The 60,948-nt window shown below is 41.3% G+C and overlaps 1 protein-coding gene across 2 annotated transcripts; it reads right to left on the bottom strand.

The window, feature by feature from the left end:
* Positions 1-249: 249 nt before the first annotated feature.
* RHEB (Ras homolog, mTORC1 binding) lies at positions 250-48,847 on the bottom strand. 2 transcript variants are annotated; one of them, XM_079152396.1, is made up of 8 exons: positions 48,398-48,847; positions 25,459-25,530; positions 19,027-19,094; positions 11,419-11,501; positions 4,767-4,823; positions 4,599-4,646; positions 3,833-3,914; positions 250-765 (listed from the first exon to the last, which is right to left on the bottom strand). In XM_079152396.1, the coding sequence occupies exons 1-8, from the start codon at positions 48,447-48,449 to the stop codon at positions 673-675; spliced, it is 555 nt and encodes a 184-aa protein (XP_079008522.1). In that variant the 5' UTR covers positions 48,450-48,847; the 3' UTR covers positions 250-672. The 2 variants fall into 2 exon arrangements, with proteins under 2 accessions (XP_079008522.1, XP_079008523.1); XM_079152397.1 differs by lacking the exon at positions 4,599-4,646 and having other exon boundaries at positions 48,398-48,846.
* Positions 48,848-60,948: the final 12,101 nt, after the last annotated feature.

The raw sequence follows: 60,948 nt of genomic DNA, 5'->3' as shown, positions 1-60,948 counted from the left end.
GGGGAGCTGCCTCTGCTCACAGACCTCCAAGGCCTGTCAGCTCTGGTCAGCAATCCATCCCATCACCGCCTGGGCAATGAACATGCAGCCCCTGGCCCACAGCTTGCCCTGTGCATAGCAGGCACCTGAGAAGGTTCTGGGTCATGTCTTCCACTTATTCCTGGGATCCCCGAGTCCTCCTGAACACCAGGAAAGAAACTCAGGAAGACAAGGTTTTCCTTCAAAAGTCGCATCAAGTAGCACAAAAGATTAAGGTTTGCAGCTATTTATTTACAAGTATACATTTAACACAATGAAATAAACACTGATATATTGAAGCCTCCTAGTTAATAGTAGTGTAACAATATGTATCATTTGGATGATTACATTATTTTAAACAACAAACTACACTGAAAAATTAATGCCGATAAAATTCTTGGTCATAATATTATTAAGAAATACAATATATAAATTGAAAATATGATTGCTTAAAATTTGAACATGGAAGTGAACTCATTTGGACAGAGTCAGAGTTTAACATAATCTGAGGGTGGGGGAGGGCTCTGACCCAAATGATATCTTTCAGGTTAACAGAAGAAAAAAGAAGCATAGTTTATCTTAAAGGATAACGGGGCAGTCTGCGTCCTCAGGTAGAATGCATTCCCAGTGTCCTCAGGTTCTGCAGTAGAGTTATCACATCACCGAGCACGAAGACTTTCCTTGTGAAGCTGCCCCATCAATTTTTTCTGCCTCCAAAATTATCCTTCTAAATACATCAACAGCAGTCTGAAAAGAAAGAGACCAGTTACAGAGCTAGTTTCAAGCAGACAGTCCTTTCACTGTGGATAGGATGAGGAAGTAGCTACCTACTGCCACGGCTGCAGGTGGGGCAGGAGGGTGCAAAGACACCCCAGGACTTCAGGGCCTCCTCATTTGGACTCCCATCCTGTATGGCCGCCCCGCACCTTCCTCGGGGGCCTCTGGACCCTCAGGGCCCCTCTTCACTGCTGGCTCTAATTCCCCTCATAGACCTTGCTTTCCCTGCAGCTTTTCCTTCCTGCCCGAGCACCCAGGACTCCAGGAAGGGAGGCACTCTTCCTGTCCTCCCTGCCCCCTCAGACCCTCTCTCCTGCACCGTCCAGAACTCCCAGCATGGACCCCCCCCTCTCACCTTCCGGCTGGCTTCTACAGCCCTGCACCCCAACCTGCCTCCCTGCAGTCCTGCTGGCAGCACCAGCACGTCACCCTCCTGACTCCTTTCAGTCCTGCGTCTCCTCTTTAATGACCGCCATCTCTATCCCAGCCTTGTGAACCCCACTGGTCCTATGAGAAGGCAGTCCCAGCTTGGATGGGCTAGGTAAGCTGCCAGTCCCTTCCTTCAAATGCACCGTGACGAAGAAAATGCTGCTGCTGCAAAGGCCACAGGAGGGCCCAGCCCAGCAGCCATCATTAGCACACCACCCTCCCGTCACCCTATTTCAGGCACCTCGCCACACCATTTCCTGGTCCCTTTTCTCCTGAACTCCCAGATTCTCACCCCACAGGCCCCTGATGTCCTGATCCTACAGCCATCTCCTTTTCCTGCAGCTGCTGCCTATTCTCACTTTCCCCTGGGGCCAGCTTAGATTCCACAGTTCACCCTCGTGGTCCCTGTACTCATCTTCCTTCTTTCCAAGTGTCCACCTGAAGAGTGCGCAGACACAGCCCAGGGGAGCGCACAAAAGGGCTGCTCACTCCACATCTGTGAGCAGGAACCTGGGGCACCCTGGGCGCTGCCCAGCAACCCAACCATAGCCCCACACTCATCAGTCTCCCAGAGGCAGGTTCTGGGTCTGGTCTTCTCCAGACTCCCCCGCTCTCAGCTTTGGCTGATGACCTGCTTAACATTTCACTGGCAACAGAAGCTCCATTCATGAGAGGACTCTGCATCCTCTGGGCACCAAATGGATCCACCCACACACTCTGCCTTCCAGCCTGTTGGCATGAATGAGATATTTGTGCTCCTGACGGATCTCAAGCAGGAGCTGGACCCATCCCTCTCATCTAATCAAGGTCACTGGCTTTAAGATCACCTCAGTATCAGAAAGCATTGTGTGAGGACAAAGATGAGATCTGGGTCAGATTTAAATTTAGTCCTAGTTCTCTCATCATACAGAGAGATCTTGAGAAGTTATTTAACGTCTCTGGATCTTAATTTTCTCATTTCTAAAATGAGATAATCCAAGTACATAATCTTAAAGACAGAGCAGGCACCCAATGTTTAATTCTATTTAAAAAATGTAACCATCTCTCATTTACTAATCTCAATATTTGTTATAAAAATTTTTTACTATCTATACTCCAGAACAGAACTGATTCAGATAAATCGCCTGCTACTGAACTTGGAAACTAATTATACAAATTTAATATCCTCTAGGAATATAGGAATGAAAGATATAGTGATCACAGGATACCTGGGTTGATGAAAAACCTACCAGACATGAAAACATTGTACTTCACAGTACAGAGAATGTAAAGGTGAGTAAGACCCTCTTGATCTCAGAGTGAATTAAGGGGTTAAGAGAGAAGAAATGACAATGTATTTCAGGTGGATGAATCAGGAAGGCCCCTTAATAAGAAGATGAGATCTACACAGAGCCTTGAGGGCTAGAAATTTCATCATGGGGAACAGAGGAACGGGACCCAAGGTCGTCAGCCAACTGTCACTCTGCTGGCCTTGCTGAGCAGCAGCAGCCAGCCACTCTTGCTGGATTGGAGTTTCCTCAGAAAACGAAAACCTATTTATCTTACTGGAAGATAAAACAAGATGATATGTAGAAAGCACTTTATAAACTAGTCAACACCTCAAATGTAGGAAGATAGGAAACAAGGGCATTTGATGCCATAGACAAGTATCTGCTGGGTTTAAGGGCACAAGAGAAGTAGGGAGTAACTAAGAAGCATAGGGACATGTGAGAGACCCTAGAGAGAAGTACAGAACTGGGTGCTAGGGGCCCGAGGGCCGCTCCACACACAATGGCAGGAGCTGGCAGCTTGCCAGCAGGGGTGGCATCACTGGTTTTCAGGTTTAACAAGTTCAGGGAGCAGAGAAGTGGTGAGAAAATGGAGGGCAGGAGATAAGCTCGGCCACCACCATACGTATGCACTGAAGACCACGAGTCTACATAGAGCCATGGGGAAGAGGCGAAGGCAAGTATGTGGAGCCCAGAGAATAGAACCAGCGTCCTCCCGAGGACACGCTGCAGCCTAAACTGGTAACAGGGCTTCTAGTCATTTTTGTGTTAAAAATAACAAATATATGACTTACTTTCATTCTACAGAAAAAGGGGGGAGGGAAGAATTACAAAATTAGTGCCAAAGTGATTTAGTACTCACTGCATTTGTCTTATTTCTGTACTAGCTCATGATAAGGAACAAAATTAATATGTTCACAAAAGGTAGTATTTCCTCTACTATTCTGTTGACCCTATAAATATTCTAGGTCCTATCCGAAGTAGACTACCCACTGAACTTATAAAATCATTAGTATCTTTCTAAAGCGAATCAAAGAAAGCTTGGTTATTAGAAATGATGTAAAGTGCTAATTGTGTGCCTATGATCCTAGCTATTCAGGAGGCTAAGGCAGGAGAACTGTAAGTTCAAGGCCAGCCTGGGCGACTTTGAGAGACCCTGTCTCAAAAAAGACAAAGAGGTGGGGATATAGCTCAGTAGAGAACTCCCCTGGATTCAATCCCCAGTACCACACACACACAAAATCAAAGAAAAATAAATGGCAGAAGGCTAAAGTTTAAAAGGGTTCAACCAAGACAGAGACTGAGAAGGTAGCACAAAATGAGTTTTGGAAACTACCTACCTGATTTTCCTTAGCAGAAGATTCCAAAAAAGCTGCATTCCAAGATTCTGCCAAAGCTTTCCCTTCTTCGTAACTGATCACCCTACAGGAAAAAGAACATTACAATTCTTTATTGGATAAAACATAAATCATTAATTTATGAAACAGGCTCCACTTTGATCAATTTTCTTGTGAGGCAGAACCATATTCTGCTAGATACTGCCAAGAAGAAACAGAGGGCATTGATTATGCCTGGGTTGGGGAACAGAAAAGACCTTGCCTTATAGGGGTTACCCACTCTCCAACAAGCTCTGGGTTCGGAGAACACAATGACATTTCCCAATACTCCAGTATCTCCTACAACTGCCTACTTCACAGCGGAGACCTGAGGGCTTGCAGTTCACTTGCGCTGAGCATAGGCTGCACATAGGGCCTCCTCCCTGCCACTGAGCTCCCTGGGCATGTGGACCCTGTTCCCCTGTCATCACTGCAATCCCAGCCTCAGTACTTAAAGTATTTGGTGGAAACAATGAATGCTACCTTTGTCACAACAGATAATCTACACAGAGTGTTCTACACAGTCTGCTCTCTACTTCTCTCTACTCTTAGAGAAATATGGTATTTACATTGTAGTTTTGCTTCTGCTGTGCATGACTGCAACACTTCTGAACAAAGAGAAACACTACAGCTAAAAATATTCTCATCCTAACAATAAAAATGGCACCTCAAAGACTCAATCGCCTTGGACTTGATCTTATAAATCAATGATGATTTAAAAGCAACATACCTTTCCATATGCAGGTCTTTCTTATTTCCAACCAACATAATAGGTATTCTATTTATAACAAAAAAATTAAAACAACAAAAAACAAACTAATTAGTGACAGATTTCATTGCTCAGAAGATGCTACAGTGAAGAGTATATAAACAAAAAGATAAAAACAGTGCTACTTACTGTACTTTCCCCACCATATCCAATAATTTGCCATGGATAACTTTAATCACTTCAAAACTATAAGACAAAAAGTATGAAATCAGACATCTATAATGTTTTCAAATGTATAATGTTTATAGTGGGAAAAAAAAAAATCAACTCACTATTTTAACATAAGCTGAACATAGAACTATTTGCCCTACCAATCCTTTCCACATGTATTTAATGCTCGTTTCTTTGTAGTCATGGGGATGGAACCCAGGGCCCTGTGCATGCTAGGCAAGTGCTCTCTCTCTTGCCCAGTCAGTAATCCTTACTGAGAATATTCAAAGGGAAACAGGTGAGACATTAAATGGGCAAGTTTAACAACATGCCAGGATACCAAACTTTAACCTCAACTCATCTAGTAAAGAACCAAGTATTTAAATAAAAACTGCAAGCGCTTTCTGGGCTGCTGTATCTTGGCACTCAGTCCTGATACCTCCTTTCGTTTACTAAGCACAGTCATTCTCCTGGTGATACTAATCCTTGATTTTTGAATATAATCAATGTGCTGATGGTTCTAGGCTGGAGTTGGCTCTCACACATCTCTCAGACCCAACTATGCATTCTACAATGAAACAAAGAAAACTTAAAATCTGTCTGTGGGATTATTTGTACCACTAACTGCTGGCAATCGGCCACAAACCAATCTTACCCTCACCCAGAAAGATGGTCATCAGCATTAGCCAGCATACCACAATCTCCCTTCACAGCTGTCCAGAGTCAGACAACGCCGAGTAAGGCCCAGAGTCTTACCCCTTTCCTCGCCTGGCCCAGCTCTGAGCCTCCCCTACGGCAGCCGGCATTACTCGAGAGCCGCCCCTCCCCTCCAGGCCATGCTCAGCACAGCAGCCAAGGGGATCTGCAGCAGCCGCCTCCAATGGGCTCGGAACCTCAGCCCACTGACCTCTGACTCTACTTCCTTCTACCTCTTCCCCTCCTGCCATTCCTCTAGCACTGCCAAAACCTCCAGGCACCTTCCCAATACTTGGAATGCTCTTTCCCTTGAGATGTCCTCATTTCTTTCCAACTCTCCACTCCAGGGTCACTTAGAACTCTTCTGCTCGCCCTACATGAATTCACAAATTTCCCCATACTTCTCATGCCCTTCTGCTTTCTGTATCTTGCTAGCGATGTCACAAATAGAAATAATAAGCTCCACGAAGGAAGGGATTTTGCTGGCTTTGTTCACTGTTGTCTTGAGCTTTGGAACAGGGACGCCTGATGAATGCATTCGACAGTGCTATTTTAACCTATGCACATTGTTATTTAGGTAAAAACTAAACTTAATCGCCCTTCCCTCACCACAGGTCAACAACGACAGGGTGTCCCAAGCACCCTGCACTACAGAACCCTGGTTCCCTTAGAATGTGCTCCATTTGCCTGCATCTAAAATAGTGTGAGTTCTTGGAAGATGGTGGTCAGTCACGCGAGAGGCAGGTGAAAGGATGGATGGTAGGCAGTGGTAGTGTGGGGCTGCCCTGCTCCGGCAGCTACACTCTGTGCACTGTCCTAGAGTAAGGGCAGGGCCGAGCCCCTTGATTCTAATACAAAGAATATGGTAAAAGTAGCAGGAAGCCACTTCTAAGTTTAGGTTATTGGAGACTGTGGTTTTTATCTTGTTAGATATTCTCTGTCACTTCTTGTGTCCTGATACAAAGTACCACCTGGCAAAATACTGAGGGTGGCCTCTGACCAGCAAAGAGCTGAGAACTCAATCCAACAACTCTCAAGGAACTGAAACCCAACAATGGCCATAGCAATGAGCTTGAAAACACTGTTCCCTAGACAGTCATCTGCATGGGACAAAGTCCTAGCAGATTCCAACCCCTGACTCTGCAGTAGAGAACTGAGCTAAGCCACATCAGTGTTCCAGATCCACCAAAACAGAGATAAGTGTGTGTTGTTTTAAGCTGCAAAATTTTTGGATAATTTATTATGCATCAATAGACACCCTCATACAATCTTTTAAAGACAAGTAATCTCTACTTTTGTCTCCAAATATTGCCATTTTGTTATGTGAAAGTAAACAGCACTAGTTCTCTGTAGGTCTTAAAGGACCAAGTTAGGGTGATGAGAGAAGCCCACAGAAGGGGAGACTCTGAGTCCGTCAACACAAGGCAAAAAGCTATCCTGGCACAGACCGAGTGTGCACAGCAAGCCAAGAACTCCCCAGTCCACTCCAGTAATCCTATGAGTCCCATGGATTCACTTCAACCTCGCTGCAGATCTTGACTGGAAGTTTCACAGGCACGTATACCTCTCAGTCGACCCCTGTTTAAATGACTGCAAGGCTGACAATAGGTGAGATGGCTGAAGCCAGCTTTTTGAATTAGGACATTATCAACTTAGTGGGTTTTTGAAAAGCTGCATTAAAAGAATGACATAATGCCTTGCACATGAGAAAGCACTCAGTAATATACACCTGTCCTGGTTTTCAAGGTAACAGTACTTTCCTAACTGTGTGCTGCAGCTGGACCATTCTGAGAAACGCTGTCAATGCACCACAGCTGCCTCTAGTCAAAAAACATTATATAGAAGGTCCACTTGCTTCCCAACACCTGTCCATTCCAGTTAAATTCATCATAAAGTCATAATTTATACAATAAACTTTTGAAACATGAGCGAAGTTTTTTGTTTCCCTGAAAACTAAAAGCCAAATGCTGTGGACGGGTTTACTAGCGATATTGCTTCTTTGTGGGTGCAGTGGTGCAGGCCTGAAATCCCAGCTACTCAGGAAGCTCGAAGCAGAAGCATCACAAGTCAGGGGCAGCCTCAGCAACCCAGCGAGACGAGAGCTGTCTCTAAAGGGCTGGAGGTGTGATTCTGTGGTAACCACCCCCCTGCACACAGCTCCTTAAGAAGGCAAGAAGGTTCAATTAAAAAAAAAAAAAAAAAAAAAAGGCAAGAAAGTGTACCAAAACTGAAAAAAAAAACGGGGGGGGGGGGGGGGAGAGAAAATTGTACAAATCTGTAAATAGTCCAGAATTAGACTGTTTCACAAGTATCTCACTCTTAATAAACTGGACTGGAGATCACAATTGACACACATTCTGTACAGATGATAAAAGGGAGACACAGACCATCAAATGAGCAAAGTCAGACTCAAAAGCAATGATTTCAGAAGATTAATGATTAAATATGTATTTATGCTTTAAAAGATTACACCCCATTTATATATTATCTATCAAAATGTATAAACACATTCTACTGTCATGTGCGACAAATTAGAACAACAACAAAAAAAAGTAAAGATTCACGATCACCTTTTTAAAATTTTTTTCCCATTAACCACTTGTGTGTGTGTCTAGGAACTGAACCCAGAGGCGCTCTACCACTGAACTATACTCCAGTTCTTTTTTTGAGACAGAACCCGGGGGCATTTAAAAACAGAGCCACGTTACCCAGCCCTTTTTATTTTTTATGTTGAGACAAGGTCTTGCCAAGTTCCTGAGGTTGGTCTCAAACTTGCACTACTCCTGGGATTGCAGGCGGGCATTGTCAAGCCCCACTAATCAATGCTGTAAGTATGTATCCTGAATGCCTCAGACAGGAGAAGTCTTCTCTTTAAACAGACCTAATTAATAGTTTACAAAGGTGACACGTCCAACATTGTCAGAGGGGATAAATGAAAACCCAAACATTCTATTTTCCAAATCTGGGTTCTTTTTTCCCCGGTACATTTTTTATTGTTTTCCTGAGGCTGGTTTTGAACTTTTCATCCTTCAGCCTCAACTTCCTAAATTGCTGGGATTACAGGTTGTGTGCCACCACACCTGGCTCCATTTCTAGAAATTATAAAATGGAATGTGTTCTTCCTTTATATTTGGTCAGAAGAAACAATTCTACAGGGACTTCAAGATAAAAAGGAATAACTTGAGACTTCTATTTTGTTTCACAAAATAATGAACAATCATCATAATTTAGGTAAAGGCTGAATTCAATAAAGACAAGTTCTGATTAACAAGTTGACATTTCCATAAGGTGGTACACAAGCTTCTTAAAAAAATAAATAAAATAAACAGCACCTTTCTCTTATTTTCTCATGTTTGAGATGTCCTGAGACTGCTCATTAAATCATGGAAAGCATGACTTAAAACAGAACATTCCTACTTCACAAGAAACATGGTCAGAACTTGCAAAGGTACCACTTTTATGGCATGGGACACTTTTGTCCTCTGCTTTGGATTAGGTCATACTTTCCTTAAATATACAAGATCCTTAGTGAGCAAGTTTTCATATTTTAAAATCTAGTTCAATGAATTTTCCCCAGTGACAAATACTGAGTTTTCAACTTGCAATTCATTTATTCTGTGGCCACCAAAAAAGGGGGAGTTAAAAAAAAAAAAAAAAGAAAGAGACATATTAAGAACATTTTCTTAATATTCACTATTTTAACTCCTCAGAGTGACAACTGGTAATCAACATTATTAGTTTTTTTAAAACTGTATTTACGAACAATGGAAATACCTGAATAGTGTTTTCCCAAGTAAATCAGAGAAATAATGGGAACATACAAACAAATCTGATCTTGCAGCATTCATCAGATTATTGGCATATTAAATTTGTTCTGGTCTAGACATTATGTGGTAGGTATATAAACTGAAAATTGTAAACTCAACAAATCAAGTCTGAACAAGAATTTTGTGTATAATATATAAATTCTAAAAATGCATAACTCAGATTAGAAAAAATTTTTAAGTAGTATGAAAAAAAGACTTACTGCTCTACTATTTAAGGTATCCAAGTCAAAAAGTAAATTATGTGGTACCAAATTAAAAAGTAGGCAGTGATTTGATGTATGAAATCCAATCCAAGCTTTGTTTATAGAGAAAAAAATAAAACAGGTAGAAAAGTGTCCTCCTATTATTGAACAAGGAATCTTATACAACCACTTACTGTTTTCAAATAGTAAGAAATATGGGAAAATGTATAAGTAAAAACATAAAACCATAAACAAGAGAATGATCTACAGTGTAAAACAAAGACTGGAAAGAAACACTCCAAAAGGCTAATAATAATATCTGCTTGGGTATCCTACCACTTCCTGTTTCTCGCATTTCCCAGTTCTCTCTAAGGAACACACGGTGCTAATTCTCAATTTTGTTTCACTTGAAGAATTCTTCAGGGATTGGGAGCGTGGGGTCTATTTACATGAGTGGCCACAATATCCAAACACCTTACAGTTAAATCTTAACACCTCAAAGTATGTTTCCCTGCTATGGAGAAAAATGTTAAGTAACACATTCATAGAGAAAAGGAGACTACAATTTTCACTGGCAGGACAGTGTGCAGTGACGAGGAGCCTAGACACGGTCCACACAGCAGCTGTCAGCCACATGTGGCTACTGAGCATAACTGAGGAAATGAATTTTTAATTGTAGCTAAATAGCCACATGCAGCACACACGACTTCCATCACTGTAGGAAGTTCTACTGCATTGTGCTGGCCTTGACTGTGGCATTGTAGACATGGATATGAATCACAACTGTCACATACAGTCTATGCCCCCCTGGGCAAGTTACTTTACCTTTTTGTCATTCGTTTCTTTCTACTGAAGGTAGAAATAAAACATTTCTGATCAAAGATTGTTTAAGGTAACAAATAATGTGTTATTAATAAGGCAGACTGCCTAGCAAACTCCCTCCACAGACAACGACACTTCCATGAAGTCGTAGAAGACAAGCTATTCCTAGAGCGCTGGTGTCTGCTGCTACACAATCTACTTCTGTTCAAAGCCACAGGTTACTAGTGACAATAGGTGCCAGTTTTGGCAATGGGAGATAACACAAGAAATATATAACTAGAGGAAACCAAATCCATCTTGGCAACAGAAACAGTGGCTTCATTTTTATATACATGTGACCCTACCACATAAAGCCTTATTTCACAAATTCAAAGGATGAAGTATTCAACAAATTCAACTGCCCAAATTATACTGGAAAATCTATTCCACATGAATATGGTGAAAACACAAAATGTAAAACCAATTTACATATACCCCCTACCTTTTCTCTCTCTCTTTTTTTTTTTTTTTTGGTACTGGAGATTGAACTCAGGAGTGCCTAACAACTGGGCAATATCCCCAGCCTGTTATTTTTTATTCTGAGCAGGGTCTCATTAAGTTGCGTATGCTGGCTTTGAACTCATCATCCTCTTGCCTCATGCCTCCTGAGGTATTGGGATTACAAGCGTGCACCTCCATGCCCAGCGCGCCCCCCCAACCCCCAACACTTTTCTGTGGTACCGGGATTGGGCCAGGGTCTCACTAAATTGCCCAGGCTGGCCTCAAACTTTCGAGCCTCCTGAATCACTGCGATTACAGATGTGTGCCACTATACCCAGCTGTATTTCTTCCCATTTTAATGAGCAGAAAACCTCAAGTCATGTTCTATCATTATAGAAGCAGCCTAAACTAAGAAAATAAAGATTTTATTGTATTAGTTTAACAGAACATACATGGAGGACATTAAAATTTCCCCTTAATAACCTGACTGTTCTAAAAGGGGGGGGGGGAGCCTAAAATACATTTAGTCTAATAATTTAGTCTAATTGTTACTACTACTAATTTAGCATAATCTTTTAAAAGGATTCATGCTATCTATGTGTAGCAAATAAACTGAAGCCTTACCTTTTGATTGATGTAACAGAATACACAAGAATATAACCATTAATATCTATGGAGTATGTCTGAGGAAAAATGGAATATTCATCCTGTGGAAGAAAAAAATAGTTTTCACAGACCATAACAAATATCATTTACCCAGTTTTTCACATATTACAGAAATCAAACAAAATCAAAGAAATATAAATAAACACAAAGTTTATTATCATCCTAGAAATACAGTCTGCATACTGAAGATTTAAGAATGGTTTAGAAGTGACAAAGCGCTTCATGCATTCATTCCTAAAGAATGACTGTTCTACATTAATAGAAGGCTGACAGCACCATTAGTTCCTTGGAGAAGAGGATGGAAGGAATGCAGATGGCTGGCTCTATGTTCTCCTATGGAAGGACAAGCACTGCCACATCTCTCTTATGAATGTGAAGTCCAGAATCTCTTAGACCTCATAGGAAATTACAAGGCCTACTGGTTTAGCCCATCTGTCTGTACTTTCACATTTTAACCTGTCAAATTATAGCTTGTCCTATTCTCTGCATGTCAAATGGCCAGGGCAACATTTTATGGGTTGTTTGAAAGCTGCTGCCATCCTTTGAGGGAGGAAGAGGAGAGAAAAGAACTACTAGAACCAATCAGTGTATCCAGACTTTTGAAGACCAAAAGAATTGAAAATTTAAAAAAATATATAAAAATTTAAAAAAAGAAGTATTTCTGAACAAGTTCAGGAGTTAAAAACAAAAGTACACACTCTCAACAATATATTAATCTCTACTCTTATGAAGCAGTTTCACAAAACTTTGCTGTAGATACTGAATTGTGAAGTGTATAAAAAGTTGTGATGTAACAGTTTTCATCAGCAGGAGGCACAGGTACCAACATTTCATTCTCAGTTGAATATAATTATCATCGTACCACATACAACATGCACCTAAGCACTATCAGAGAAAACTCACCTCATGCCACCATCAGATCAAGCAGTGTCTGCTAACTTTGCAAACCCACAGTACAGTCACAACTACTGTTCATGATCGCCCAGAATTATGGGCATGGTGGCACACATCTGTAATCCCAGGTACCAAGGAGACTGAGGTAGGAGGATCCCAAGTGCAAAGTTAGCCTGGGCCACTTACGGAGACCCTATCCCAAAATAAAAGTTAAAAAGGGCTGGGAATGTAGTTCACTGGTAGAGCACTTGCCTGGCATAAGCAAGGCCCTGGGTTCAATCCCTAGCATCACCCTCCACCCCCCAAAAAAAAGAAAAGACAAAAATTTTTCTTCTTTGATTAAAAAAACAGTAGCCATTAATCAGAATATAGCTTTTCTACTTCACAGAACTTACTATGTATGCAAAATTAAACCTCTGTTTTCATTATCAGCACTTTAATTAATCCAGTACTGAAGACTGAACCTACCATTGAGCTAAACCCCTAAACACATCTCCTCCCCCTTTTTTTGGTACTTCGGATTAAACCCTGAGACACTTAACCACTGAGACACATCCCCAGCCCTTTTTTGTATTTTATTTAGAGACAGGGTCTCACTGAGTTGCTCAGGGTTTCGCTAAGTTGCTGAGGCTGGCTTTGGACTCAGATCCTCCTTGCCTCAGCCTCCTGAACCACTGGGCTTACAGGTGTATACACCACTGTGCTCAGCACACCCGCCCCCACCCGCCTTTTTAAATTTTTATTTTGAGACAGGACTTCATTAAATTGACTGGGCTATCCTTGAATTTGCAATCCTGTTTCAACCTACAAAGTAGTTGGGATTATAAGAGTGTGCCACTATGCCCCACTTAATATTGGCATTTCAAATCGGTAAGGATAAAAATGTATAGGTACAAGTACAGAGCTGTCTTGGGATGGATGGTTATGTTGAATCTGTAATATGCACTTTGGCAAAAATGTAGTTGAGAGCTATCAAATATTTAAAGATGAAAATTTAGCGTAAATGCAGAGATGAGAGAGATTTATTTAAAAAATCAAATAAATGAAAATTAACAAACTGCAGTGTGAAAATGTCCTTCATGGCTGAAATCTCAAACAGAAGCCATAAAAAGACAAACTAAGAGGCAGGGGATATAACTTAGTGGTAGAGCACTTGCTAATTAAGCCTGTGTGAGGTCCTTGTTTCAATTCCCAGCACTGACAAAAAGAACAAAACCAAAACCAGACCAAACCAACCAACCAACCAACCAAACAAACAAAAAACCCCAAAACAAAAAAGAAACTGAAAACAAACCTTACATGTCAGATTCCAGACAAACTGCTAATTTTCTTTAGCCTAGTAAGGGATCTCTCAAGTCAATAAGCAAAGACTAAGCACCCAATTAAAAAAAAAAAAAAAAAAAAAAAGGCAAAACACACAGATAAACAGGATAACTTACAGAAAGTGAAATACAAATATCCTCAGACATAAGAAAATAGCATCAAAGTCCCTTCTGTTAAAAAAAATTAAAATTACACTGAGGTGCTATTTTCCTCTATTAAATCGTCAAACATTTAAAGATCTGGTAACACATGGTGCTGTGGGGGGCTGGGAAGCAGGCACTTTCATTTGCTGATGGCAGAATGTAAACTGGCCTTATGCAATCTCACACCCAGTAGTTTTCTTACATTATATATAACTCTTTCTAATCTAAAAAGACACCTGGTGTGACACCTGAGATGTTCACGGCAACACTGTTGGTGGTGGCAATACTGGCAACGACTTATCTGTTGATCACTATAATTTATATACAAACAAGTGGATATTACATAGTCATGTGGGGGAGATGCCATAAATAGATGGAATAATGTAAAAGGAGGCCTTGTGCTAAAAAAAAAAGAAAAAAAAAAACCTAACAATACTAATTTGCATATTCATGTATAAAATACTTTAGAAGCACATACCAAAAACAAAGAACAGGGGTCGTGGACTTAAGTTTTCTACTTAATTTTTGTGCAAATTTTACTTTTGTACATGTGCATTTAAACTGATTTTTAAAAATTTAAAAAAGGCGAATTTGTTTCCATTTTAAATTTGACCATTACTCATTGGCTTGTCACTGAATTATTTCAATTACTAAAATAGAACTTTTTCTCCTCAGAAGTGGGGATTGAACCCAGGGCTTCACACATGCTAAGAAAGTGCTTTACAATTGGGTCACATCCCCAGCCCTTTAAAAAACTTTTCTTTTGAGCCACTTGCCTGGTCCTTTTAAATTTTATTCTATTTTATTATAATTCTTTTTTTTCTTTTTTTTTAAACAGATCCTGTCTCTGTATTTATTTATACAAAAGCACAGGAGGACACCAGTCCCCACTGACGGGCACAGGTGTCACACCAGTCCTCTGTCCTCACATTCACAGAGGTTTTTACTACAGAGCCTTTTCAGGACCTGGGCACCCTTGGGAGCAGAAGCAGGAGCAGGAGCTGGAGCCAGAGCCCATACTGGAGTTGGAGTTGCAGCCTGGGTCTTGGCTTGGGCTTTGGCCTTTGGCCGGCAGAGCCTGTGCTCCGTGGCCACAAGGGCACGAGCACGCTTCCCGAGTTTGGGATGGGCAAGCAAGGCAAGGCCACAAGCTTGCAGCTGGCACTCTTTGGCATCTTGGGCTTAACCTCCTCAGGCTTTAGCAGGGCCTTGACGGCCTCAGCACTGGCACTCATGGTCTTGGTGTTGTTTGCCTGCATCTTTTGCAGGCCCTTCTTGTGCTTCTTGGCAAAAAGCGTATTTCTCAGGAACTTGCGGTCTACCCCCTTAAGAGATTCACATCTTTGTGATCGGGGTTTCTAGGTTGTGAATGGTGTGGTTCTTGGACTTGGTCATGTGTGCACTGTAAGCCACTGCTCCCAGAGCGGCTGAGATGGAAAGAGTTATTTTATTTTTTGAGACAGGGTCCAAGTTGCCTGGGGTGGCTGTGAATTTGCAACCCTCCTACCTTCGCCTCCCAAATAGCTAGGATGATAGGCTCACATTCTTACTCAAAAACTCATTTAAGGTATACGCTTTCACCTCAAAATGAGGCCAAGACAAAATATACGAACTAAAAACAGTCCTATATTTTAAATAATCTCATTATCCCTAGCTGGGCAATGAAACCACAGTGCTATACAGTATGTACCAAGTGACAATGTTTTGGTCAACAATGAATCACATATGTAATGGTGGTGCTGTTAAGATCGTAACTGAGCTGAAAAATTCTGACCCCTTTGTGGTGCTATAGTTGCAGCCATTTTAACACAGTACAACACACTACTCGTATTTGTGGTGATGCAGGTCGTTTTACATGACTGCACTTCCAATGCAGTTGTATAGAGATACATAGCACAGTCTCATAATCACTGATGAGGATGACAATGGTCGCTGGTTTCTATGCTTACTATAATATGATCTTTAACTGAAAATTTAGAGTATATTCCTATTTATTTTAAAAGAGGGTTCGGGTGCAGCTCAGAGATAGAGCATTTGCCCAGTATGTTCCAGGGTCTGAGTTCAAACTCCAGTACTCCTCCTCCCCCTACACACACATACAAAAGAAAGAAAACTCTAAAACAGTATGTCCTATTACACTGCAGCAGCCTCATGTATCTCATGTTTACTGGGTCTCTTTGTCATTTTTCTCTTGGGTTGTTTTGTTTATAGCTCTATATTGCACACACCCACCCACACACACACCATAGGCTGAAGTAGACTATACAAGTGAAGTGTACTCTATGATGTCCACACAATGGCAAATGGCCTAATATTGAGTTTTTCAGAATGTGTCCCTATCTCGTACTGATTAAATACCACTTGCTATCTGTGCTGCAATTTAGCAATGTATTAAGTGTAATTTTACTCCTAAAATGAGTAACTACTGAACAAGTTTTCTATGGATTACGTGTTTTTCTTTTGAGGTGGATGGAATCTCACTGTGTTGCCCAGGCTAGTTGGGAACTCCTAGACTTGAGAGAATCTCCTGAGAAGTTGGGGTGTTAAGTGGACACCACTACACCAGGCTACATACTATACTTTAAAAAGAATTTGCCCTTTCATCATTTCTCCCTACTATTATCAGTCTTAACCCCAGAACTAGCTCAGTATAAATATAAATGGAAGAGTTTCGTTTTCACCAGGCTTTCTACAGAATGTGGGGTAGAACCATGGCAGAAGAAGTCAGTTATTTCACCCTCATGGACAATAAAAAAGCAGCAGCATATCTTTTTATTTTTACCTCCCAAATGAATATAACTGTTAAGAATTATTAGCTGCAACGAGAACAAATTATTCAAAGTAGACAAATATGGGTATACTTTGGGTAAACATTATTTAAATACTTTTTTCCAGTAGTAACAGAACCCAAACACAGCTGTAATCTAACCACTGCTCCTGTCCTATCACATATCATATCCTTACTTCCTGAAGTGTGATTCTTTCAGTTTCATTATCCACATTACTTTATCTTGAAAATGTTTCAAGCATAGACTCTAGAGACAGATAGAGTAGAACAGTACCTTTGAGTAACATGTCTTCTAGGTTGATAAGGAGAACCAGTATCAAGGTATTTCCTCTCCAGCTCTGCAGGGTCTAGAACACTGTACTACCCCACTCATGGCTGTCAACATCAACTGCTAACCCCTGACCCCTTCCGGTCTCAGCCTAATAGTCCTCAAAGGCAGATGCTACTGTCTCTGCCCCTTTAAAGAGGAAGATGAGGGCCCAGCAAGGCTCACTCACTTTGTTGAGGTCACTGGAAAAAAAATGCGCCTCCAAGTCAGGCAGTGAAACTCCAGAGTCCATACTCTAAACACCTGGGAAGCCCTGGATCCCTAATGGCCTGATATGAGTTTCTAGAGCAATATGCATGGACACAATTTATCAATTTACATCCTCACATGTACTTTTCAGAAGCTTAAATATGATCTTAAAGAAGATTTTAATTAAGGATATAAAAGCAAACCAGAATCTTAAAGCCAGAATCCCACTATAAAAAGAAAGGCCACATTTATTGGCCCAGGATACTATAAGTTTACATCTGTTGTCATTACTAGCAGCACCCCTTCACACTAAATGTATCTTACTTCAGGCAATAAATGATCTAGTACCTTAATCATAAAGACAAGACAGAATCCCATACAACTCCCTACCCAGAGACTCATTTCCACTAGTTCTAAGGGAAGTCTTGTCATTTAAGATATTGCTCCTGCACAGAGGCTGCTACTGCTCTGTTCCAGTTAGCCCTAGTTTACATTCTGTCATAGAACCCGTACCTTGTAGGGCAGAGCCCACAATGACTCTGCTTGAACAGGACTGCCAGAATGTCTGATTACTAAAGTGCATTATATGCACCACTCAGTATGGCCACGTGGGGTACGCGAGGGAGCTGCATCCCACGGCACTATGTATCAGCTCAGAGATGGACACATTTGGTTTATTTTTGTCTAAGCTTCCAGAATGCAAACTCCAGGGTTTCTCCAGTGCCAACACCACTCAGTATAGCTATTTCTTGTTTTATAAGGGGAACACATTTCCTTCTATATTCACTTCAAAACATAGAGAAGAGGGAATGCATTCCCAGCCCACAGGACACGTCACATTATTCTGGGTATACTCCAACTTCCCCAGGTTTCAGAAAGAAGTTTTTATTCAACATGGCAGACCAGATTATACCCCTCACCTTCCTGCTAGCCTGATCCTTTGTGATTATAAGATGCAGGGGCAGGAGAGCGAGGCACTGAAATCTCAGCTTCTTTACACTCCCCATCCTCCAGCAAACAGGGACAGATTCAATCTAACAGAATGGTTTCTAGTAAAAGTGGTCCTGGGTGCCATGGAAACCAGGGAGCTAAGCTGTCAAAAGGACTTTTTTTTGTTTCCTGCAGTATTCTTCTTTCTTTCCCCTTGTTCCTAAGTCAGTTCTCCTGGTGATCCATTTCACACATCACTGCTACAATGATTAACCTGTGAGCAACCTTTTGGGGGTATAATTAAACTTGGGCAATTACCTACTGTCTAACAACTCAAACTGATACTCTCTAATCTAGTAATCACTTTCAAATCTGTTCTCATATAATCTAACTACATAAACTAAAGAGGACTCAAACTGGATTTTGGGCTCCGATTAAACCAGTTTTTCAGGGCCTAAGTCTGTAAGTGTGACTAACTCTTTTTGCTCCTTACCCTTCCCATGCTGGACCCCTGTGCTTTTGCTCCTAATGCAGGGGAAGACATATAATGGAGGGAGCACTAATGCAATTTCCTAATACAGAACTGAGGTTCAGAACAGAAAACCACCATCCTGCAGAAGTGTCAACCCTCACAATGCCAAGAACACACAATCCTAAAGTAGAAAACCAAGTGGCTTGGAAACCTGCCACACATCTTAGAAAAGACAAAGCAGGGCTGGGGAGATAGCTCAGTTGGTGGAGTGCTTGTTTTGCAAGCACAAGGCTCTGGGTTCAATCCCCAGCACCGCAAAAAAAAAAAAAAAAAAAGAGAGAGAGAGAGAAAGAAAAGACAAAGCAGACAGCATATTAACATTCTGTTATACACAGAGCACGGGGAGGTTTTCTTAGCATCACTGCTGTGTTTGGAACACTACTAGGCTGGGGCCGTCGGACACACTGTGTGAGATTCTGAGGCTCCAAAGGTTACTTACTTGCCCAGCTGTGTCTACAAGTTGAAGATGATATTCTTGTCCATTTACTGTGATCAACTTTGTGAAAGCTACAGGGAAAAAGGGAATTACGTATTAGTTTAAATAAATTAACTCTAGACAACTTAAAGTTTGAATAATGGCAACTCATCAAGCAGAGGGTCCCCAATAAACAATCTTAAAAAAAGGTTCCATGAAATCAAAAGGAACGAGCCTTTGGAGTTATACGGATTCTCCCCTACTTCCATTATTTAACTAAGAATCACTCTGGCTGACCATTGTTCAACTTGGGTAAACCCTGAGTCTTTCAAAAGAAACTGTAATTAGACAATTGATATCCTAGAAAAAATAATTTAAACACTCTGTGATGAGTCTTTCCTCTTGCGAATAACTGAAATGTACTTCATAAAGTCTGAGGTCTAGAATGAATCAAAACCACAAAATTTCCCCACTAATTTATAGGTAATCTGGTGTCAGAGCACAAATAACTAATATTAATTGAAGTGCTAAGAATTTTGAGTACATAAAAATTTTTAAACAATTTTATCAACAGATAAAGCAGCAATGGAACAGATGTTCTATACTGAAGCCACCATTCCCATTTGATCAAGATCAAAGCAATTCATCATCAACTACTTTACCCTATCAAGGGTGGTGGGGATCAGATTTTAATAACTTTGGGAAGTCCAGAATTCTAAGGAGACAGGCTCCAAACAAATATTCACAAAGAAGAGGGGAAAACCACCAACAGTAACTGAATATTAGAAAGTAACCACCTGGAACCCTACAAGGAAGTTGTATACCCAGTCCCAACCTATCTCCTGGCTGGTCATTCCCTGTGATCAGAGTCAGGCAGCAGAATATACCCCTTGCACAGCTCAGAGAGGTCCCACTTCGTCTCACAGCCAAGAAGAAATGATTCAAGAAAACTTTAAGTTACAAAGAGGAAGACAGGAGATCCTATCTGAACTGTAGGAGCTTCGGAGGGAGAGATGGTGGCCAACATCATCACACGCAATCCTCCAACCTTTTCTAAAATGATCACGTTGAGGAACCAGGTAAACCACATGAAAACTCAACTACAGTATTCAAGATGGGAAATGCGCTGTTCACCGATTCTAAGAAAGAATTATAAGGTATTTTTTGCGTTGTAACTTTTCCAGCTTGGGATCATTTGGCACTGTGTGACGTTTCGATCACTGTCAGCCAGTGAGCAGTCTGTCAGAGACCTTTCAGTCAGGTAGTCAAAAAGTGTACATTGCCAGGCACGGTGGTATCTGCCTGTAATCCCAGAGACTCGGGAAGCTGTGGCAGGATTCCAAGTTTGAGGCCAGAATCGACAATTTAGCAAGACCCGACTAAAGTAAAATAAAAGGGGCTCAAAGGTACCAAGCCTCTGGGTTCAATCCCCCAGTGCCACCCCACCTTCCACACAAGTGTGTTGATGAAAATTATGAAAAACAGTGGTGAGTTACAGAACCAGTGATCCTCAATTAGAACTCAGCACAGATGGTTATGATGTGTAAATAACTATCAGTACAAACTTCTGAAAGAAATATCATTCGTTCATTCATGCATTCAAAAACCTACTTCTGAGAGTGCTGTGACTTCCAGCAGCACTATTCTGTGTGCTTGGGATGCTACAGGTTCCTGACTGTGAGCTGACATGCCATGAAGAGACTCACATACCTACCCAACAGGTCTGATATTCTGTCTGGGAAAAGATCACCTGAGAGGTCACATAGCAAGTTAAAAAAAAAAAAAAAAAGTCAAAGTATCTAAAGTTAAAAAAGAAGGTAGCTAGGCAGGTAGCTAGCTGGAGAGTAATGCAGGTTGGAAGAGTACAAGGTAACCTTAGGAGACATTGCATCTTTATTCTTTATGCGATGAAAAACCAAGGGTTTTGAGTAAGGGAGTAACCTGATCTGATTTATATCCTTAAAAGATCACTCTGGTAACAATGAATAACAGGTAAAAATAGACACAGGAATAGTCAGGCAGGAGCCCACAACACAGTGACCAATAATTCTGACTCAACAGACTGTCACTGATCTCTAAAAGATGACAGTAGTCTGGATCAGGGGTAGAAATTCTGGATGTGCTCAGATGCAGAACCAAAAGGATTTTGACTGATTCAAAGTGAGCTGTGGGACAACAGAGTCGGGATGATTCTAAAATGTTTGGCTTTAACAATAAGGTGAAGAGCTTTTGCTTGATCCAGGAAAAGACTAGGGAAGAAAATAGGGGCTGGGAGAAGAAGGGAATGAAGGGTTTGGTTTGTTAAGCTTGTGATGCTTATTAAATAATCAAGAAACAAGGGCAGTTAAATCAAGAATTCAAGAGCCCAGTGGAGAAGATGAGGCAGGGGATGCACATTTGTGGGTCCACAGCAAACTGCAGGGGGAAGGTCATCAAAGACAAAGAGCACAGAAAGGCCTGAGCGCAAGGCAACCTATACTGCACAAGACCAGTCAAGGAGCCTGGTGAAGTACTGGCCAGTAAGCTAAGAGCAAGAGGGCAGGAGATGTGAATAAAAGAAAGAAAAATACTAACATTCAAGTAGGTCGTCACATATAAAAGGATTTAAATTCCCCTACACAAAGCATAAAACGAAACCGAAGTCCTTCCATCTTATCATGGGAAAGGGCCTCTGCTGGTGCTGTAGAAAAAAATGGAAGAGCACGAAGAGAGGCCAGACCAGCAGCGAGTCCTATTCTGCTCACTAATCCCCACCAGGAGTAACGAATATATGGAAGCAGAAAGCTGGCTCTCTCTTGATATCACTCTCCTTGAGCCTTCTCTCCCCTCCTTTTTCAATTACTAGTGAAATTATTCCACTCCATTCTAAAACTTTCAAATTCCATTAAGCAGACTAATCGCTATTTACCAGTTGAGGCTACTAAGCAAGCTAATAGAGGTTGCTAAAACGTGGCATTTACAAAGATTTGTGTTACCGAAGTGTGCTCAGTATTGTTTTAATTCATGTTCCACTGAAAAGTCTAGCAGCAGGCAAACTTGATAATGCTGCAAAATTCCTAGCTGGAATTTCCAATTTCTGACAGGAGCTTTATCATTCATCAATAATGCTACCTTGAGATAGCAGAGGTTATAAACTACTGCCATTTTTGCTTTTAAATGATAAACTCTCACTTGTTTGATTTCACTGTATCAATTAAGTCTGTATTTTGTTAGATTAAAGTTATAGTAGATGACAAAGAACAACTGCATACGCAGTATTTCTGGTCTAAAAGTTTCCCCAAACTAGAAAATATGTGGTTTTATTCAAATCATTTTCTTATACCCCTATTGTTAAAGATGACAGGGTCCCCAAGTTTCTGCTTTTACAGTGATACTTCACAGAACTCCGTCATCACTGAATGCCTGCTATCAATAGCCTGTTCTCCCATTATAAAGATAACTGTAAAATAAACAGCTGGACAATTTTCAGACCTAGGAACTACTGCATTTTTAAAAATCAGAAAACCATCCATATATTTGTTACTGGCAGTAAGTTCGCAATGACCTTTTTCTTTCTTTAGAATTCCGTTATTGCTAAACTGTTTTTCTACCAAATAGGGAAAGGGTAAAACATAGGACTTTCCCTTTGGTAGTCTAACAGAAGCATGGCATTACTGTTTAAGTATGAGGTGGACCCTGGAAAGCTCATGTGAGACAATGCAGGAACATTGATCGGTGAAATGATTGGGGAAGCAATAACCTAACCAGTGAATTCATTCATTTGGTAAATTAATAATCTGAATAGACTAGTGGGTGGTAACAATAGGTGGGTGGGACATGATTGGAGAAAGTGGTCAGGGGAAGTGCTTGGGGATTATATATTTCAATCTTTGGCTACTCAGGTGCCTTCTCTGATTCCTGGTTACTAGGAGGTGAGCAGCTTTCTCTGACTTGCCTGCTATGATGCTCCCTCTGCCTCACCTCTGGCTCAGAGTGATGGAGTTGGCTAACCATGGACTGAACCTCTGAAATCATGAGCCTAAAATAAACTTTTCTTCTTCTAAGTTGTTCTTGTCAGGTCATAGTGATGAAAAGCTGACTAACACACAGAGTGGACAGAAAGTGAACAAAATTTCATGCCGGCATATGCCTCATGAACTCTCAAGGGAGACATGTAATTTGACATTAATCTGCTCTTGCCTAAAAGGACTTTAATAAATAACATGAATTCATCTTTGAGACTTTTTTAAAAAGCCTTCACTATTGAGCATTATAGGAAAAAAATTTAAAAAAAACACAATTAAAGATGATGTTGACACCATTAAGAAGCCAGTCTAGTCAAGTAAGGTGGTGTGTTGACTATGGTCCCAGCTACTTGGGAAGACTGCTTGAGCCCAATAACTGGAGACTAGCCTGGATGACAGCAAGACCTATCTCAAAAAAGGTAGGGTCATACCATTCTGTTTCTCAGATAATTCAATCATGTTATATAAGTTGTATTTATGTATGACACCATGACTTTCCTTCCAGCTCAATTTTATTTTTTAAAATATTTTTTAGTTGTAGATGGACACAATACCTTGATTTTATTTATTTATTTTTATGTGCTGCGTAGGATTGAACCCAGTGCCTCATATGTGCTAGGCAGGTGCATTACCACTGACCTACAACCCCAGCCCACCAACTCAATTTTACATAGCACAGATCCACAATTAGAAAAACCAGTGTTACAGGCAGAGTTACCAAGAAAATGACCTTCTACTGTTCTATGAATAAAATTCCCAAATGAGCCTTATCTTTTTAAGACCATAAAATCCCAATTTTGCTATATTTAGCAAATATTAAAGATCTTTGTTTTCTTATGTTCTTATTCCAGAGGATAGATAACCAAACCACTCCTTGCAGTTTTCAAATTAATGTGTTCATTAAACATGTTCACTATTCTCTTAAGTACCCAGCTAAATTCAACACAGGTTGCTTTCAGGACTTCTCTCTACAGATACCAGCAGGGGTTACTTCCAAAAGTGAGTCTTCTGAACAGTAAGTTTAACAAAGGACAGATTTCCTTCTCTACCACCAGAATAGCAGGGCACAAAAGACGAATTTTTTTTTTTTTTTGAAGAAGTCATAAAAGACTTATTATCTTAGACTGTGTATAAAGATAGAAGGGTGGTATTACCACTCACTTTGTTGGGATTTACAGATTGACAAAAGACAATTTTAAGCCAGCAGTTGGGCAAACTTTTCCTGTAAAGAGTCGGAGAGTAAATATTTCAAGCTTTGAAGGCCATACTGGCTGTTATAACTTTGCCATTTGAAATTTGGCCATTGTAGAACAAGAACAGTCAAAGATACTATAGTAAAGGAATGAGAATGGCAATAAAATGAATGCTCCAATAAAACTTTACTTATGGATGCTGAAACTTGAATTTCATATACTTTTCACATGTCACATACATCATTCTTTGAATGTAAAAAAAAAAAAAATTCATTCTTAGCTTGAGCTGTACAAAAACAAGCAGGGGCCCTTCTGACGTGCAGGCTGCACTCTGCAAAGCCTGTTATAAAGCAAAGCACTGAAGTATTTCTCTTGCAAGATGCAGGCATGAACCCAGCTGTTCAGTCTGCTTTATGTCTACCATGCCAGGAGGTTTTGATACATTCCACGTTTAAATATGTGTGTTCCTGGTGACAAATCTTAGATAAGTCCTGATCTCAAGAATCTGAGAAGACTGGTTCCAGGGTTTACCTAGGATTCTAAAATAGACCAAAATAAGACCAGCTTCACTTCCAACTCAGTTTACCTGGATGCCATTATTTAGAATATCCTCTGTGGTCCTTAGAATTCTTATGGAAGATTTTTGAAATCATGGATTAAAGCTGAACGAAGTAAAGGTTGTGGCTGATTCTGGTCGTCTGTGCTTTTTTCTGCACATGGCCTGAAATGCCAACAGGCTCCCTGAGCCAACTTCTTTTTAATGCTACAACTGTTCACTCCAACCCCAGAATAGCTCATTTCTCTGCAGCCTCTTTCAAGTAGTTAGGGCTGCAAGTGGTTGGGGGTGGCTAATCTTCTGCAAGAGCAAGAGATAGGGTATGGAGTGTTTATAGTATTTTTTTAAGCTTGAACTCTCTAAAAAGGCTACTTCAGAGAGGAAAGAGGAAAGGGTTGGGGGGGGGATGTGCTCTCTATTCCTGTTTTCTTGAAGCATATTCTAGGTATGAACATTCGGGAGAGGACCAGATTACTAGTGACTCGAGTTACAATTTCTACATGGCAGGGAATCTGGGCACTGAATGAAAAAAAAATCATTCAGTGTAAAGTAGGTAAAGTTTCTGGAAGCTTTCTTTTATCCTAGTTGGAGAAACAGATTTAACTGAACATTCCCCTGCAATCAAGGCCTCCAGGAATACACAATGACCATTTGTATGCAAAAGAAGACTTCTCAACTTGTAAGTACTCGAAACAATACTTACTGTTTTCTATGGTTGGATCATAGGAGTCCACAAACTGGCCTTCAACAAACTGAATCGTCAATGAGGACTTCCCTATGAAAGAGAACAAGATCTCAGCAAGTACTGGAATGTTAAGGTAGAAAAACAAATCCTGCTTTACAAAAACAAACAAACAAACAAAAACTCTAAAAAACTAAAGGTACCAGGATCAGAAAACATATCTTTAATTATCATTTGAGCAATTTCAAAAAGCAAAATACATTTCCTTAGTTTGCTTTATATGAGAAGATTTTAAGCAATTAAGCCATGACGAAACAATTGACCAACAAGCATATCACAAATCTTGTTAAATGCAAACTCTTCAAGGTCTAAACTAGGCTAATTTCCTTTGGTGTCCTTGAAATCTAGCTATTTAATTTTATTACGCAAATTTAAAAAATGTAGTTTCCATGTGCTTTTATGTGGCTGTTAAGTGTTACAAGGTATACTTTTCGAAAACATGTAACACAAGTCTTATTTACTCCTTAAGATAGAAGATAGAAGTCCTGTTACAATCATTCAGCATCAATGGCCTGCCCAGGAGTGTCTAGAAAATTGAGAAATGTTTTGGATTTCACAAAATTAGCAGTACTAACTGGGCCTACCAAGACAAGAACTAGAGCCCTAACTTCCCACTCCTCTATTTGTTTTCTGAAATTTCTACTGGAGGACTTCAGAACAGCGTATGGAACTATTCTGTGAAGAAACATGGAGAACTCAGTTAATTATGTTATCACCAAGAAGTACAAAGGTGTTCCTTCCTCATGTCACTTCTAAACCTTTCTCTTTCATATCCTCAGAACACTAAACACATGCTCCACATGCTTGCCATATTCACTTCCATCTCAAAAGGTATGTCAATCACACCTAGCACTGCTGGGGTCTGGCTTGTGCAAAACCATGGGGAGGCAGGCTCAAAGGCTGTGAAAGTTTTTCACACCAAGGCATTCCTCACAGATTCAAAAATTAAATCGATTCATTAAAAAGTTGTAATAAAAGCAAGATCTGCTGGGAAACAGCTAGAAAAATCAAGAAACCGGCAGACCCATTGACCCCTGCTGCAGTCAGAATGAATTCTTATCTCTGACCACAACCTAGAGGCTCTGGCTGCCTCTCTGGCCCCTTCAGCCCCCAGGCTCCAGTCACATCCCTTGTGTTGCTGCAAAGTTCCTGCTGCCTTAGCCTCTTTATTCTCGACACCATCCCCCCAGATCTGAGTGTATGACTCACTTTTGTCACTCTGGTCTGAGCTCCAATGTCAGTTCTACAGAGAAGCCGTCTAGAGGACCACCTGACCTAAGGTACACCCACTCTTAACAGTCAGTCTCATCTATCCTGTTTCACTTTTTCTTTCTACTTGAAGTTATCTGAAATTATCCTCTTATTGTTCACCAAATCAGTGTACTACCTAACACAATGTAGACACTCATTTCCAAATACATGAATGAGATTAAAGCTCAGACCCCACTCTTCCATTCAGATACTAAAAAAGATCTCAACTTGATATAAACAGAAAACACATTTCATAGCAATGAAGGAACAATTCAACTAGTATTCACTGGCATCCAATCATGGGACTGTCTAGGACATAGGGATGCAATAGTAGTTTAGGAACTCCGTAAATTTCAACTAGATGGTGTTCAAAAGAAACCACGTTGTATGGGGCTGGGGCTGTAGCTCAGTGGCAGAACACTTGCTGAGCACATGTGAGGCACTGGGTCAATTCTCAGTACCACATAAAAATAAGTAAAAAAAAAAAAAGTAATGTGTCCATCTACGACGAAAAAAACCCCAAAAAACAAACAAACAAAAAAAACCCCACCTTGCTGTACATGCAAGCCCAGAAAGAAGAATTTAACTCAAAATATAACAATATTTTATAGAGTGAACAGAGGGAAAAAACCTTGTTAGTGAAACTGAAAAAGGAGTTAAAAAATTCTTACTCGTGTGTATCTAATATTATTGCCTGAAGCAAGAAAAACTTGATAACCTTATATGGGTAGGATGAGGAGCTGTGTGTACACACAAATGAAAAGAAGGAAAGGAAGAAAGCAGAGGATAAAATTTATCCTAATGATAAAAGGTCGAGTTACAAAGAAAAAAGGAAAGAAGGGGATTAAAAAGATTCCTTTAATGTTTCTCAAAGTAGGACTGGACTAAAAGTAGTGGAAGAGCTAAACATGATGGCACATACCTTCAATCCCAACTACTGGGGAAACTGAGGCAGGAGACTCACAAATTTGAGGCCAGTCTGAGCAACTTAGCAAGACTGTCTCAAAATAAAAAACAAAAAGGTTTGGAGATGTCGCTCAGAGGTAGAGCACCCCAGGGTTCAAGCTGCAATCAATCAACCGGTCAGTCAACAAACAAAACAATAAAAGAAGGGGATGAAGTATGATATGTAAGATCCCCAAAAGGTGGGAAACTAACAGAAATCCCCCAGGAGACTTTCTCTGCACTGGCCTCTATACCGGCCCTGGCAAGATTTACCATCTTGCCTGCAGGATTGAGGAAGTGAATGGCTTCTAGAGCTACCACATGAAATGCAGAAAGCCACATTCGAGCAAAATACACTCAAGTTACATACATTACACAAGAAAGCATGAGAGACAGGCTGGGCATGACAGAGTGCAAAAATGGAAAACAAGTGGACTACATTTAAAAAATACAATTATTGTTAAACATTCAGAGTTCTCCATTTGTATCAAAAAGGGAATAATTTGACAGACAATATTAACATTTTACTTGAGAACCTAAGTAACCACTCTGGCAAAAGCAGATGAGGTGTCTAATTAAAATCTTGACCAAATGATGATAGTCCATCTTGAGCAGTAAACTGGGATACCAGAATTTATATACCTTATTCCTTAGGGCATAAACTGGATTTCTCAATCAGACTGTTCCTGGGAGAGTTATTATTCATTAGCACAAGTGGAACTGAAAAGAAAAGCTGGGTTTCCCTTGGGTCTCTCCTCCCTTGGAGTCTCCCCCTAAGGGAGATCATTAATTACTGATAATTTAAAAATGGACAGAGGGGGCTGGTGCTGTAGCTCAGTGGTAGAGCGCTTGCCTCGCATGCGTGAGGCACTGGGTTAGAGCCTCAGCACCACATAAATAAATAAGGGTATTGTGTCCATCTACAACTAAAAAATGGACAGAAAGGCTGTATTTGCTGACAAGACATAGTTGTTTTATTCCATTTTCATTAAAAAGGGGAATCATCTTAGTCAGCACTGAATGATAATCTTTGTAAGCAAATCCCCCCACTCATTTTCAAGTGTCCTCAGCTCTGGATATCAAACTTTCTGGCTCTAGGGGATGCAAGAGGAAGCAGTTCAGCAACTCAGTCCAGTTCTGTGCAGGTTGCTGATCTACAGCGAATTATGTGCTTTGCTGTGATCACCTTTTTCAAGTCCTTCCTCATACTTTCACACATTTATGTGGCTTTTGTACTTAGCAAACCCGGGTTCTGAGACACCAGCTATTTCCTAAAGATGAATTGCTCTTAGAAGGCTTATAAATATATACAACTGAAGGAGAATCTCAAACTCCACATCAACTCTTGGGAGAAAAAAATTATGTGACAAGAACCCGAGAGAGCTGAAAACAGAAAAGCAGCACATGTCCAAACGTGGGCATATCTGCACAGAAACAGACACAAATCGCTCATTTCTTGGTGTATGTTACAAAAGGTTTAAAAAGAATACATCCCAATTCCCATAACTAATTTCCACACACTCTTCCTCCAAACAAAAATCACCTCAACTATACAAACCATAAAACAGCATTTAAACTAGGCATGGTGGTGCACACCTGTAATCTCAGCTACTCTAGAGGCTGAGGCAGGGGCATGGTAAATTCAACGTTGCCAGCCTGGGCAACATAGCCAGATCCTGTGTCAAAACAAAATAAAAAGAGCTGAAGATATAGCTTAGTGGTAGAGGCTCCTTGGTTTGATCCCTAGTACTGCAAAAATACCAAAATCAAAAACCCAAAGTTTGTAAAGCACTCTTCTGAACTTTTAACAGATAAAAGTGGCAGTCTTTTTTTTTTTTTTTTTGCAATGATAAACAGTACCCAACAAGTTTTCTCACCCAGTATTTTCACTACAGAAAAGGTTGTTGGCCAAATCTCATACTTTGTGATTACTGCAAAACAGGCATTGTCACACAACTACTTCAATAGTTTTCAGATTAATTTTGAACTTGTTTTCATGTTTGTTCTCAAAAAGAAAAACTAACTGTATTATCTGCCCTGCCCACTCGCTTTCCCCCCTAGTAGCCTCTAGAACAGTTCACATACCGAGAATAGGTTTTCCTCTACTAACTAGTCTATCAAGTCATCTGGCAGAGTCACCTACATAATGGATCTGGGGCACAACTGATTTTCAGGACTGCCCTCTTCACCCCTAGTTCTTCTTCATTATTTATTTATTATGCTGTGGGGGACTGAACCCAGGACTTCAGGATGCTAGGCAAGGGCTCTGCCACTGAGCTATAGCCACAGTCCCCAGCCCAAATTCTTAACATTTTGTTTTAAGGGACTTTGATGTTCACACTAGTATACTTTTGAACAACTTAGCCTCAAAGCCCAGTGGTCTTCATGTCCACGCTACTTCAGTAGGCTACCTCCCAAGTGTGAGAAGCAATGGTCACCACCCAGGCTGCTACGCCTTGGACACAGTGCCCAGCGTTGCCCAATCGATAGACCCAAGTACTCTGGCTTTATCACTTCCTGCTCTCACTTCCTGATCCTCACCACGGCATCCAGACCAACTCTGAAGCGATGTTTTAAAACCACTGGGTCATGAGATCAACTTAATGAGCTATGACAAGAACACTGGGTTGCAAATAAAGGTGTCACAAAACTTGTCTTAACTATACACATTTATGACTGAGTGACAATGTAAAAGTGCATTTTGTACTGGGCTGCAGTCAAAAAGCTTAGAAATAAATACATTAAACCATGACACTGAATCACCAATTCTGCGAGTTTCACTTCCTTCTCTATGTAGCTTAAGCCCCAAGATAAATAATTTCCCACTACCCTTTTGTCAGAAGCCTCCAATTTCCCTTTTCTTGAGCCTTCTTTATTCTTAAAATCTAATTGAATGCTACTGTGTGCTCGTAGGAAAGATCCCCCGCACCTGTGTGGGCTGGTGACCCTTAACAAGCCAGGTCTTCCCCGCTGCCCCCAATCTCTGTAGGGATCCTCTACAGGTGGTTCCTTTTCCTCCTACACTAGCAGTTCCACAAGCTTTAAGTGTGGGTCCAGAGGCCCAGCATCAGCTCAGGGTACTTGTTATAAATGCAAATTATTGAGCCTACTACTTAAACCTCCAGGATGGAAAGCTCTAGGGGGAATATTAGCAAGCCCCAGAGATGAAGTTTGAGAACCACGGCCCTCAGGCAATAAGTTCAAGTAATATCATCAGTGACCTCAGCCTCCAGGGTGTTCCCTAGTACTCCAGTTCACACCAGCAGCTCAGATCACCAGCATTTAAAGAATACATAATAGGGGCCAGCCATGATTAAAATACATACAGGAGGCACTCTCCACTCCTGACTGCTATCCTCTACCCACCCATCCACCCAAGCCTCAGGCCATGGTGCACCTGGGACTCTGAAAGGAGCCTGAATCCTGTGGTGCAGGCCTGTTATTAATCACCACCAACTCAAAGAAAGAGGCTGGCACCAGTCCTTACCACAGCTCTTCTATCACCTTGTTCCCTACCTGCTCCCTTCTGGTGTCCTCTAAACCTTTTCCTAAAATAGTTTAACAGTCTCATTATTGGTTAACTCCATTCCACGTGGCTTGTTATAACCCTGCCTCTGAAATATTTAAATATATTCAAAAACCCAAGATTTTGCACTGATTTGTGCTCCTTTTTGCTGTACGATCAGAGAAATATCTCAAATGGGTGCTGCATGCTTTTCCACACAAATCAGTGCAGCATACAGAAAATGATCTCAGTCAATTACAGCTCCATCCCATCACCCAAAGTTAAATACACCCACAGGGATGCAAGTACACCTGTGTGTCCTACAGAAAACTGACCACAATACTTGACAAAAGGTGTGTAGATTCTAGTTTGAGGAGTCTTTAACAATAGGTCAAAATTGAGGTGAAAGCTCTGGAAGCAATTAAGAACCAGGTCTCTAACTTTACAAAGGAAATCAGACATCAAAGAAACTTGCAGCAGAGAACCAAAAAAATACAACTGAATTGAAAGGATCAATTGAAAAACTACTGGCCAGAGGCAAGCTGTGATTTCTGGATGTTTATCTCCTTAAAGCTAAATTATGACATTTCCACAGAAGACAGATTTTGTTTATTCACCTCTCCAATTCCCTGGAGCTAAATTGAGTTATGCATTCACTTGAACTTCTCATTTTGTCAGATAAAGGCAGAAGTGCTTTTGTAAAACAAGATCAGCTCCCCAATCTGTCTTTCTCCCGCTTCTACCTCCTACCAGCTCTAATTTTTATAATTTCATTCTGAATCCCCAATTCTCCATGCTCTATGCATTAATGCATACCTCTAACCCAAATATTTTAAGCAGCTATTATATGCCAGGCAGGCACAATTTCAGGCACTGGAATACAGTGAACAGACGAAACCCCTTCCAAGGTACAAAAAAAATTCAATCAGGAGAAACACACTCAAAATAAGTGCAATAAATGGGAGAAAATATGATTATTCCCTTTAACGACAAGGATATAGTTTAAGCAGTTACCATGGTTTTTTAAATTAATCAACAAATGTAGCAGCATTATCAACACCATAAGGAGAGAAATAGATTTTATGTGACTTATGTTGGAAACATAGACCACCACGCTCTGGAAGCAATAGAGGGCAGAAAGTAACCAAACCTGATCACATTGCTGTATCTAACTACCAACTTACAGCAAACAAATGAAAGTGCTAAGTATATATGGGGACAGTAACCAAATCTGGATCCCAGTAATACTTCAAGACCACCCCCCCCACAAATCAGAATTTCTAGAGCTGAACCTATGCCTCAGTATTTAATTTTTTTAAAAAAATCTATTCAGTGATTCCCATCAGCAGCCAAGTTTGAGAAGTTGATTCCTAAAGCAGTGTTGCCCAAAATTAACACAGAGTTCAGCTCGGCACCCTGCTAGAGTGCAGATTTTAACTTCATAGCTCTGAGGTGAAGTGTGGGATTCTAGCAAGCTCTCAAGACCACACTTGGAAAGGCAAAGCTCTAGAGACTCTAGAACACTGGTACTCAAACTTGGCTGCACCAGGAACCACCTAGAGTTTCCAAAACTACTGCCTGGATCTCACATCCACTGATTCTGATCTGACTGGTCTAGGGTATGGGTCAGATGCTGGGACTTTTAAAAGCTCCTCCCTCAAGATGATTCTAATATTCCACATCACCTCAGAGTTAACATCATCAAGGAAGGCAGAAAAAAAGGATGGAAAGAAAGTCTGTTTTTCAGTTCACTGTTCAATCGACCTCTAGTCTACCCACGTGAGTTAACTCTCCTTACTGTGTAACCAGAATGATTTAATTTGCAGTCAAAAACATCCTAATTGCAATATTGACTGCATTAAAATAGAACTGAAAAAAATGTATGTAGTATCTTCTTAGGAGGATCACTCAACTTGCTTACCTTGCTCATAAATTTGTATTTCACAGTGATAAGCACCTTCAGCCACTTCTCTACTTTATGGAATTTTATCACTTTGACTCAACATACATTCTTGACAGTCTGGAAGTAAAATTCCTCCATGAACTCTTAGTTCTCTAAAAGAAACAGGCATCAGTGTTGCCTTCTAATAACTGGTTTAAGTGATCATCATAGGAAGATGCCACAGTCATAAATCTAAAAGAAAGTAGCTGAACAAGTATGGAACCATGATTTTTCTTGGTGCTGGGGATCAAATTCAGGGCCTTGTGAATGCCAAGGCAATATTTTATTAATGAGCTACTTCCCCAGCCCTTTTTTTAAATTTTGAAACGGGGTCTCATTAAGTTGCCCAAGCTGGCCTCAAACTTGCAATCCTCCTGCCTCCACCTCCCAAGGAGTCGTGATTACAGGTGTGTGCCACAATTTATCAGGCATTCTGGTGAGCACAAAATTACAGGGATGGGGCTGCGGGTGTAGCTCAGTGGTAGAGGACTTGCCTATGATGTGTGAGTCCCTGGGTTCCATTCCCAGCACTGCAAACAAAACAATTCAAAAATTACAAGGATGGAAAACGGGGGGGGGGGGAGGCCAACTAGAAAGAGGCACAGATCATTCTTTGGGTTCCTGCAACTATTCCATATCCTGATTGTGGTTACATTTGTCAAAACTCACTGAACCCTACACCAAAGAGAGTAAGTTCTGTATGTAAATTATACCACGAGTTTAAGAAAATCTTTACCCTTACCCCATCAACAAAAATCTGAAATGAATCATAAACCCACTACAAAACCAGAAAACTTCTATAGGAAAACTTCTGAGAAAATCTTTATGATCTTTAGGTAGGCAAAGATTCCACGTGATACAAAATAAACCATAAACAAAATATTTACAATAATCCCTGAAAAAGAACTTTTACTCAGAATATGTAATAAGAAAGGACTCTTAAAGAATATGTAAGCGGGCTGGGGACATAGCTCAGTCGGTAGAGCGCTTGCTTGCCTTGCAAGCACAAAGTCCTGGGTTCGATCCCCAGCACCGCAAAAAAAAAAAAAAGTAAAAGACTGTACATCCAAAGACATATACAAATGCTTGTAACAACTTTATTCTCCAATAATTAAGTACAGGAAACAACCAACAGGTGGACGGAAAAACAAACGAAGGTACAACCATACAATAGAATACTATCCACAATACAATAAAAACTTACCACATTATTCAACTTGTGAAATTTCACAACAAATAAAACTAATTCACTGGAATGGAAAGGAAATCAGCACTTGCCTGGGAGGGGGGTGTGAGGGTCTGACCTAAAAGGGTACAAAGGAACTTTCTGAGATGATGCAGATGTTCTGTATTTGACTGGGATGGTGGTTATTCAGGTGAATGTATCATCCAACTCTACACTGAGAATGGATACTTATTATATGTAAATTACAACTCAATATTTACTTGATTTAGGAAAAAAATCAAGCATGGGGCAAGTGGCGGCACGGCATTTACCTTTTTTTACTAAGTAGGAGAGGATGGTGACTACTATCTTGACTTTCCACAGTTTTTCTGAATTGTTTCCTCATATGTAAAATGGAGGTTCTAGAATTATTGTGCAGAGTAAATAAGACATGTAGACTACCTAGGATGTATTTTACATGCTCAATAAATGTCAGCACTATTAGTACTACTATTAACTCCTCATAAGACAGAAATCAGTTCAGTGAAAAAAAGCATTTTCATAACTACATCTAACATTAATTTGAAACTAAAGATGATTTATAGTTAACTATTTTAGCTAAAATTTCAAAATAACATGATAAAAACATCATTAAATACAAGCACACATATACCCGCCTAAAGCAGTAAATTACTATTTCGGCTATCCACTGCTACATTTCAAACCAGCTCAAAGCTTTATTCACTTGCTAGTGTTTCTATAGCCAAGACTGAACTGGTTCTGAGTCTCACCTGGGTCATTCCTCTGGCTCCTTGTGGGCAGCTGGAGGAGGCTAGATTCATTAGGAGGAAAAGATCCTGGCCCTCACCTGTGTCCTCCCTCTCCTAAGATCTCTGGCATGTTACCTGAGGCTCCCAAGAACACAAAAGCAGAGGCTGTTAACTTATTTAGGCTGAAAGCCTCAAACTAGCACATGATCTTCTCTACTGCGTTCTACAGGCTCAGGAAAGGTACATCAAGGCCTTCACTATGCCGGCTATAGGAAGGACACCAATAACACAGACTGGGTTTGCAAACAGCAGGAAAGACTACAGAATCACTTGTGGTTATAAATGGACTAGAACCTACTGCTATAAGGGCTAGAATCACAATGGATTATAAAAGGTTTAACAATGTTCCTCACGTTATGATTACTTCCTTAACAATTACATGTACCCACTTTAGAAAAAAAAATGTAATTCTGTCAATGGACTGGTTGCTGCTTTTTTGAGGGGAAGGGGTGACTACGTATATGACGCTCACCAAGGAAGTGTCTGTTCTTACTACTACCCCCAGAATGCTAATCTTAAGAGGATGTTTATCATGGCTCTAATGTGAACACCCGCCCCTGTGGCCAGCGCACTGTCAGATGAGGGCACCTGGTGCAGGCAACACAATATTCAACACTTCACACAAGGCACTGTTTTAGATCTGCAAAGCATTTTTTCACATAATTATCTCACTTGTTCCTATGAATTAAGCAGGGTTGACATCATTTTGCTCTCTCTCACACTCATTTCCCAATTTTAGATGCTGGGAGAGAAAAAATGAGGGGAAAAAATTAAGGTGCAATTATTATGACAAAGACAAGGCACAATAACCAAGTAAAAGTGGCTCATAAAATTATTACTCACTCAAACATGTATTGTGTGCCTATTACTGCCAAGCACTAAGTTACCAGAAAATATTCCATTGAGGAAAGAAATGTTTATATGTATTTTAACATGAATGACTAAGTTATGTAAGAGAATTTTATTGTCAAGGTTATTACTCTAAAAAGAAAGAGTACTCCACAAATGGCCCAGAAAACTAATGTTTGAACATTTTAAACATGTTTTAAATAGAACATTGATCTCTATATGATGACTTAGAGGTAAAGTTAGCTGGCAGACAAGGGAACGGACCTGGTAAGACTATGGGACATTATATGACACAGAATGAATTTTTCTACATTTGGGCCAAAACTAGGGAGTAGGTTGGAGGAGGTGGTAAGGGTAGGAAAGAGAAAAGCAGAAAGAAAAATTCTCAAAACCTTTAACATATTAAAGAGCATGAAATTTAATACTGATCAAAACTGGCAGTAACAAAGTACAAGATTTTAAAAAAAGTATTTTCACTAGCCAGCATGAATGGCTTAAAATACTCAAATTTATAATTTCTTCACAAGTCCTTAAAAATTTGCACTACGTCCCAATACCAAGTCACTTCTCACTATGCTGCTGTCCAATATTAGTCTGGAGTTACCACACCTGGACAGTTATTAGCACCCGTAATGTATCTATCCTGAGATGTGTCATTGTGTAAAATACATGAGGCTGAGGATTTAGTATGGAAAAACAAAAGTATCAACAGTATCTGTTGTATGTAGAAATGACAGGACTGGGGATATAGCTCAGTTGGTAGAGTGCTTGCCTGTCAAGCACAATCCCCAGCACCACAAAACAATACCAACCAAAAAAAAAAAAAAAAAAAAAACTGAAATGACAATATTTTGGACATCTTGGGCTAAGTTAAACAAATTAGTTTCACTTGTTTATGTCAACGTGGGCACTGGAAAACCTAGTTACATGTGACTTACATTCTGTTTCTATTGGACAATGTTGCTCTATGCCATAGGTTTAAAGGAATAGGAGCATCCTATTTATATAAATCTAAATGTTATATATTTAGCTCTAGAAAGACTTTCATAGAGGTCTAAAAAAAAAAAGGTAGTCTCAATTTATGCAATTTTTTAGGGTACTGCCCATCCAGAAACTAGATTAAGGAAGCAATTTATTACTATAAAATGTATTCACAAGTTTGCATAATACAATTATGCAGAATGAAAGGTCTAGAGATGGAGCTCAACTCCCCTCCTCCCAAGCAGGAATGATGAAAGCATCCTGCTGCTAGAAAGGGGCCTTCAGACACCCTGCCTAGCTGGACGGGCTGCGAGCGTGCGGGCAGTGCCCATGCCCACCTGGATTCTGCAACCTCATTTTTCTCTGAGATGACAGGAAAAAACCTGCAGGGAGAGGGGATGCTGGATCATAACCTTAGGTGATACAAAGATCCAGGACCAGCAAACCTCCCAAACCACAGTCAGAGACAGAGTCACTCGTCTCTAGGACCACAGGAATTGTGCAGGTCTGTTGCTAAGGCCTCAGGACAGAAAGCAAGGTAGGTATGGGGACATTACAGTTGCATAAGTCAATCTGTTCCAACCCCCAAACCTGGCCTGTTCTACTATTTCTCATTTTAGCCAATAGCAAATTTCCCTCTCACTCTAAAAATCAGAAGGTTATCCTTAACAGTTCCCATATCACAAAGGCTTCTTGCCCATTCTCTCTAATGAAATCTCCAGTGTGTGTGTGTCCCTTCCACCAATGCCACCCACACCAGTCCATGACACCTTGGCTGGTCTTCCCATTTCCACTCTTTCTCACTTCCCAGAGCACAGGAGGCATCTTTTGGAGGAAGACAGGATCAGCAAACTGTGGACAAGAAGCCAAATTTGGCCTAGAGTCTGTTTTGTTTTTGTATAGCCTATGAGCTAAGTATTATTTTTTTTTTCCTTTTTCATCTTTGGTAAGTGGTTGGGTTAAAAAAAAAAAAATCAACAATATTTCATAAAATATGAAAAAAAATCAGATGAAATGCCAACATTACATCTATGAATAAAGTTTTACTGTAGCACACAGCTACAATCACTCAATGCATTGTCTATGGCTGCTTTCATGCTACAAAGGCAAAGGTGAGTGATTGCAACAGAGGCCACTTGGCCAGCAAAGCTTGAAAAGTTTACTTTCCAGTACTTTGCAGAAAAAAAGTCTGCCAAATAAGGGTATAGATCATTATCTCACCTGTTGCTTAAAATCCTTCAGTGACTTCTGTTTCTAGGAAAAAGCATAAAAACTGTAATAGAGCTTATAAAGTTTTTCCTCACAGACAGGTGGCACAGTTAAGTCCAGACTTCCTTTCCATTCCTTCTTCACCCTGACTACATTCACTGGTGGATCCAAACTACCTTTTCTTTGGAGACAACCCTCACCTCCATTCCCATCCATAGTTAAGTGAGCTCCCCCTCTCTCAAGTACTTACCCCAATAGTATATAAATATTTTTTTGTAGCAGCTGGCTAAAGAGTGTCAGTTGTAAGCCAGGCACAGTACCACCTGTAATCCTAGCCACTGAGGAAGCTTAGACAGGAGGATCACAAGTTCAAGGCTAGCTTGGATAAATGGGCATGGTGGTGCATGCCTATAAACCCAGGGACTCAGGAGGTTCAGGAAGAAGGATTGCAAACTCCAAGGCCAGCCTCAGCAACTTAGCGAGATTCAATACCAAAAAAAAAAAAAAAAAAAAAAAAAAGACTGGGACTGTAGCTCAGTGGTAAAACACTCCTGGGTTCAATCCCAGTTCCACTTTAAAAAAAAAAAAAAAAAAAGTCCAGTTCTAGTTTCAGACAGTGGTTTTGCCACTTAACTGTTTAAACTTGTGCAAGTCACTTTTGTATCCGTTTCCTTATCAATAAAATAAACATAATAACTGCACCTACCTCACAGAATTTAAGGGCTATTAAGAGAGTTAAAACACAGATGGTATTTTAAATGGTGCCTCATATCAATCAATGGCTTCAAAACACCAACAATTATTGTTAGTATCACAGTAATCAGTTTTTCCCTTGTAGCGCCCTCACTAGATTGAAGCTCCATGAGGCAAGGATCATGACTGCCCTAGCCTTAAAGACTAAGAACTTACTATGTGCCTGGTACATGTAGAGACTTAATTTATTCAAGCATTTAACAAACACCTGTTTGAATAACATATAAAACTTTAAAACTCACACATTTTTCAACCAACAATACCAGTGATTCAGTCTTTTGGAGGAACTGAAATTCTTTTGGATAGTTGATAAAAGCCCTGAACTCTTCCCCAGAAAAACAATTCCAAGGAGCACTCAGCAGTTCCAAGGGAAAAGCCTCTACTCTAGGTTGGCAGTTGATACCCAGAACTGAGGAGAATGTTCTTATCTATGGTTCAGTCTGGCTGAGCTGATTCACGATGAAAATACAACCTGCTAAAATCCCTGCAAATCTAGGCCAGATCCCTCAACCTGGATGCACACAAACTTTTTTTTTTTTTTTAACAGACTGCATTTTGATTCATTGTACACAAATGGGGTACATCATTTCTACTGTTGTACATGATGTAGATTTATACCATTCATGTAATCATACATGTACACAGAGTAATGATATCTGTCTCATCCACCATTTTTCATACCCACACCCTCTCATTTCCTTCTACATAATATAAAATTCCTCCATTCTTCTCACTCCCCACTCCCCTCACCCCCGTTATATATCATCATCCACTTATGGGGAAAACACTTGGCCTCTGGTTTTTTGGGACTGGCTTATTTCACTTAGCATGATATTCTCCAATTCCATCCATTTAGTTGCAAGTGCCATACTATTATTATCCTTTATGGCTGAATAATATTCCATTGTGTATATATACCAACCACAGTTTCTTTATCCATTCATCTGTTGAAGGACATCTAGGTTGGTTCCATCTAGCTATTATGAATGGAGCTGCTATAAATATTGATCACAATGAAACTTTTTTGTGAAATACAAACAATAAGACTTTACATTTCCATCTTGAAGTTTGTGGTCTTTCTCTCCAGAAGCAAACATAAGGATGCTCTGGTCCAAAATCTCTGCACAGCTCTTACATTCAGTGCCAGGTATTCCTGCCCCTGGCGTATGCAGGGTCATATGAACCAGGGCAAAAATTCCCCTCATCATATTCAAGCAGAGAAAATGAAAATTCCATAGGTGTTCCTACTTCCACTCACACCATGAAGGCTAGTAATCCCAACAGAACCTCTGCCACCTGTTTATATTCAGGCACTCATGCAAATCATAATCAACAAAAAGAACCTATATTTTAAAAGTCTTTTAAAAATATCAAATGTAATTTAGATCTTAAAACCAGCAAAATATCAGCCATATATCAAGATATACAAACGTGAGAAAAGCATTTTCATTTTATAAAAGTCATGCAGAACAGTACTGTGAATACTCTGAATGTAAATCCTCTTGTACCTGCTTCAGGAGTGATAGTGCTTTATCAGAGCTGTTTATTTTATTTTTGGGGGAGGCACACGAGATTGAACCTAGGGGCACTTAACCATGGAGCCACACCCCCAGCCCTTTCTGTAGTCTATTTAGAGTCAGGGTCTCTGGCTTAGTTGCCTAGGGCCTTGCTAAATTGCTGAGGCTGGCTCTGAACTCTTGATCCTCCTGCCTCAGCCTCCCCAACCACTGGAATTACCGGCAAGCATTACTATGTCTGGTTTCAAAGCTGTATTTAAGGTTGCTTTAGAACATCATCTTTCTGGGTAATAATTAAGAAGCTACTTGAAAAATGGTGCCAGGTATCACAACAGTAACCAAACAGAACTTTGCTGTTTTCTTGGGTTTAGTTTATCTTTTTTTCCCTTTTTTAATGGAGTGTGCCGATGTCTCTACAATTTTTTTCAGTTGACTGTAGAACCCGGAAAGGCTGCTGCTGCTACTGATGTATAACATACTGCTATTATTGGTATTTATGTAAGATCTTATCTACATGGGTTTGATTACAGAAACTAATAAAACATTCTCTAAATAATGGAAAAACTATACTGACTGTAAAAGCCAGTATTTTTATTCCATTTTGTAGTTAACATTCAGCTCATCTTGCAAGAAGCAGGATTACATATCCTGTTAAAGTATCAATTTGTTTCAAAAAGCCTCCCAGGAATCTTTCTGTAAACAAGCACAACAAACAGAGACATGGTGGCAACACACTCAATTATATTACAGTTAAGACACAAACCAAGCAAGGGCATGTAGGAGTTAATTTCATCAATACCCTTAAATCGCCCTGCTCTGCCTGGTCCACAGAGCAAAGCAGGGCAAAATACAAAAGTTTCAGAGCTTCCTGTCCTAAATTAATTTATGTTTAAAATCACAATGCCCTACAAGGAACTCTTATCAGAAGACAATATACATTTAAGAATATTAAAATACTGAAATAGTATTCTAGGACCTTTATGCTTGAGATATTTCTAAACCAATCAAGCAATTTATGATAAAATTACCCAGCAGTTTACTGCCAGTTAACAGTTTGACTTTGAGACAGTTTGTGAGGCAAGGCACAGTGGCACATGCCTGTAATCTCAGGGAGGATTAAATCAGATGCCAGTCTGGGCAACTCAGCAAGACCCTGCCCTTTAAAAAAAAAAAAAAAAAAAAAAGAAAGTATTGTCTGAGAGTACTAGATGAACTGTTCGGATTTAATTTGGTACTTCCTAATAAACTAGAACTAAGAATAAAGTTACTTCTGAGTGTGATCACTAAAGATTTCATAATGTTTCACTTGCAGAATCATGTCCAAGTTCTGTTCTGACATTAAAATAAATAAGTACAATACACTCACAGGCAATATCATAGCTATTAACTTGTTATTCTGGACCTCAAACTAAGAAAAGCAGTGTATATTCATAAACAAAAAAAATTACTGTTAGAATCATGGGACCTGGTATGATAGCACCTTGAAAATTTTATTAAAATCTCTGAAGCCTCACTATTACTGAGTCCAAGATGACAATGCGACCAAAAGTGCACAACAACCGGAAGCCAAGCTAACAGGCACAGACATCCTAATCTTCCTAACCATTTTCTAACTCACTGCTTACTACCCAATAAACAGTTTTCCAAAGTCCCAGCAAAGCCCTGCATAACGCAGCTCCTGACTACCTTCTCAACTTCATTTCCTACTCCCACCTCATTATGTTCATGCCACCCCCGTACTTCCTTTCATTCTCAATCACACCAAGTTCTTTCCTGTCTTTCCTGCCTCACCATCCTGGGCTCTTGCAAGAGCCACTCCCAGCAGGCTCTTCCAAGATGGAGTTATCCGCATCCCATTCAACAGCACCTAGGATGCAGCTGCACTCAATTTACTTCCCACAATAGTGGGTCGTAAGATCCTGGCCTAACACAGTTCTCAGAAGGGTGGTCTGTGAACCTCCAGAGGTCCAAACTAACATATCGATCTGCCTTTTCTATTATGTTCACACTTGTGCTAACAGTGCAAATGCAATGGTGGTAAACTGCTAGGCTGGCACCTCTTAGCATGAATCAAGACAGTGGCTACAAACTGAGTGGTAAACCATTTTATTCTTCTCTACCACATAGAAGGGAAAAAAGGCCATTTTCACTTAACAATGCCCTTTGGAATTCAGTAAATATGACAAGTTAATCAAATATTGATTCTTCGGTACATGTCTTTTTAATATTCTGTATGACAAAACGGGATGTACAAAAAGTGCCTCTGCTACATACTGAAGTGACAGCTATTACCAAGAAGTAGCACTCCGGCAACTGTTTGAGGAGTGGTCTGCACTAGCCACTTTTATCATGACACACTTCTTTTTTACTTGCAAGAATGATAACAAACTAATATTTCAAACGCAGGTATCTAGCAGATATTTTTCTAGAAATTAAATGTAAATCCAAGTAAAAATTGGTAGTACACCCCCAAAAGAAAAATTTGAAATCGTAAGGGGAAAATAATAATTTTTTAAAGCTTTTAACACCATCTTAATACTTTCTGAGATTGGTGGCAATATTAGCAAATGTAATTTAAAAATATCTGTATATTAAAATTAACCAACTGAGACAGGCTCAGTGGTGGAGCACTTGCCGAGCACATGTGAGGCACTGGGTTTGATCCAAAGCAAAATAAGATAAATGTACCATGTCCACCTACAAGTAAAAACATATTTATTAAAAAAAAAAAAAAAATTAAAAAAAAAAAAAAAAGTTAACCAACAAGTAGAAGATCTGCACAACAGTGAACAAGTGCCTGCTAAAGTAGGATGTTACAAAATCAGACAGGGATAGAAGATTCATTCAAAGTGTAAGTGCAATGGAGATGAATGTAATAGCTGGGCAAATTCACCCACAGACAGCACACAACTAACCTTCAAGAGACTTACATATGGAGTTTTGGTGAGTATCAAAGAATATCTACAGTTACCTGAAAAAGCTAATACTTGTCCCTTTTCCAACTACACATTATGTGCATGGCTGGATTTTCATCTTATAAATCATTAAAATACCATTGTAATAGAACAGATTCAAGAGTAGATGTGAGAATTCACTGATTTTTAAGCCAGTCATTAAAAGTGTCTTTCAAAACCTTAAAATACCCTATCAAAATCCCAGCTGCTTTTCTGGCAGATACTGACAAACTGGTCCTAAAATTCATATGGAAACAAATAGGGATTCAGAATAGCCCAAATAATCCTGAAAAAGAATAAAGTTAAGAAAGATTCCCATGTCCCCATTTCAAAACTGACGATGATACTAAAGCACTTGTATGATTCTGATATAAGGCCAAATATACAGGTCAAAAGAATGGGAGATTCCTGAAATAATCCCTTTAATTTATGCGTTACTTAACTTTCCACAAGGGAATTCCATAAGGAAAGAAAGTCTCATGAGAAAAGGGGCTAGGACAACTTGACATCTACATGAAAAAGAAGGAAGCTGTACCCTTCCCTCATTCCATGCATAAATATAGGCCTAAATAAAAGAGAAAAGGTCTAACCTCTGGAAGAAAACACAGCAGTAAAGGCAGTAAATCTGCATAAGACGATCACTTCCTAGATCTGACACCAAAAGCACAAAGGAGATGGAGCATGACTGTAATCCCAGCTACTGGGGGAGGCTGAGGCAGGAGAATCAAGAATCTGATTCTGAAAAAAAAAAAAAAAAAAAAAAAGAATCTGATTCTGATGTGGCAACTTAGCAAGACCTCTGTCTCAAAACAGAGGCACAAGAGACAAAAGAAAAGGGGGGAAAATGGTAAAGTGGGACCTCAAAATTATAAACTTCTGCTTCAAGGGACACCATCAGGGAAGTGAAAAGGGGCTGGGGATGTACCTCAGTGGTAAGCAGTTGTCTGGCACGTACAAGGGCCCTAGAGTCAATACCTAGCATGCATGGACAGATGGACAGAGAACCCACAGTTGGAAGAAATTGCTTGAAAATCATATAATACCACTTCAACCCATCAGAGCAACTAAAACCAGACAGTAACAAACACTGGAGAAGACACAGAGAAAATGAAGCCCTAATACTTCGTTACTAGGAATGCAATACAGTACAACTGTTTTGGAAAAGTTTTGGACAGTTGCTCAAAATGTTAAATATAGAGTTCTTATGGCTCATCAATTACACTTGTAAGGAATAAAAACAAAAGATACAAAGACACATGTCTACATAAAGTGCATACAGAATGTCCAAAACAGTATTATTTACAATAGCCAAAAAGTAGAAATAAACTATGTACCAACCAATGAGTGAATAAACAAAATATGGTAAACTCACTCACAAAATGGAATACCACTCAGTCATAAACAAGAATGAAGTATAGGCACATGTTACAATATGGATGAAGTTGGAAAATGCAACTAAGTGGAAGAGGTCAGTCACAAAAAGCCATATATATGATTCCATTTCTATGAAATGTTCAGAATAAGTAAAACCACAGAAACAAAGTATATTAGTGGTTGCCCAGGGTTGAAGGGAGGAAAACGGGGGAGTGACAGGCTAACTAGGGGGGTGATAAAGATTATATACATGTGGAAAGAGACAACAAACATAGACATCAAAATAACACTTGGCACTGGAAAAATCATAATCATAAATGTGAGCTTTGATTATTCTCTTGTACAGAATAACAAATGAGACTAAAAGAAAAAAAAAAAAAAAAAAGTAGTCACAAACTTCAATAAGAATTGGCCAATCCAGGACTACCCCGAGGGACTACCCCAACCGAGGCACTCGACACCTGCAGGTTATTAAGCAGCTGCATATACCATTTCACAAACTGGTATATTTTATACATGAAAAATAATGTTTTTACCTTTCAATTTTTTCAAGAGTATGTCAGAAAAGGACAAGATAATTAAAAAATAGCTCAAAAACGGTCTTGTGTTCTACTAGGAACAAAATATCTAATGACATCTTTTCCTATGAAATATGCAAATTCTACCTGAAACATTCCCACAGGTAATAATTTGAGCAGTTTTGATGAACTGCCTTGTCAGACCACACAGTTGTGTCACTTTCTTATCATCTTTCACATTCCTCTGATAGCATCCTCTTTATTAATCACATATAAGAAGCTTATACATGACAAACAAGCTTTTAATTAGGATCTAATCGTAAACAGCTCTCTGTGTAAGATTTCAATATAAGATGTACCCGGCTGAAAACAGTTTACCTGGTACAAGTATAACTTAATTTAGTCACCTCTATTTATAAGACTACTCAGCTGTATTCGACAACAATGGACTAGGAGGGAGCTGGTAAATGCAGCCACCACCAAAACACCCTAAAGCACTTCCCTAAAAGCCAGAGTGAATTATAGGTGTCCTTAAATGCTCTAGCATTGTAAATAACAGGAAAATTACTTCAGGAGAAAAAAAATTATCCAAGAATTATATTTTCTGTACTGGTAGTGTTATCAATGTTTCCAAAAATACCCACAAAATTTAAAAGTCAAAAGTCAAGCAGTAAAACAATCATGGCATTTCATAGTTTTTTTTTGTTTTTGTTTTTGTTTTCGCGGTGCAGGGGATTGAGCCCAGGGCCTTGTGCTTGCGAGGCAGGCACTCTACCAACTGAGCTATATCCCCAGCCCTTCATAGTTTTAATTTAAGACAAACTTTTAAAAGTTTGTGACATGGCCAAGTTACAGTGACAAATATTCAGATCAAACTAACATAAGACATTTAATCAAGAGAATATTCTAAGAAAGGTGTAATTTCTAGATGAGCCTATTACTGTGCTTTCTTGCCAGTCAACACAACAGCTTAGCATCACAACCTAGAAACACACATACTAAAATTTCTCCACTGTGCCACCACTGTCAGCTCCAGGAAGTCTGAACACTAAGACTCTCAAGAGTGGCTAGTCCGTGGAACTGTGTTAGCAAAAGACCGAACTTACTTCCCCCTAAAGAGAACCCACAAACTACAAAATATCCCGGTTCATAACAAAGGTCAACAACTTTATAATCAAATGCAAGATTGGAAGTAAAATTAACCTCTCCAAAATATCTTTTTAATCACTATTACATTTGAAAATAAATATGGAGAAAACTGAGTAGGTTGTACAAATGTGACATACCCAGGACACAGAAAAAAGGGCCTAAAAGTTATTGTGTATCCCACTGCATGTTAAGTTAGCACAGCATTTAACAAAGCACAGTTTAAATGTTTATGAAGAAAATTCTTAAGGGCAGCAGGTCACACCTTGGTTTTTTGGAGAATGCTGACTAAAAGGAAGATATAACAATGAATTTCTATTGGACGTTAGGAAATTCTTTAGCAAACAGTGATAAAACAGACTTTGCTCACTAAAGACTAGAATCAACAACTCCCCCCCACCCCCGCCCCTCAGTACTAGGTACTGAACCTAGGGACTCCTGCATGCTGAGGAAGCACTGTACCCTTAATCCACACCCCCAGCCCTTTTATGTTGAGACAGGGTCTACTAAATTTGGTCTCCTGGAACTTGGGTCCTTCTGCATCAGCTTCCTGAGTAACTAGGATTACAGGAATGCACTACAACACTTTAAAAAATTTAAAAAGTCAGGATCTTTAGGATATTCAGGAGTTACTTATCTTCCATTAGTTGGTACTATATATCTGATTAGGTCAGGTTCTCTCAAGCGACAGTACATATTAGATTCCACTCTCCAAAACCAGGGGAAGAAATTCAGAGAACAGAGAAGCAACAGCATGGTGACTCAGGCTGCCGAGGCTGCTGGATCCAGGGTTGCATTCGGGCAACTGGGAAGTGGATGTTAGTGACACCAGAAGCCTCAGTCCCATGCGCGGTTACTTTAAGGCCACAGCTGCTAAGGCTTTCTCCTACTCTGCCCCTCCGTACACCTGTGATCGGCGTGGTCACCCCCAGGACTGGGCTCTCCGAATCTCCAACACGCCTCCCAGCCTCTGGTGCCCCGCCAGCACCCGCCGGCACTCGGAGACGGTGAAAGGACGAGTACGCGGCGGTGGCACACCGCGGTCAAGAGCACAGACCCTGGCGCGGGCGGGGGAAGTGGTCCACCCGGCAGGCCGCGGCGAGCTTTCCGCAATCGCCAGGGACGGCGGAGCCCGGCTCTCACCGCCCTGCCCCTGTGGTCAGGCGCACGCTGCGCTACTTCCTGGCACCGGCACGGCGGCTGGACGCCACTTCTCCAGGCGCCCGCGGGCCCGAGACAATGAGGACTCGCCCCGCAGCGCGGCCAAGTTCCACCGTTCCGCGCAGAAGGGCAGAAGGAACTCACTCCTGACCCGGGTCCACCGCCCAGCCCGACCCCGACCACCTCTGTCCAGCGAAAGGCCACTGGCCAGCAGCACTTGATAAAAAGACAACAAAGACTTTTGAGTTACTTCGCCAGCCTGGCAAGGACCTGACCTTATTCCTCCCCTAAGAAAAATAGGGCAGCGAGCGGCCAGCAACGCCTTCTTCTCGCCCTTCCTCGGTGGCCGTCACCTGGCGGGCCTGCGAACGGGTCTCCGGTAGGAAACTTGCCCCCGGCCGCCCGGCCTCCCGTACGAGGCCGAACTTGGCCGCAGACGGAAGGAGCCCCGGGTGCCGTCGCCTTTGTTAAGATCCCAGGACTCGCACTCGGGGCGGGGGCGGCTGCACCCCGGCCGCCACCGCGAGCGGCGAAGGCGGGGACGGCGCGACAGGCGCTCGGAGCGCGCGGCCCCCGCCGCCGGCCCCGCTCCCGCAGCGCTGCCCCGGCGGCCGCCGCCCGGGCCGCCACCTCCGCTCAAAATGGTGGTTACGAAACGCGCGGCGCCCGCCCGCCCGCCAGCCACATGGCTGCGCCGGCCCCAAACTTCGTAGGCCGGGCCGCGTCCGGCGCCCAGGCGAGGCCGAGGCGCCGGCCCCGGCCCGGGGGCGCGAGGAGGCCGCGCGGCGACCGCCACTCACCCACAGACCGGTAGCCCAGGATCGCGATCTTCCGGGACTTGGACTGCGGCATCTTGGCGGCCTCCTCAGCCCCGGCCCAACCACATCAACCGCGACGGCGGCGACTCCTGCTGCTGCGATCGGCGGCGGCAGCGCCGGGGGAGAGCGGCATACAGAGCAGGGGCGGCGGCGGGCGCGGCTGCCTCTCGCTCCCTCGCTCGCGCGCCCAACCGCCCGGAACCGACCGCGCGACGGCGCCCCTCCCCCCACAACACGCCCACGTGACCCCGCGCGGCGGTCGGCTCTCGGCTCCCGGCCCGCGTCAGCGTCGCGCCCCTCCAGCCGCCGCGGCCACCGCCTCCGCCCGCCAAAACGCGCGGGGGTTGCGTCGGGGGGACGTTTTACTTTAAAGGGAAAAAAAGGGAACGCCGAAATGCCCCGGAAAAGTCACGACTGAAAGTCGCTGCGTCACGACCCTCCCACCTTCTTCCGCCGCTTTTTAATTACGCCAGTTCTACCCGAGCGGTGATTGGACAGCTTCAGCCTGCCCGCGCGATGACGCGACGGAAACTCCGTTTCCCATTGGGGGCGGACAGAAGGCGGAACGGGGGGCGGGGCTGTTGGCCTGAGAGTTAAAAATATACCCCGGCTGCGAAAGCACTGCTGATCACTGGCGAGGTTTGAAGGCTTCGAACTACCAGCGGGAGAGGGCGGGAGGCTGAAGGGAGGGGAAAAGAGAAGGTGTCTTTCCAGCGATTGGCTGAAGTGGGGGCGGGGGCGGGGCAAGAGGCGGGAAACGAAGTAATTGGCGAAATGCTGAGCGATTGGCAGACTCGCGCCCCCTGAGCCTTTAAAAGGCGTGAGGTGCGTGGCGGTTGCCGGCTGGCTGTGGGTTGGCTGGCACCGCCCTGGTTCTGTGTTTTCCTTTTTTATTTTTCTTTCTTTTTTTTTATTCCCGTCTTGCTGTATTAGCGTTAGTTAGTCTGGGCTTGCTGTAGGTGGTGACTAAGCGTCATCGTTGCTGAAGGACTGTGGGAAGAATGGAATCTGCGATCATTGAAAATGTCAGGAATGTCATTAAAATCAGCGCGAGCCCGGCGGGTTGTGGAGTCACCGCTGGGACACGCGGGGCGCGGCGCGCCTCCCGCAAGATAGCGCCCGCGTGGGAGCCCTGTCTCCAGGGCCAGGGCGGCTTCCGACTCTGATCGGGAGCGGCGAAGGCAGGAGGCTGCTGCCTCTGGTGCGGCTGGGCCGCTCCGGGGCGGGACGCTGGCAGACCCTGGTCGCTGGGGCAGTGGCGGGGAGGAGTCGGCGCCGCCCCACGGTGGCGCGCGGGAAGGGTCGCCCACCCGGCCCTCGGTGGTGGAAGTCAAGGGGAAAGCCAGGCCCGAGGCGTGGGGATGCCGTTGAGAGACCTGGACGTCCGCTTGTCCTTCATGGTGCACGTTCTTGACCTTGCTGGTTGCTGAACAGGCACACGACCTACGGCTAATGCGAATCTGCCCTCGTTTTGGGCCTTTTTGACAGCGTGTTACCTGCAAGGTTCTGAGTGGAGGTCACCCTTCCGAGCGGCCCCCCACCGGAGGTCAGGGCCCCTCCCGCTCCCGGGGAGCGCTGGGGTTGGCGGGTCTGAAACACTGAGCGAGGAAGACTCTCCTCCCGCCCGGAGAGGAGGCGTGCGCGTCTGCGCCTCCGAGGTCCTCGATTGAGGCCCTGGGCGACCAGTGGGAAGCGACAGATATCTTCCAAGTTCTTTTAGCTTAATGAAATTTTGCACTCTGCTGTTTAATTTGATGACACATTTTCATTATTTTTTCGTGGGGTTGGGAATTGAACCCAGGGCCTTCACCGTACCTCAGAGCTGCATCTCCAGTTCCATTTATATATTTTTAAACATCGGATCTTAAAATGGACTCTCCAGAAAACCCTATCATGTTTATCCTATGGGTTTGGAGGTACCTTCCAAACTATTTTTGAACTGATGGCACCACATTCCTTGGTGGATATTAATCTAGAGAAGAACAATTGTAAAGGACAAATTCATTCAAGTTTTCCAGTTGCTATCTTAAAGCCCTTTTGTGTCAGACCCAAGAATTCAGAAGATTCCTTTATTCCATAGTTGAGAGAATTTGGTACAAGAAATGACTCCGATTACCTAAAATAATAGGAATCAATGATCCAAAGTCATATAGAGTCCTGACTGCAGCCAGACAGGAACTCGGTTGGTTGAAAGGGACTTTTTTTTTTTTTTTTTTGGTAGTTGTAGATGGATAGCATGCCTTTATTTTAATTTTTTTTTTAACGTGGTGCTGAGGATCGAACCCAGTGCCTCACACGTGGTAGGTAAGCGTCTACCACTGAGCTACAGCCTCAGCCCAAGGGATTTGTTTTTATATCCAAAGTAGCTCTATCAATTGAAATAATGCCTTAACCAGCTGGAAGATCAATCTGTCCACAGTCAACTTCTCTGCAGGTTCTGCTCTGTCCTGTGGTCTCTGCTTGATGTCTTCTCTTTGTGTGTTCTTCCACTTTGTTCCTTTTTCCTATGAGCTAAGAACTTGAGGTCTCCTATTTAAATTCCCAGAGAGAGGACATAATTGCTTCAATTAATTACCATCATCCCTTGAGTGAGGAGCTCATGTTAAACATGTGGTTGGCCTACACCTCTGATGTTGGTGTCTATGGAAGTTATTTGAAATTTAACCTGTCTGCTATTGTCATATTTTTATTACCCCCTGTGAGCATATACACACATAAATGTGTTTAAAATATATATATATATTTAATTTTCAGAGATAACATTCAAAACATTTTTTGCTATCATTGGATCTAACTAAGTACAAATCACTACTGTGTTCGTTTTTACCAAATGGACATTTTAAAAATTATTTTGGGGGCTGGGGAGAGTGCTTGCCTTGCAAGCACAAGACCCTGGGTTCAATCCCCAGCACCGCCAAAAAAAAAAAAAATTATTTTGCATGGGAAAGGATGGCTGTAATTAAAATACACATTAAGGAGGTTTGCTATTGTTTGAATACTTGATGAGGGAAGACTGGAAAAGTACTAGACTCATCTTAATCTTGGCTTAAGCCAAATCAGACCAATCTATTATGTCTCACGTAAGGTGTTCAAAATCCAACTGCAGATTTGGGAAAATATTCTGTCATTCTATTATGGGATCAAGAGACAGCTTTTACTTGTGGGTGGGAGGGGCTTCCTCTGTCCTCAGCTTTTTAGGATGAGAGTCATCTGGGGGAAGGCAACTCCTCTGACTTTCATCAGGATAAAAGAAAATCCTTCCCTCTCCAAGGCAGGGGCTCAGCCTGATCTACCCTCTGAAGCATAAAATTGCAAGGGGTCCTCCAAGAGGAAGGAAAGCGGAGTGAGCCAGCCCCAATCCACAGAGGCAGCCATGTGTGAGGGAGGATGGCCTAAAAAGGCACTCTGAGGAAAGGTCTGGGGCTGTGCAGTTGTTTTAAATTATTCTCAACTATTGTGGGTTGAATCGTACCTCTCCAAAAAGGATATGTTGAAGTCCCATCCCTATCAGAACATGATCTGGAAATAGGGCTCCTGCAGATGTAGTTAAGATGAAGTCATATTGGGGTAGGATGGAACCTAAGACAATATAACTGGTGAGCTTAGAAGAGACAGAAGGAAGATAGTCAAGGTGACAGAGACTAGAGAATGCTACCACAAGCCCAGGAACTTTTGGGGATACCTGAAGCTGGAAGAAGCAAAAATGTATCCTATCCTTGAAGGAGTGGGGCCCTGCCAACACCTTGATCTTAGACTTCCAGTGTCCATAACTGTGAGAAAAAAATGTGTTATTGTAAACCACCCAGTTTGTAGTAGTTTGTCACAACAGCCACAGAACACTAATATACAGATATCCTCAACTGGTCAATAAAGTTTTATTAAAAGTTCAAATCTGGTTTCTGCTGGGCTGTGGTTTCTATTGGACTCCTCCTCACAACCCCTAGGACAATGTTTGCAGTAGGAATTTCGCCAGCAGAAGTCTGCAGTGCCCCGCAAAACAAGTCCAGTGGCCAGGCAAGGTGACTGGAGCAGAACTTGTGGGGCTTATTCCTAAGGACCTGTGAGAAGACACCAGGGGGATGCTCAGAAAGGGCTTGATTCCTTGCAGTAAAACAGGTGATAACTTGTGCCAGTCTAACTTGGATTACACATGTTCTTCAAATGTGTTTTAGATGTGGAATTTTAGTTACAGTGTTCATAAAGCCACCGAAAGCCATAATTAACATTTGAGGGACATGTGAAGCGTTGTCTCAGTGTTGGATTGCTGCAGGGAGTTTCTTTGGTTGGTATGCAGAAAGAAAAACAACTATTTTTCTAAACATTTTTGTTAAGTAAAATAATTGAGCTTTGCTAATACATACTATATGAATTGACCTTGGCACTCTCACCAGAACACATATGTGACATAGGGATTGATTGTGGTCCCCTCACCATAATCCACATGTGATGTACGGACTGACCCTGGCACCCTGTGATATACGTGGTTGACCATGGTGTGCTCACCGTAATCTCTTTGTGATACACTGATTGACCATGGTACCTTGTTTTAGTCAGCTTCTTTGCTGCTGTGACTAAAAGACTGACGAGAACAATTTTAGAAGAGGAAAAAATTATTTGGGGGTCTCACAATTTCAGAGATCTCAGTTCATAGACTGACTTGGAACTCGAGGTGAGGCAGAATATCATGGTAGAAGAGTGTGGTGAAGAAAAGTGGCCGCGGGCATGATCAGGAAGCAGAGAGCCCCTCAAAAAGTTTTGTACCACTTGCCAGGTACAAAATATATGCCCCAAAGGCAGGCCCCCAATGCCTACCTCCTCCAGCCACACACCACCTGCCTTTCAGTGTCCACCAGTTAGTCCCCATTAGGAGATTAATTCACTGATTGGGTTACGCTCTCATCATCCAATCATTCCACCTCTAAACCTTTTTGCATTATCTCACACATGCGCTTTTGGGGGACACCTCACATCCAAACCTCAATACGCCCTCACCGTAATCTGTATGTGGTGCACAGACTAACTGTGGCACCCTCACCATAGTCCTTATGTGGTAAGTGGATTGGCTGTGGTGCCCTTGGTGTAGCGCCCATATAACATATGGATTGACGGAGGCACAGTTGCAGTGTGTGATTGTGGCGTGCCATGACGTGCTGAGGTTTCACAGCAGGGAGGCATTTGCAGTGTGGCCCTCACTAATTAGTATTCAGAATGTTGTATATTGCTTTTGTCTCCAGCGGCTCCTTTAGACTCTGATAGTTTCTGTCTCTGTAAGTATTTGGTAGGTGTTTTGTAGAATTTTCCTCAATTGAGACTTCTCTGTTTCTGTCAGGTTTAGACTGGGATATACAGATTGACCATGGCTTCCTCACCATAATCCATATGGGACACATGGATTGACCATGGCACCATCACCGTAATGCATGTGTGATGTGTGAATTCACTGCACCCTCACCATAATCCGTACGGATTTATGGAGTTTGGGGAGGACAACCTCAGAGGTACGGGACCATTTTCATCACTATCTCAAGGGTACTTACTGTCAACCTGATACCTTGATCACTTGACTGAAGTAGTGCATTAAGTTTTTCTACTGTAAAGTACAAAAATCTTTTCTCTCCTTTTCCATGCTGCTCTTTGGGAGGAAGTCATGCTGCTCCGCCCCATGAGGAGTGGGGACTAATGCTTTACCCCATTCCCTTCTACCTGAAGAATTTCCTTTAGCATGTCTTACACTCCCCCGGAAACAAATTCTCCCAACCTTTACTTATTTGAAATTATCTTTTATATTCAATTTCTTTAATTTTGAAGATTATAGATTAACAGACGGTTCAAAAAATAGGACAGAAAGGTTCCATTCTCCCAATGGTAACATCTTACGTAAACATAGATAATATTAAAACCAAGACAGAACTCCTACAGGCCTTATTCAGATGGCATCAGTTTCACATGTGCTTGTTTGTGTAGATTTGTGTAACCAAACCTACCATCCAGATAGAGTTCTTGCATCATTACACAATCTTCTCTCATGCTATCCTTTTTATTTCTTTTCAATTTTGAAAGATGTTCTGACTGAATATAGAATTTTTTTCAGTACTGGAGATAGAACCCAAAGCTTGGATCATGCTAACCACACCATCTACCACTGAACTACACCCCCAGTCCTGGACAGAGAATTTTGTGTAGACAGTGGTGTGTATATGTGTCTCTGTGTGCTTTCTTTTTGTACTTTAAAGATGTTCTATTTCTTCTGGTATCTTTTCCCCCTGATGTGAGGCCAGCTAACATCTTGCTGTTGTTCTTTCTTGTGTTTCTCCCCCTCTGCTTTCCAGGCTGCCTCTTTATCTTTGGTGCTCAGCAGTCTGACTGTGATGTATCTGTGGTTTTCTTTGCTTTTATGCTGTTTTGAGTTTTACTGAGTTTCTAAATTTGAGTTGCTGGTTTTGATCTAGTTTAGAAAATTTTCCAGTCAATATTTCTGCAAGTGCTTTCTCCATCCATACTCTCTCTCCTCTCACTGGGAGGCTCTAACCCATGTATCTTAGACAGTTTGATAATGTCCTAGGTGTAACAGAAAGCTGCTCCCCCGCCCTTTACCTTGCATCACAACCTAGCTTGTCAGTCTGAAAGCTGCTCTCTCCCTACCCTTTCCACTGCAGCCATTTCCCCGCCTCCCAACTACTTTCAATCTGTGAGCATCCTGGCCGGCTATTGGTTCATCAGTCAGCTTGCAAGTATCCTTCTCCGTTATTGGTCCCGTTAGCCCGCGGAATTCGACTGCTTGAGGGTAGCTACCCCGCCATCTTTTCTCTTGCTTTTCTCTCTCCTACTCTCTTTCTCTCTCCTCCTCGCTTTTCACACTCTTGCGCGCTGCCTTTCTCTTTTCCTCTCATTTTCTCTTACGCTGCAGGGAGACGCTCTGCTTGATAAACTCCCTTACGTGATTTCCTGTGTCCCGCGTGGTTTTTGTGGGTTTCTTACACTAGGATACATTGAGGCCTTGTTCATTTTTTTCCCTCAATACTTTCGTCCTTTGTAGTTCAATGACTTTTTAAAAATTTTGAAGGTATTTTTCAGCTCTAGGATTTCCATTAGGTTCTCCTTTACAATTTCCATATCTCTCCCGAAGTTCTCCCATCTCCTCACCCCAAATACCCATGTTTTCAATAAGTTCTTTAACATACTTACCATAAAGTCCTTCTCTGTTCATTGTAACATCGGGGTCATTGTAGATCTGCTTTTATTGAATGGCTTTTCTGTTAATTATACATCATATTTTTGTTTCTGTTCACATCTAGTAATCTTTATTGCATGGTGGACATTATGGATAATACATTGCAGAAATTCTGAATTCTGTCTTCTGAAAACCATTAAGACTTATTGAACTTTTAAAATTTATTTTGTTTACATGAGTATCCATTAGTTGCAGCACAATTTGCTGAAAAGATTCTGCTTTCTCCACAGAACTGCCTTGCACCTTTGTCAAAATTCTATTGGTCACGGATTCCCTATTCCATTGATTTATTTGTCTGTTTTTACATCAATCCTACACTGTCTGAAGATTACTGTAGCTTTAAAATACGTCTGAAACAAGGCAGTTTTATGCCTCCACCTTGTTATTCATTTTTAGAGTTTTATTTTTTTATTATTTTAAGTACTGGCGATTGAACCCATTTTGCTCTACCACTGAGCTACATGCAAAGTCCTTTTTAAATTTTTTTTGGTCTCACTAAGTTTCTGAGGCTGGCCTTGAACTTGGCAATTCTTCTACCTCAGCCTCCCAAGTCATGGGATGACAGGTGTGTGCCTCTGCTCCTGGCTTCAGAATTGTTTTTGCTGGCTCATTTAGGTCCTTTACATTTTCGTGTGAATTTTAGAACTGTTTATCACTTTTCTACAGAGAAAATCTGCTGGGAATTTGGAATTATTTTGAATCTATAAATCAAATTTCTTTCAGGGGAGAATGGGGAGTGCACCCAGGGGAACTTACCTCTGAGCTAAGTCCCAGCCCTTTTAAATTTTTTTTTTTTTTTTTTTTTTTTTTTAAGTTTGGAGACAGGGTATTACTAAGTTGCTTAGGTCCTCATTAAATTGCTGAGTCTTACCTCAAACTTGTGATCTTCCTGCCCAAACCTCCCAAGTCACTGGGATTTTAGGCATGTGCCACTGTGCCAGGCTCTATGAATCAATTTTGGGAAAATTTACATGTTAATAATAGGTCTTCTGACACAAGAACAAGGTGTATTACTGTACTTGTGTAGGTCTTCTTTAATTTCTCCCAGCAATGTTTAGTACTTTTCAGTTACAGGACACACTCACACACACACACACACACACACACACACACATACATATACACACATATTATATACATAATATATATATACACACATATGCACATATAGGATATATATGCATATATACACACGCACACACACACACATATATATATATACACACACATATACTTTTATAAGTATGTAAGGATATAAGTATGTAAGTACCTTACAACATATATACATATAGGATATATACATATACACAGATTTATTCATAAGTATTTCATATTTCATGTATATATCTTCTAATGGATTAACTCATAAGCATTTCATACTTCAATGCTATTATAAATGGGAATTAAATTTTTTTCAAAATTTTTTGGGGTATACTGGGGATTGAACTCGGGGGCACTCCATCATTGAGCCACATCCCCAGCTCTATTTTGTTTTATTTAGAGACAGGGTCTCACTGAGTTGCTTAGCACCTTGCTTTTGCTGAGGCTGGCTTTGAACTTAAGAGCCTCCTGCCTCAGCCTCCCCAGCAGCTGGGATTATAGGCCTGTGCCACTGCACCCTGCATTTTTTTTTTTTTTTTACAATTTTTGATTGCTTGTTGCTAGTTTATAGAAATATAATTGGTTTTTTATAACTGATTTTTTTGTCCTGCAACTTTGCTAATCTTATTAGTGTTAGTTTTTGTGTGTGTGTGTACCGCCATCTTCTACATAATCATGTGATTTTTGACATTATTTTTCATTTTGGACGCTTTTTATATGATTTTCTTATTGTGCTTCAATGCTGAATACAAGTGATGAATGTGGACACCCTTATCTTTCATTCAGGAGGTAAGCAATCCAAATTCCACCATTTAGTATGATAGTAGCCATGGGTTTCTATAGATGCTCTTTATCAGTTTGAGATTTCCCTTCTTTTTCTAGTTTGCTGATTGTTTTTGTCAGAAACGTGTTGGGTATTCTCAAGACAGTTTCTGAGTCTATTGAGAGAGTCTTAGGGGTTTTCTGTCTTTGTTTCTTTAATGAATGACACTGACTGCTTTTCAGCTGGTAACGCGACCTTATATTTGTCTATTCCTATGTGACCCACTTGGTCATGTTCTGTTATTCATTTTACGTATTCTTGAATTAGATTCGTTAAATGCTTGTTACCTTTTTTTGCCCCTATGTTCATGATCATGAACTGTAGTTTTGTAGTCTATAATTTTCTTTTCTTATAATTTCTTTTGTCTGGCTTTGGAATCAGGGTAATTTTAGCCTTATGGAGTGAGTTGGAAAAATGTGTCTTCCTCTCAATTTTCAGAAAGAATTTGTGTTGAATTGGCATCAGTTCTTTCTTAAATGTTTGGTAGAATGCTCCAGTAATGCCATCTTAGGCCGGGAATATTTCTGTGGGAAGGTTTTTAACTACACAGTTAATGTCTTCCTAACAGGTTAGGGCTATTTGGGCTACTTCTCTCTTTTCTTTAACTTTTTTTTTTTTTTTTTTTTTTTTTGTCATGGTACCAGGGATAGAACCCTGGGGCATTCTACCACTGAACTACATCCCCAGGTTTTTTTATCTTTTGAGACAGGGTTCCACAAAATTGCTGGGACTGGCCTCAATTCTTGGTGTCAGCCTCCTGGGGAGGTAGGATTACAGGTGAGTGGGACTATGCCCTGCTGTGTTTCTTCTTGAAGCTTTGAAAGTTTATGTCTTACAAGGAATTTGTCTATTTCATCTAAGTTGTCAAATTTATCAGTGTTGATCATACTGTTCCCTTTTTACTAGCTTCAGAGTCTATACTGATATCATCTTTCTCATTCCTGATCTTGCCAATTGTCTTCTCTGCTTTTTTTCTGATTAGATTGCTTAAACTTTTACCAACTTTATGGATTTGCTCAAATATTTAGCTTTTGATTTCATTGATTTTACTTTTTGTCTTCTATTTCCTAGTTTCTGTACTGTTCTTTTGATACCCCTGTTTACCAGTTCAACACGAAGTATAACGCCAGAGAGGCACGCTGAGGCAAGCGTAGAGTAGAAAGAAAGCTTTATTAAAGAAAAGTAATAGCAGACTTCTGCTGGATGGAAGAAGGGGACCCAAAGGCGGACTGATTGAGCAAATCTTTTCCTTTTTATAGGTTTTATTCTCCCGTTCTTTTCCCCCTTATCTCTTTCCTTCCTGCCTACGTGATTAGGCCTGATTTTGCGTAAAGTGAGAAGAGATGGGCAGGGGGAGGGCCAAGGTGATTCAGGCAGGTAAGGGCCCAGGGGGGGCATTAATTAGCATCTCCTTGTCTGTAGTCCCTGACAAGGGCAGGTAAACTTAGTTATCAATGGGCTCTGCAGGTCCTTGACATTCCATTCTCCAGGGTGGTCTCCAACTTCCAGAGGCAGATGGCTTTCATGGCCTCCGTTTCCTCGATCTGACCTATCCCCTATTCTACACTAACTGCCTGTCCCCAATTCTGGCTTCACTTTTATTATTTCTTTATTTTATTTGGGGTTTAATTTAATCTTTATTAAGATAAAAGCTGAGGTTGTTGATTTGAGAGCCTTTCCCTGTAAGCTCGGACGGGCTCGGCAGGCTCAACGGCGGGACCAAATGTAAACTCAGCCTGCTTGGCAGCACAGTTAGCAGCCAAATAAAATGGAACAGAAAGTGGCCGAAGCAAGCTTTATTGGAATTTGGCTCTCGGGGGAAATTCCCAGACCCCCGGGGTATAGGGACCCAGAGAAAATCGCAGGTGGCCCTGGCTGCCCAGGGTTTTTATAGACTAGGATGGGAGGGGGTCCTGTTGAGTGACAGGTGGGTGTGAAGGGTCAGTGGAACTTTCCATCCACCTTGCTGCGAACTTTCTGGTCACCTTTGATGGGCTGGTCTTTGTTCTGGTCTTTGTTCTGGCTGATCGGCTTTGCCCCCTACAGTCGCCTAATTTCCAACCTAACATTTCCTTTATAACATATGGATTTACTGCTATGAATTTCCCCCTAAGTATGGCTTTAGTATCCCCTTATAAATTTTGATATGCCATGTTTTCATTTTCATTCAATTCAGAATACTTTATAATTCGTTTTGATTTCTTCTCTAACCCATAGGTTGTTTAGAAGTTATTTACTTTCCATTTGAATTATTACTTGTGAATTATTCTTCTTAAAGAATATGCAGCTATTAAACCCAATCTTGAAATAAACTAAATGTGGGATAAATAGTAAAGCAAGAGGGATCTTTACTGGGAAAGAGATGGGGGCAGAGGGAGCTATCAGGGAGCTATTTTTGGTCAGGGTATGTTTGAGATTCCTGTTTGGAATCCAACTAGAGATGCCAAATTAGGCAGCCAGATATATGTGCCAGGAATTTAGAAGCAAGATCTGGCTGGAGAAATACAGTATATTTGGGAATTATCAGCAATTAGATTGGTGGATAAAATTGAGAGACGAGATGGAATCTCCAAGGGAGAAAGTGTAGCGCGAAGAGTTCTAAGGAGGAAAGCTGGGTGGATAGGAAGGTTGGAAAACAGGCTGAGAAGGAGGGGCTCCAGAGAGGGTGTCCTGGAGAACAAGTGAGGATATTGTTTGGGGACGGAGCGGCCATGTGTGTCAAAGGCTACTGGCAGGTCAAGTAAGATGAGACTGAGAAATGGCCACTGGATTTAGCAACACAGAGGTTGCTAACGATCTTGACCGAGCTCTTTTGCTGCAGTGGTGTGGCCAAAAGCCTGACTGGAACGGGGTTCTGAGGGCAGGAAGAGGATCCCAGTCTGTAGGCATAGGCACCTTTGTAAAGGGGAAAAGAAGAGTGGGAGGCAGCGGGTGTGGAACGTGGAGACCTGGGAAGATTTCTTGTCTTGGTATCCAGGATCTAGCCACATCCCCAGCCCTTTTTATTTTTATTTTGAGACAGGATCTTGCTAAATTGCTTAGGGCCTTGCTAAGTTGCTGAGCCTGGCCTTGAACTTGTGATCCTCTGCCTCAGCCTCTAGTCATTGCGATTATAGGTGTGTGCCATGGCACCCAGCCAGAAAAGATTTTTTAAAAAGCATATTTGTAATGAAATGTTTTGAAAGAGAAAATTTTAGGAACCAAATAATGGTTCTAAGTAACCCACAGGTCAAACATTTTACATTTAACACCACTGAGTGGACTTTGGTACAGATTTACATCAAATTTATGGCCATAAGGGAGAGTTGTCCTTGAAATGTCCTAATATCTTGGGGATGAGAGGGTGATATCTGAATCTGGCAAATCAAGGTCCTTAAT

Source organism: Sciurus vulgaris (assembly GCF_902686455.1).
Source record: "Sciurus vulgaris genome assembly, chromosome: 8".
NCBI classification, from domain to species: Eukaryota; Metazoa; Chordata; class Mammalia; order Rodentia; family Sciuridae; genus Sciurus; species Sciurus vulgaris.
Note: the sequence above shows the minus strand (reverse complement) of the source record. Positions and strands in the feature narration are given on the sequence as shown.

What these genes read in the sequence shown, in the direction of transcription:
- RHEB (XM_079152396.1), bottom strand. Translation starts at nt 48,449, where the DNA reads ATGCCGCAGTCCAAGTCCCGGAAGATCGCGATCCTGGGCTACCGGTCT. An exon ending in CCTGGGCTACCGGTCTGTGG is followed by an intron (nt 25,531 to 48,397) that starts GTGAGTGGCGGT and finishes TCTCTTTCATAG; the next exon opens with GGAAGTCCTCATTGACGATT. An exon ending in TGATCCAACCATAGAAAACA is followed by an intron (nt 19,095 to 25,458) that starts GTAAGTATTGTT and finishes TTTTCCCTGTAG; the next exon opens with CTTTCACAAAGTTGATCACA.